Below are 69,838 nucleotides of genomic sequence, written 5' to 3'. Positions count from 1 at the left end.
GCAAAGAATATAGATCTCTTATCAATATTCATATCTCTCTCGATGTATAGGTCCTCCAAATCAATATAATCATCTAATGTATCATTTTCTATCTCATCATCATTTATGAACTGATCACCGCCCTCTGACTCATTAAGATTAAATACAAAATCAGTTTCAACTTCGTTAGGCGGCAAATCAGCCCTATTCAAAGGAGCTGTTACAAGTTTTTCATTAACAAGAAGCTTGATTAATATTTATTCTTCCTCTTGAAAAGCTTCCTCTTCATGTAAATATAAATTTTCATTCATCTCTAGTCAGGTTAGTATGTCATATATGTCTCTAGGTGTTATTCTTTGTACGATATGCCAATTATCTCGATACTTTAGATCCTTCAAATATATTACTTGTTTCACTTGAGTTGCTAATATATATGGCTCATTCTGGTATCATGTTCATGTAAAGTTTACACTGATAAAATATCGATCGATATGAATACCGATCTTTTTATTGTTAATATTCCATCATTCACACTGAAATAAAAATACAGAATACTGAACTTATACTTCAGTTTTATGATATCTAACAGTACACCATAATATTCAATCTCTTCTTTTCCTTCATATCCTATCGTATCAATCCCACTATTTTGGATCCGTCGTTGCATCTCAAGCTCCCTTATGTGAAAACTCATTCCTCCAATGATACAGGATGCGTAGTGGTTAACCCTTCGATCGCGGTTACATGCTAAATCATACAACTCATCGGTCGCACCAGCTTCTTTATTTAAATACTTATATTTCATCTGCACCATAACATAAAAAATTATGTTGATTTAAATAATTATTTTAATAATTATTAAAAATAATGTATTATTAGTGCAACTTACAAGGTCTCCAAATCATTTTGCAAATTTTCTCCTACGTCGATCATCAAAATCCGTATTATTCTTTCTGGATGGTATACTCTTGTGCTCACTGCAGCAAGTCATGATTTTTAATTTTACATCAATATGAAAAAATTACTTAGAACATTAAACAGTATGCTAAGATGGTACTTACTCAATGAAATCTTTAATTTTTTTATAATTATTTAGAACATAAAAGTGGACCTTGGATAGCTCATTCATGTCCATAAATTCATATCTCCTTCTACCAATGGGTCGAACCATTTGTTTAAATATAGACAGTGTCGGTTCATTATCACTCCATTCACGATCTGCATTATGATCTGTATGATTGAATCTTATTTCGATATCATCAACATACATCGAGCAGAACATGACACACTCCGTAGCTACGTATACTTTCGCTATAGATCCTTCTGATCGTACTTTATTGTGCATATTTTTTTTAAGATACATAAGAATCTATAAATAAAAAAAAAAATAAATTTTAGAAATATATTTATATCTTATAACTAATATGACAAAATACGTATAATTTTTTTACCTTTCAATATGATACATCCATCGATAATGTATCAGATCGACCAAAAGAGCTTTCTTTGAAAGATGAATGATCAGGTGCACCATAATATCAAAAAATGATGGTGAAAATTTTTTTTCTAACTTACAAAGAATGAACACGATATCCTGTTCAAACTTCTCAAGTAAGTTAATCTTCAATTTTTGATAACACAATTCTCGAAAGAATACTCCTACTCAATCAATGCAGTTTGAACATCACCATCCAAATAATCATGCATGATCATAAAAAATAAGTATTGCATCATCACATGAGAGTTATAACTTTTCATGCCGGTGCCGTCACCCACCCCACGTCGTTCGAACTCGACCCCCGCGACCCCTGCTCCCGCAGCACCGCCACTGTCACCCACCCCTCACCACCCAGACTCGGCCCTTGTAACCCTCGCTCCCGCAGTGCTGGTGCCATCACCCACCCCGTGCCACCCGGACTCTGCCCCTGCTCCTGCAGCGTCGCCGCCCTCACCCACCCCCCGCAGCGCCGCCGCCCTCTCTAACCCCCCACGATATAGATGGATCACATTTTAACTGCATCAAATATGTACCCAAAGAACAAACAAGATAACTATGATGAAATTTTTTACAATAAAATAAAGAGCACCATGACACTAATAAAAAAATGATGCATTTTTGAACTATCCAAATAGGACATTCAAAAACCATTCACAGAGAGTCCATTTTAGGGATCCTGTATCGACTCTTAAATGAAAGTCTAAGGTTACATCAATATATATATTAAATCACTACCATGCTTCTCTCTATGGAAATAGAGAAATGTAGCCAGATCTGAACTGAATCCCAACTCAGATCTGGGTTAGATCTCGATCTGGATCCCAACCTGAATCAGGATCTCGACCCGAATTCTGACCTTGATCCAATTCGGATCGTGATCCAGATCCCGATCCGGATTTCGAATCGAACAGTTCGTATATATTAAAAATTCACTGAAGGATTCGGCTAATCCTAGTTAAAATATTAAATCATAATCATAATATTTTATATGCATTAAATTATAAAAAAAATATGATTTAAATTATAACAAGCAAAAAAAATTTGTATTAAATTATAATAAAAAAATATTATTTTATTATTAATCAAATAATAAATATTTGGTTAATATTTTATTATTTTTTTCTTGTTTCTCCCTTCCCTTCCGCCCTCCCCGCCCCGGCCGATCTTTCTCCATCAGCAGCTCAACCACACCCACCCCCTCCAGCACGCCACCCACAACCTCACCCCACCCGTCGTGCCACCCCCTCTGCCCTCCGACACCGCGGCCCCCATGTCGCCCCCGACTGCCCACCCCCACCCCACGAAACCCCTTCCACCCTCTGGCCCCCCAGCCCCCTACAACACCCTCCGCCCTCCAGGCACTCGACCCTCCGTGCCAACGTCCCCCTAACCCCACGGCACCCGAACCTCCTCTAAGATGCCGCCGTCCCCCCAACCCCCACTGCCATCCCCCCAACCCTCGGCTCCTGCGCCCGCACCCATCATCGTCGGATGGACCCCTATGACCCACCCTCCCCCCCACTCCTTTCCACCACAACGAACCCCACAACTCCCCCCCACCCCCATCGGTGTCGCTCCTTCGCATCCAACGGCCCCCCCTTCCCTATGACCAGACCCCCTCCCCCCCCACCGGCGGCTCTGTGCTATGGCAATGGCTCCGTGCTATGGCGGCCACCGGCACGTGCTGGTTGGGGCGCCGGACGTCACTCGTCGGTGGCTCGATCAACCAAAAAAAAAGGCTGGTGGTGGGCGAAAATCGATGGCAGATCGAAGCTAAGGGAAAAGAGGAGTCGTCCGTGACAGTCGATGGAAGCGACAGTGGATCCCAGAAAGCGACGACGAAGCCGGTTGGTGAAAGCTTGGAGTGGGAGAGGAAAAGGAGGGTTTTGCGGGAAGAGAAGCGACGTCGATTTGACATGTAATAAATGAATAACTATTAACGATGAAAATTTTCATCGCTAATACGTTTACTCATGATAGAAAAATAATTTTCATCACCAGGAAGGCCCGCATAAAATTTTTCATTAAAATTTTTTTTTCTAAAAAAATTTCATCCAAAAAATTCATAAAATAAATTATTGATGATGGAAATAAAAATATGCATTATTAATAAAGGTATTAGCGATGAAAATACAGTTTCTGTCACTAATAAATACTGTCTAAAAATTTTTTTTCCTCTAATAATTTTTTTTTAAAAAAAATAAAAAATAATATTTTAAAAGTTATTTGATCAATGAAATTTTTTTTATCACTAATAAATTTTTTTTTCTTTAATAAATTTTTATTTTATAAAAATTGATTAAAATAATATTTTTAAAATATGATTACCAACAAAAAATAAATTTACATCGTAAATAATTTTTTTAAAAAAAATTTACAGACTATTTGCGATGAAAACTCGTTTGACATCGCTAAAAATTAAAAAAAAATTCTCTCCTAAATTTTTTTAGTCTAAAAAAATCCTCCCAATAATAACTTCATCAAAAAATTAATTTTGAATGTTTTCCACAAAAATAATTTTCCATCCAAAAAAATTGACAAAAAAATGTCATTAAAAAATATTCATGATGAAAAATAAAATTAAATTTTTTAATCTAATTTTTTTCTAAATTTTTTTTTAAATAATTTTATCGAAAAAATTAATTTTTTATTAATCAAAAAAATTTTATATAAATAGTTAATTAATTTATAATTTTTTTAAAAAAAAATTTAAAAAAAATATAAAAAATATAATTACGATGAAAAGTTTAATTTACGTTACTAATAATTGTTATAAGAACAGCTTTTTGGCTTTCGTAATGGAATGGGTACTATTGAAAATCGATAACTTTGAGATCTTCGAACTTCAAGGAGCTCATCTTCTTCATGAAGTCCTCATTCCGAAAGTTGAAATATGAAAATATCACGATGATTCTGAGATCGTGAGAGAAATCCATCAAGATTGATATTTAAAGGATATGATAGGGACAGAAAGTTAAAAATCCAAAAGCTCGTATATTGTATGTGAGGATCAAACTTGAAAAATTTAAGAGAAACTGTGTGAGCATCAAAGAGTAATTGATCAGAATTAAAGCAGACCTGCGGGTAGTACAAGTTGTGTTATAAAACATAAGTTCATATTTATACTTTGCATTGCTAAAAAGATGAGTGTTCATATTATTTGTCATCTTGTAATTGAAACTCCTATAGAGATACATTTGCACATCGATCGTCGTGAAAAGTATAGTATCTTTTGAGATCATGAAAGTCATGCTAGAATGTGCTGCTTAATTATATGATTTCTGTATGAAAGAAGGCTCCTTTCATGCAGTTTAAAGTAGACACTCTATCAGAAAGATTCATTGATATCACTAGTAACAGTGATAGCGATGAACAGATGAATTTTATGTCGTAAATAAACATATAGTTCATTTCATTCAAAAAACTTAAGTATTTATAATATAAATTTTTTCATCATAAATACTTAATTATTTACAATAAAAATTTTTTATCATAAATAATAAGTAACTTTTAATTTTTTTAAAATTTTTATTTTTTTAAATATTGACGATGAAAATATTTTCAACATAAATAATTAGGTATTAATGATGAAAATTTTTTTTCTTCAAAATACTTAATTATTTATGATAAAAAATTTTTATCATAAATAATAAGTAATTTTTAATTTTTTTAAAATTTTTAATTTTTTTAAATATTGATGATTAAAATATTTTCTTCATAAATAAATAGCATTTATGATGAAATTTAATTATTTATGATGAAAAATTTTCATCATAAATAATCAATAATTTTTAAATTTTTTATTTTTTTAAATATTGACGAGGATAATATTTACATTGCAAGTAAATTTATTGATGCTGAAAAAAAAATTTATCATAAATACTTAATTATTTATGATGAAAATATTTTCATCATTAATATTTAAAAATTTAAAATATTATTTATGATAAAAATATTCATCGCAAATAATGAGTATTTAAGATAAAAAAAAATTTTCATGGTTGATACGCAACTATTTATGATAAAAAAATATTTTCATCGTAAATAGTAAATTATTTATGATAAATATTTTTTTCATTATAAATAGTATTATTGATGATGAAAATATTTTTATCATAAATAATTTTATCATAAAAAGATTATTTTCTTGTAGTGCTTATTGAGGAGGTGCTAATATGTAGCGTCTATATTTTTCAATCTAAAAAGATATCATTTTGTAATAATACAGATTTTTGTCAATTATAAACATAGTCTTTTTCTCATAGGCTAAAAAACTGTTTATAGGCTAAAAAAGTATCCGAAGCTTAACAGATGGTATGTCAAGGTGGTGTCTACGAATTGGTCGATCCTTATGAGAAAAAAATTATCCTCGAATATATTTTATTGAGATCGGTATAGTCGATACAGATCCTCAATTTACTATTTATCTTTTTCACCATAATAATATTGGCAATCCACTCCGAATGTGGGCTTTTCGGATGAATCCCACTATTAGGAGTTTGTCAACTTCTTTCTCAATTATCTGTTATTGCTCTACGATGAAGCTCCTCTTCTTCTGTGGAACTGGGTGGTGGTTTAAATCCATGTTAACCTGTGAATAATGACGTCAAAAGGTGTACCTAGCATATTGCATGCTAACCAAATGAAGATGTCTTTGTTGGCCTGTAGAAATTCCAACAATCGATCCCAAAAGTCGGATGTCTACTATGCTTCGTGCTAAATAGTTTTACTTGGATCATCCCCAAATTGGAATGCAACAAGTTGCTTGATTGGCTCATCTCAAACTTCTTTTGACTCCTTACGATCTTCAATTAGCAGGCTCTCTACTGTTCGTTTTTCTTTTATAGTTACAAAGAGATACTATTGGGCAAGTATTTGGTCTCCTCGGACTTCTCCAATCCTATTCCTAGTCGAAAACCTCACGAGCAAATGATATATGGAGACTATAGCTCGCAAGGCATTCAATCCGAGATATCTAAGGATCGCATTATAAACAGAGGGGACTCAGATGACAAAGAATATGAGTTGTACGATCTTTCTTTGAGGCTCCTGTTTGATGGTTACTGGTAATGTTATCTCTCTTTTTACACCCATGAAGTCCCCGAAGAATCCAACTAGGGGAGTATCGACCTTCCTTAGTTGGTCAACAGACAATCTCATTCCTTAATAGGTATCATAAAACAACACATTAGCCGAGTATCTATTATCAATTAAAATTTTTTTTAATCATAATTTGCTATCGTTATCAATATAATGACCGCATTATCAAGAGGAGTCTGAACTCCTTGGAGATCATCATTAGAGAGAAAAAAATATCCCTCATGCACTGTCTCTTCACCTCTTCTACTCGATCTTCTACCCCTACCACCTGCGAAGCTAGAGATCATGTCGATAATACCAGCTATAGATCGGTTGTTATTATTCTCCTTATCAGGCTTGTATTGAGGTAGCTCTTCGAATGCATGGTCCTATTGCTCCCAAACATATTTGCCAAGTTTGCCTCTTTGGATTAAGGTTTTAACTCATCTTTGAGCTAGAGGCAATCCTCGATATCGTGACCATGGTCATAATAAAAGTAGTAGTACATTCTCTTGCTCCTTGTAGATGGGACCTTCATCGGTTGAGGATGATGAAAATATCTTTGGACCTTAATTTTCATCAAGATCTGATCCAAAGAGACATATAGGGGTGCAGTTATTAAATCGCCAAGATGGGCTACTTGGCCTGGAGTTCTTCAGTGGTCAGGAGGGCTCTCCTTCCACCCGAACTGTGCGAGGTACCTCCTGACCTAGCTTCTTGTTGGGGATCTTTTTCCCCTTGGCTAGATTTTGTGTAGTCTAAACTTCTTCTGGTTGCACATACTTTCATGCTTACACTAGTAAGTTGGCATATATAATCCCTTAAAAATATTTAATTAAGGGAGAAGATAAAATAATCATTCTGCGGTCCTTACTTGAGCCCCAACATATCCACTGGTTCATCAAAATTATGTACTACAAGTGTGGTGGCGTTGAAGTGTGTCACATAGTTACATAGTGACTCACCCTCTTCTTGCTAGATCAAGAAGAGATTATTGATATTCTTTGGCTGAGCTCGATTATTGCCGAAGTGGGCGACGAACAGCCTTTCGAGTTCGAATGAATGAATGGACTCTGATTGAAGTTTTGAATACCACATCCATGTCATCTTCTTAAGGATGGCTGGGATGGTGAGGTAGAGAAGGACATCCAAAGCATCCTAGAGCATCATGGGGTCTTAAAGCCCTCTAAGTGGTCTAGGGGGTCCGAAGAGTTATCGGATGGCTCTATTTGAAGTATCTTGAACTGGCTTAGGATCGGTTCACTTAGTATGGTATGAAAAGAAGAGGGTCAATAATTAAAATTGAGGCTATCATCATTCTTCTAACTCCCATTTTATACTTCACTGAGGCACCGCTCAATCTCCCAAACCTTTAACTCGAGATCTTCTTCTCAGTGGGATGTTCCAGGCCGCGGTGAATAATCCAGAGTTGATTCTCCATCGAAGGAGGTAGGAGACTACCAACATCGATCTTTTCTCCTTAAGCCTTGATGAGAAGGTGACTGATGGAGAGCAGTAGTGGTAGCAATTTTAGCTGACCTACTGGATATCCAACCCGATCTTACCCAAATAGGATGGATTTTATCTGACCAATTTGGAATTTGGGATAGGTATGGATCCTAAAAAAAATATTCGAAGCAGATTTAGATAGGGTACAAATAATGTTATGCCCTAATCGATATAACCTTAATATATATCTCTCTTGTAAAATTATAATGATTTTATATTGTTTATATGTATTAGACCCAACTAATTTCTTTTATATATCTGATCCGATCGATCTGACCCATATCTCTACTTGACTCCACTCGACCTGACTCGAGGTGAGTACAGGATGGGTATGGGTATAAAATTTTTACTTATAGGATAGGTACGAAAATGGGCTGATCCAACCCATACCCGACTCATTGCTATCCATAGGAAGTGCGAGCAGAATGATGGCTTTGTTAGAGTTTCATGATTTCATGTATGCAAAATTTTTTTAAAACGAGTACACAGCAAAAATTTAAAAATTCAGATTAAATCTAATTTAATCTAAGTATGTATAAGATCGAATCTTAAAATCATAAACAGGATCATCATATGTGAGATAGGATTCAGATACAGAAATCAAATAAAAAAAATAATAGATTTCATATCTTGGCACAAGTCAATCTTCACCGCGAACTGATGATCATGGATATCTTTCCAAGATCCCTTGGAGCCGCACAAGTGTCCGACCTCTACGGATATCCACAGGAGACTTCAATCTGATCAGAAGCTTATTGATCTCACTGAGGTACTAACTCTCTTGCAGAGATCGCATCTTGATGATTGAACAATCTTCTTTTCTCTCAAGATACTCTTAGAGAAGAATAAAAAAATGAGAGGGTATTGATCTCTATGTTAGAGATCATGAGAAGAATCCTTTCTTCTCTTTTCTTCCTAAAATTCATGCATCAAATCTTTACACTAAAGATGTAAGAATTTTATCCAATTTTTGGATTAAAAAAAGAGAAAAAACTCATGTCCAAACATGGATAAAAGAGAGAGAGGATAGTCTCCAACAACCAACCTTTGGTTGTTGATAAGAAAGAAGGGATTGAAGCAAACATACCTCATGCCTAGATGTATCATGCCGTCCCTCTATCTCTCTCCCTTGATTTTTCATGCATAAAATCCTCTGATTTTTTGCATCAAACCTGATCTCTTCTCAGCCCTTTAACGCCCCATAGGATCCACATTTAAATAGGCATTGGAGATAATGTTTTGGTAGGAAGATAAGAGTCCAATTCACCTAGGACTCTAACACATGAAGCCGCCCACCTTCCTATAATTTGTGCGCCAACGAAACTCGCGGTGAAAAAAAAGATTTCATGAATTATTACATAAAACAAAGAGGGGAGAGCATTGAGTATTTGTGGCATCCAAATCCAAGTAGGCATGGGGCTAGTATGGCGCATGGAGAGGGAGGAGTTTAAATATCATAGGACTCTTCTTTAGGTGGTTGATTTAAACCAATTTAAACTCTAACCAATCTTAATCATGTTAGAAATTCATTAGACTCAAATAGATTAAAATTTAAATCTAATTTGGAGCTCAATCTATTTAGATTAGATGTTACCTAATGAGAGGAAGAGTCCTAGTCCTCTTGGATTCTCTTTTGGTGCTTGAGTCAAACTCAATTTAATCTTAATCTAATTAGAATTTAGTGCACCCATGAAGAGGAGAATTTTTAGTCTAAATAGGAACTCAAACACTTTTATTTAGATCTTAGTTTAATTAAAAATTAAGTCAAATTTAAATCTTAATTCAACAAGAAATCATCCTCCCATGCATTTTGGTTATCTTATAATCTAATTAGGTTTGATCAAATCAAATCCATATCAAGTCAAATTAAATTTAATTTAATTAAACTTGATGCAAACCCCATAGTTCAATTAAATTAAGTCAATTAGCAATCCAATTGCTAATTAATCCTCCTATAACTCACTAACTCTTTAACGAGTTACTTATTACAACTTTTGTATTAGATCAATCATCAAACAAATTGATAATCAAATCCTATCATGATTAATAATCGTAATTAAACCATCTGATCAGTCAAAAATCTATTTGTGTGTGATCTCAAAGATTCTATTCTATCTAATAGTGAGATATATTATGATCTCTATCACAATATCATTGAAACTCCTTTCAATGGGTTGAAACTATTCTAACTCTGCCCATCAAGGATCATCGATCATCAAGATGATACTCATGAGTTTCACAATCCATCAATGACACTTAGTAGTATGTAGTGGTAACCCAGCAAAATAAAAGGTGATGAACCTCTAGGTACAGTTAACTTATGATACAGTCCCTCTATCGTGAGTCCCGACCAGATGGCAGGTCATGGATGAATCGTCAAACCTCATCATCGGTCATATAATAAATTCAATCAGCTCGAATCCATATATGATTCTCATGAAAACTTCTTTTCATTAATCACACTACGATAGCCATAGAGTTAAAGACTCGGCTTCTTAAATCTCATAGGACTACTCCCTTCTGCTAGAATCGATAGATCCCATCTTGATGTGCACCCTACTCCTACAGTGGACCAACTGTCACCAACATCCACTATAATAGCTCATTGAAATTAATGTTTATATGTTAATCAAACTCCAGCAGCCTCACTGCGAGCAGTAGTGTCATCTCAGGTCAAAGGATCAATCATACAACTGCAGCATCGAGAAAGTCACAAACGAGTGAGCAGACATCCATGTGACTTCTTGTGTTGATCACACCCAGTGTTAATTATTTTCTAACAACCACCTGCACTTTTGCTCCAGTGTCATTACAATGCGACTCGAGACTCATCTGTCCGAAGGAAGTGATCCTACATTGGTCTATCTGGATCAATCACCACCCTCATGATGATCCTACGACCAGGAGCAATTTAGAAATTAACCATCAATGATACATGTCTCAAATTCTCAACTCTTTGAAAATATGTGTCATCATCTTGTTAATCCCTTGGATGATTCATGGATACATAAAATATGAATGATAATATAAATATCCATAAAGTATAAAAATATATCGTAAAAATATAATATGCGTCAGCCAAGACTGGCTTCTAGGGCATACATCCAATAAGCTTCACCGGAGGTCTATTAGGGCAAGACCGATGACTAAGCCAAGAAGGAGCTATTCAAGGAGTTGGCTTTTGGGATTGTTGTCTCTTGATGGCCTGCTAGAGCCGCTATACAGCATTGATCAACACCTAGACCTATTGGACCAGTGGGTCAAACTATTATGGATCTGCCATGATGGGAGGTTATGTGATGGTGAACTTTCAGATTGCACCACCCTGGCTGCGGTGAGATGATTATTGGTGGGAGATGGCGAAGTTATGTACTTTTATTCTTGCCTTGTTCTCTTTTCTCTTTGAATAAGCTTGAAATCCTTTATCTAGCTCCAAACTATTGCTGCAAGACTCCGATTCGAAGTGTAAGGTCAGATGTTGGACTCCTTCTAACCTGAGAGCTCAGCTTCTATTCGAGGACTAGGACTTCTTCAAGAATCTACAAAGCAAGTCTACTCACATCGAAGATTCTCCAATAGGAGATCCTTCGATGCTTAAATTAATCGGAGCTTAAGAACGATAGAGAAAAGATAAAGCAAAAGTGTGGGTTGATGACTCTGGAGTCAAACCTACCTAAGGTTCCCTGTCCCCTCTTTATATAGGGGAGAACAGTCGAACATTACCCCACCAGATTCAATAATGGCAGTGGAGAATCAATACCCACGTTCATTAGGAACATGGATAGTGGGTTATGTTGGTTGTGTGACATTGACTCACGTACCCAAGTTTTAAGGAAACCACCTGAGACTTTAGAAGGTACCTTTCCTTCTGGAATGGTCTGTTAGTCAGAGGACCTTATTCCCTGTCGTCAGTAAGATCCCGACCCTGGGGTCGAAAGGCATTCGAGCTAAGCATCAAATGGAAGCCGACGCCAGAAGATCGCTTCATCTTAGTTTGCTGAACTTCTTTTCCCGACGTCCTAGGGAGTTTTGTTGAGTCATTGGTCAGTGCTTTATTGTAATCCGAGGAAAGGAAGATCGAGTCGGATGGTGGATAATCTCTATAACACCATTTGTATTATGCATGGCAGCATGATTGTTTTCAAGCGTCAAGCGGAGCTATTTGAGTGTGAGCTCAGGATGCTAAGAAGGAAGCCAAAGCCAAGGCCCTAGCAAAGGCAGCTAAACTTTGTGTTGAAGCTGCTAAGCTCCTCACCTTGGAAGCGGAGAAAAGGTTGGAGGAGTCAAAGAAGGAAGTCGAGGAAGAAACTGCTTGGTTCAAGCAGCAGCTTGCGGAAGCTGAAGACAAAGTTACTCTGGTTAAGGAGATGGCTACCCAAGCTAAAGACAAGGCTCATCGGGTGATTGAAAATTTCAAAGCTTTGGATGACTTCCTTCTAGAGCTTATGGATGGCACCATGGACTTCTTTGCACAAGGATATAGCTAGTGCAAGAAGTTGGTTGACAAGCTCTTCCCGGAGTTCAACCTCAACAAGTATGCCCAGATTATAACGCGGTTAGGAGTTGCAACTAAGGATACATCTTCTGAGGAGGAGTAACTTTTGTTTTTTAGCTCAGCCATTAGTATGGTAAGCTTTTCTTCTTGTACAGAACCTTTTTGTAAAATCATTTTGAAGTAATGGAACGAAATTTTTGGCTCATATCTCATTTGCTTTGCAATGTTTCTTGGATTTTTTGCCAACTATTTAAGGTTGTAGGTTAGACAACATGCTTAGTTGAATAAATTTATTTCACCAAATCGTTTAGGTCATCTGAGTATGCCATAGGTCGTACGCAGAGCCAACATAAAGACTTTGCTATGAGGCTCATGCCCCTTGTCTCCACATTGCTAGGCCAAGGTTACAAGCTATAGTTGCTGAAGAAACCTTATCATGGATGGTTCAATCTTCTTGCTCCGAAGTTGTAGGTCCCTTAGAGTTTACCTTGGGGCTTCTAATGTGAAGAAGTCGGGTTATTGTTAGCTTGTCAAACCTTTAACCGATTGGATCCTTGGACAATTGATGCTCGAGTGACTGAGTCAAGCACATGTCCTCCCATCTGAGCTTAGCTTTTTACTAGATCTTTTCATCAACTCTTTGATTGGTAAGATGGAAGTCCCAGTTGCTTTTGGGTTGTCGCTATGGGAGGAACCAGTTTTTTCATTAGGTTTGCTCCTTATCCTCGTACGTTTGTAAATCAGAGGTCCCGGTCACTTTTGAGTTGTTCTTTTCTTGGAAGTCAATATTCTTTGGGAGACACATGCAACTAAGAGCATTTAGATTTTATGGTCGATGGCCTTTGGGTTATGCATCCGAGCCTAAAATACTGAGAAAAATATTTTGGGGAAAAGTAAAAGCGAATTTCTGTTGATCAATAGTCAAAATTACAAGTTATAACTTTACAATTTAGTGATAATATGTTCAGAGATTATCAGAGTTCCAGGTTCAAGGTATAGGTGTCTCGTCAAGATTTTCTTGCTGGAGCATCTTGGACCTTTTTGGAAGAGCCTCCTCCACAATCCTCAGAGAAAAGGGGGGGCTTGGTTGTGAGCTTCAAATCCTCCCCGACCTCAGGGTTCTTCTTCTCAAAACTTTGATTCAATTATTCATCTCCACGATCTTATGAATGAGATTAGCCTCCCTCCTAAAAGCCCATACTAGTCGATGAGAAGATGAATTACCTGGAGTGGAGTCCTTGAAATGAGAGCTTGGGGAACTATGTTTCTAATCTCAACTAGGACTTTGGGGATGAGAATGGTAGCTTTTGTGCTAGGCCATGGTGGTTCGGCTTATTGGCCTGCAGATCAGTGGTTTGTTATAGATTTTAGACAACCACTATGAGGGTATGGACTCGCTGGATGGGAAGGTTAAACTACTCGACATTAACAAGTCTAGGTGTTGGTTGAGAGCCCCGAGGAGGCTGGGCTCTAAGAGGATTGTGGTGGGAGCCATCCGACTCAAACAAGCTTCTTGCTACAAGGGAACAGTAGTATCCGGATGTATTTTCTTCGGTTTTATTATTTTAGATCTCTAAACTTCTTCAAGGTTCTTCTTCTAGCATTAGTCTATTACTACTAAAATTTAGTTTGATTCAATCAAATATTTGAAGATTGGTGCTTAATTGGCTCGGTTTCCACTCAAAATTGCTTGAACAGTCAATGCCTAGAGTACAAGGTTGGACCTGCAAAAAAGAGATCATGAGCAATGAAGGTTGGCAAACTTTATCCAGTAGGAAACTCTCTGATGTCTAAGTCAGATCGAACTCTGAGCAACGGTGAAGATCCGACCTGGAGGTCCTTGGGTTCTGGTTTATACATAGTGGAGGTTGGTGTTGGTTTCTCAAAAGGGCAGATATGCGTCTTAACTGGTCAACATGCAGTAACTACTAGCATGTTATGGACACCTTAAACAATAACCACTTTGAAAATCTCTCTCTCTCTCTCTCTCTCTCTCTCTCTCTCTCTCTCTCTCTCTTTATATATATATATATATATTCTCTCTCTCTCTCTCTCTCTCTCTCTCTCTCTCTCTCTCTATATATATATATATATATATATATATATATATATATATATATATATATATATATGTCATATGTTCCTGTTCTTTGTTTGACATGTGCATGGGATTTTTACGAGAGAGGTTTTGTGTTTTGACTTCGAACCTTTCGCCTTTCATTTGGACAACGGCTTCCTCCCCGCCCACAAAGATCGAAAGTATGCCTACCCAAGCTCCATGGTCGCCACCCAAGACAAGAGCATCGACGGCAAAGCAGCCGGTGAAGACGGCTGTAGAGGCTATTGATATCAGTAGTGAGGGCAGGGTATGGTCGCTGGTGGTCATGTCGCCAAGGATGGAGCTCGGAGAGAGGCCTGGGAGAATGCTGGTGGCACAGTCAAGTGCAATGTGGTGGACATCGGGGCTGGTGGTCATGTCAATAAGGACGAAGGCTGGGGAGAGGCCCAGAAGGACTTCGGTGATGGGGTCAAGGGCGACGTGGTAGACATTTGACAGGATAGCCGACGTTAAAAAAGATCATGTCGTTGGCATGGCCGATAGCGAGGGACGAGTCGGCGAGGCAGGCAACACGATCAATGAGGGGTTGGGCTTTGGAGGCAGTCCAGTTGAAGATGGTGAGGAAGTAGCCAGCCAAGAGTAGATGGGCAGCCATGGACTAGCCCCTGATGCCGCGAAGGTGGGGGAGGAGGGGGGTGCAACGGAGGGTGGCATGGGCTAGACGGAGGGCATGGTCAGGGCATGAGGCCGAGTCAAAGAGGCGGGGGAGGAGTGGGGCAAGATGGAAGGTACTGTGCACATGAGGCCAGGGTCGGAGGTGGTGAGATGGTGCTTGGAGCTATTGGATTTTCGGTAAGGGATCAAGTCAGTGAGGAGACTAGGCAATAGTAGAAAAGAAACAAGGAGCTCAGCGAGAGAGAGAGAGCTAGAGAGGGGGGAGTTCAGGGGTTTCGAAAGAACCTCCTCTAGCGCTGTTGCCTTCTCCGTTTTATAGTAGAGCGCGGCATGGCGCCGTCATTAATGGCACAGACAATGGGAGGAGTTGTCAAATCATCGGAAGCTGTCAGAGTCGCCGCGGACTGTCAAGTTGCCGTGAGCTTGTCACATCGCTGGAGTTAATCTATGTCCTTGGCAGGACAATGTCCCAGGGTGGCTACGCCGCATGCCATTGTCAGAACGACGGTCCTCAGTAGTCGTACGGCGTTTGAGGAAGCTGACCGATCATATGTCGGTATTTGGTTGTGGGATGTCGGGTGATGATCCGGAGGCACCGTCGGCTGATCAGGTGTCTTGCTTAAGTCGGACGTCGGTTGCCACCCCCGATAGTGAGTCGGTAATATGGGTTCGGTCGCTCGATCAGTCGGGAACAGCATGGGTCGGTTCGGCCGACACTCTTTTAGTCGGACAATGTCGACAGCTACTATCGACAGTCGTCGATCAGTGCGGTCGATAGAGTCGGACGTCGGTCGAACTCATCTGTCGGTTGTCGGTCAGACCGGTCCGAGGGTAAGTCGACGTATGGGGGTCAGTCGGTATATCCTAACAGTTGCCCCCCCCACTCCTGAGTCCGATGTCGTGTTGGCTCGCTTGAACACGTGGGCGACGGTTTCGGACGAAAGTAGTGGTTTTTCGTCATGTCTTGCTCCGACTCTGGCGACCGCATCAATGAACGATCCAATGTCGGTCGTCCCGACTGCAGGTCGAGCATGCACGTTGGGTCAGAGGTCGGCCAACCTCTAAACGTAGCATGACACGATCATCCCGTAGAGTCTGATAGTTGAGTAGCATCCGACGTATCCGATAGTCAAGTAACGTCCGACGTATTCGGATAGGATAATGATGACAAGTCGAACATCCGTTGTCCGATCCTTGGTCGGGCATGCGCATCAGGACGTTTGATAAATGGTGGCAAGCCGAATATCCTTCGACCGATCGTGACCGGGTCGGTATGTCGCAAGTCGAATATCCGTTGACGTAGCATGTCAAGTCGTATAATAGATGGTGGCAAGCCGAATATCCTTCGACCGGTCGTGACCGGGTCGGTATGTCGCAAGTCGAATACCCGTTGATGTAGCATGTCGAGTCGTATGATAGATGGTGGCAAGCCGAATATCCTTCGACCGATCGTGACCGGGTCGGTATGTCGCAAGTCGAATACCCGTTGCCCAGACCTTGGTCGGGCGGGTATGTCGCGGTTGTCTTGGCGTTTTGCCCTTTCTTAGTCGAAGCTAAGTTGGCAAGTTAGCCAGCCGCGTCGGTCGAAGCCCTTTGCCTTCAGAGGCGGGGCCGTCGGTTCGGCGATCGGTGATCGAGCCGTTGATTCGACGATCGACGATCGAGCCATTGATTCGACGATCGACGATCGAGCCGTGTTGGTCGAGGCCTTTTACCTTCAGAGGTCGGGGCCATCGGTTCGGCGATCGGTGATCGACCCGTTGATTCGACGATCGACGATCGAGCCATTGATTCGACGATCGATGATCGAGCCATTGATTCAGCGATCGACGATCGAGCCGTGTTGGTCGGCGATCGAGCCGTTGGTTCGGCGATCGGTGATCGAGCCGTTGATTCGGTGATCGAGCCGTGTTGGTCGAGGCCCTTTTGCCTTCAGAGGCTGAGGCCGTCGGTTCGGCGATCGATGATCGAGCCATTGATTCGACGATCGGCGATCGAGCCATTGATTCGATGATCGACGATCGAGCCATGTTGGTCGAGGCCTTTTGCCTTCAGAGATCGAGGTCGTCGGTTCGACGATCGGTGATCGAGCCGTTGATTCGACGATCAAACCGTTGATTCGACGATCGACGATCGAGCCATTGATTCGACGATCGACGATCGAGCTGTGTTGGTCGGTGATCAAGCCGTTGCTTCGACGATCGGTGATCGAGCCGTTGATTTGGCGATCGGCGATCGAGCCGTGTTGGTCGGGGCCTTTTGCCTTCAGAGGTCGAGGCCGTCGGTTCGGCGATCGGCGATCGAGCCATTGATTCGACGATCGATGATCAAGCCATTGATTCGACGATCGACGATCGAGCCATTGATTCGGCGATCGACGATCGAGCCATGTTGGTTGGGGCCTTTTGCCTTAAGAGGCCGAGACCGTCGGTTCGGCGATCGACGATCATATCGTTGATTCGACGATCGACGATCGAGCCGTGTTGGTCGGCGATCGAGCCGTTGATTCGACGATCGACGATCGAGCCATTGATTCAGCGATCGAGCCGTTGTTGGTCAGGGCCTTTTGCCTTCAAAGGCTGAGACCGTCGGTTCGACAATCGACGATCGAGCCATTGATTTGGCGATCGACGATAGAGCCGTTGATTCGACGATCGAGCCATGTTGGTCGGCGCCTTTTGCCTTCAGAGGCCGAGGTCGTTGGTTCGACGATCGATGATCGAGCCATTGATTCAGCGATCGATGATCGAGCCATTGATTCGATGATCGACGATCGAGATATTGATTCGGCGATTGACGATCGAGCTGTGGTGGTCGGCGATCGAGCCGTTGGTTCGACGATCGATGATCGAGCCATTGATTCGACAATCGGCGATCGAGCCGTGTTGGTCGGGGCCTTTTGCCTTCAGAGGTCGAGGCCGAAGGTTCGGCGATCGACGATCGAGCCGTTGATTCGACGATCGACGATCGAGCCATTGATTCGGCGATCGACGATCGAGCCATTGATTCAGCGATCGATTATCGAGCCATGTTAGTTGGGGCCTTTTGCCTTCAGAGGCCGAGGCCGTCGGTTCGACGATCGAGCCGTTGATTCGACGATCGAGCCGTGTTGGTTGGGGCTTTTTGCCTTCAGAGGTCGAGGCCATCTGTTCAGCGATCGACGATCGAGCCGTTGATTCGGCGATCGACGATCGAGCCATTGATTCGGCGATCAACGATCGAGCCATTGATTCGGCGATCGACGATCGAGCCATGTTGGTCGGAGCCTTTTGCCTTCAAAGGCCGAGGCTGTCGGTTCGACGATCGACGATCGAGTCATTGATTCGGTGATCGACGATCGAGCCATGTTGGTCGACGATCTAGCCGTTGATTCGGCGATCGACGATCGAGTCGTTGATTCGGCGATCGACGATCGAGCCGTTGATTCGACGATCGACGATCGAGCCGTTGATTTGATGATCGACGATCGAGCCGTGTTGGTCGGGGCCTTTTGCCTTCAGAGGCCGAGGCCGTCGGTTCGACGATCGACGATCGAGTCGTTGATTCGATGATCGACGATCAAGCCGTTGATTCGACGATCGACGATCGAGCCGTTGATTCGACGATCGGTGATCGAGCCATGTTGGTCGAGGCCTTTTGTCTTCAGAGGCTGAGGCCGTCGATTCGACGATCGATGAACGAGCCATTTATTCGACGATCGGTGATCGAGCCATTGATTCAGCGATCGACGATCGAGCCATTGATTCAGCGATCGACGATCGAGCCATGTTGGTCGGGGCCTTTTGCCTTCAGAGGTCGAGATCGTCGGTTCGGTGATTGACGATCGAGCCGTTGATTCGACGATCGATGATCGAGCCATGTTGGTCGACGATCGAGTCGTTGATTCGGTAATCGACGATCGAGCCGTTGATTCGACGATCGACGATCGAGCCGTTGATTCGGCGATCGATGATCAAACCGTTGATTCGGTGATCGGCGATCGAGCCATGTTGGTCGGAGCCTTTTTTGCCTTCAGAGGCTGAGACCGTCGTAGATTCTCCACTCCTTCGATCTCTATCAGGATCTGCGCACGAGGAGCGGGGAGAGGGGTGTAGGAGTCATACTTGCGATGCGTCGGTCTCAGACTCCGTTGTCGGGACGAGACCCATCTATCGGCGGGGCTCGCTGGGTTCAGCAGGAGCTCGATTTTTCTTCCGCTTCTCCTTCTGACCCGTGTCCTCGGTCAGGCGTCGGTCGAAAGCTCCTTCGTCCGTGCGCATGTATTTGTACGCGCGCTCCAGCAATTCAGCATACGTCCAGGGAAGGGTCTTGTCCAAAGAATAGGTGAACCGAGACCTCCCTTAGTCCCCTCTTCATGGCCGAGATAGCCATGTCTTCGTCGAGGCCCCGGACCTCAAGTGTGGTCGCGTTGAACCGGGCCACAAAATGTCGGAGCGTCTCATTTTCTCCCTGCTTGAGGGAGAAAAGACTGTCTGAGGTTCGTGGGGGCTTTCGACTAGTACTAAAATGGGCCACGAAAGCATATTCGAGCTGATCAAAGGAGTGGATGCTTCCTGAGTGGAGGCCAGAGTACCAGGCCCTGGCAGCTCTACGGAGTGTGGCGGAGAAGCCGACGCAAAGAAGAGCATCGGTTTCCCCCTGGATTGTCATGAGAGCCTTGTAGCTCTCCAGATGGTCAATTGGGTCGGTGGAGCCGTCGTAAGGCTCCACGTGAGGCATCTTGAACCGACTAGGGATCGGCTCATCGAGGATGCGTCGAGAGAGAGGTTGGGTGGTCCAGAAGTCGACGTCGTTCGAAGACTTCTGGCCATCCACCTGGAGTTGAGCGAGCCGACGGTCGATTTCTTCGAACTTGCGTTCGTAGTCGTCCAACCGTCGGTGTTGAAAAACCCTAGGAGTCGAACCTCCCGAAGAATGTGAGGATGAGGCGGACGGCATCCACGGCCGCTTCTCCCTCCTCGCTCGCTCCAGCTGGGAAGGGGAGGGACGTCGAGACCAGCGGGCGTCACGCCATGGCCGCCTTCCCCCTTCTCGGTGGGAGTGGTGAGATGGCTGCTCTTGAGGAGGAGACGGGAGCTGACGCAGGCGTCGGCGGCTGCTTCTGGACGGCATAGGGTGCATCGTCGGTTGTTCCGTCGATGGTTGCGGCAACTGAGTTGGTTGCTGTTGGAGGCTTTTGACTGCGTCCGTCAGAACGATCATTTGCCGCACGATCGCCGCGATTTGCGCCTCCATAGTCACCATCAGATGTGGAGAGCTGGGCTCCGCCATGGAAGGTGGAGGAGGGGCCTCTTTCCGGCGGGAAGAGCGCCTCATAGATCCAGTAGCCCTCGATCATTGAGTCCTGGTTCTTGTCATTTCGAAAGGATGTTTCAAGTTCTATGGAGGTCGTGATCCCCCCTACCTGGCGTGCCAAACCTGTTGCGGCCAATCCCCTCGTCGCCTGATCGTCGGGAATGAGCGCCTGCAAAAGAAGTCCGCACTGACCGGAGGTGACTCCAACGGGGACCCTCCGACGGTCAAGTCAGAGAGGAAACTAGGCAACAGTAGAAAAGAATCAAGGAGCTCAACGAGAGAGAGAGAGAGCTAGAGAGCAGGGAGTTCAAGGGTTTCGAAAGAACCTCCTCCAGTGCTGTTGCCTTCTCCGTTTTATAGTAGAGCGCGGCATGGCGCCGTCATTAATGGCACAGACAATGGGAGGAGTTGTCAAATCGTCGGAGGCTGTCAGAGTCGCCGCGGACTGTCAAGTCACCATGGGCTTGTCACATCGCTGGGGTTAATCTATGTCCTTGGCAGGACAATGTCCCAGGGCGGCTACGTCGCATGCCATTGTCAGAACGACGGTCCTCAGTAGTCGTACGACGTTTGAGGAAGCCGATCGAGCATACGTCGGTATTTGGTTGTGGGATGTCAGGTGGTGACCCGGAGGCACCGTCGGCTGGTCAGGTGTCTTGCTTAAGTCGGACGTCAGCTGCCACCCCCGACAGTGAGTCGGTAATATGGGTTCGATCGCTCGATCGATCGGAAACAGCATGGGTCGGTTCGGCCGACACTCCTTCAGTCGGACAATGTCGGCAGCTACTATCGGCAGTCGTCGATCAGTACGGTCGGTAGAGTCGGACATCGGTCGGAGTCATTCGTCGGTCGTCGGTCAGATCGGTCCGAGGGTAAGTCGGTGTATGGGGGTCAGTCGGTATATCCCAACAGTATTGATCACTTGACTGATTCTTTGCCACATATTCTTCATGCTATTTCAAACAAAATGAACTTCTTTTACCCTTGTATTTGAGATTTCATAGTTATCCCGTATTTCATGGCACCACTTACTGATTAATAGCATGTGAAAAATTATACCCTTTGCAATTTGGAAGGATTGGAGAATTAACTTAAAATATGATTTTTTTGAATTCAACAAGAATATTATTTATAAAAAAATTAAGAAAATGGGATATGGTGTCATAAGGAGTGCCGAAAATGTTTTACTGTAAAAAAATTGTAAATTCTCATAATATCTAATGTGGCAATTAAGAAGAAAAATAGAAATTGAATTTAGAGAATGAATATAGTCATGACTTATGCTTTGTTATAAAAATAATTTCTTAGAGAGGATCCTAAATTTTCAGGATTTTTGACTTTAGACTACTAGATAACACATTCATTCGATAAAATGCAATATTGCTTTATGTGGAGATTATCAGCCTCTCGAATCTTTAAAAGCCCTCACGGACACACTTCTCCTCCTCACACCCATAACTGCCACCTCCTACTGTCTCTATTGTTACCTTTCTCCCCATCATCACCAGCATCAGGCCTCCTCCTCTAAGCTCCTTTAAGTCGGATCTTCATAAGATAAATAAAATCAAATATTGTTTTAAAAAAATTACATCTGCACATTGCATGGGGGTCATAAGCTAGTGCCTTTATGAGGCCAAGCTATAATTGCCTTCTGTTAATAATCTTTAGTTATCTTTATTATGTGTTTAGTGGAGACCATATGTGTTTAGTGGAGGCCATGTGGTAATTTTTTACTAATCAGGTGATTTGGTCAGCAAAATGGTCAAGTGTATCAAAATCCGAATGCACAAAATCAACTTTGAGAATATAAAATATATAAGATAAAGTGATTGATGATGGCACAGGCTTTGCTAAAGTAATTATGTTGCCTTGGAATAAATCGTGGAAACACTAGATGTGATCAAGCCAAGGAATCCCTAAGCGAATATGGTTGTACAAATTTAGATAATATCTAGTCGGGATTAAAATGGAGCAACCAAACTTGCATCTATATCTTGATTTTTTTTCAAAAAAAATACCATATACTTTTATCTTTTTCATGCAAATGGTACTTTGTAACTGGCCATCTTATTTGAATAAAATAACCATCATGATATCAATATGTAAATCCGGGTCAAGAAATGGTCGAGACTATATGTAGAAAAAATTATGATTTTTGGGTGATTTGCTTAGATGAAGAAACAAGCTTCGATTCAGCCCATCTGAAAAGGGCTCGAAGCCCAGGCAAAGGGAAGAGACCTGGTCTGTCCTAGTCGGTAACTAAGGAGGGCTTCACCTAGGCGACGGCTAGCTTCTCCTCATCGTGCTTGGTGCAAGCCAACGGCAGACTGAAGGTGCCCAAATTCCAATCTAACAGAGAGAAGGAGGCTCCAGTGTCAGAGACGAGCGGTGACACAGCCTTGGCTCAGTGGACAGGGGTTGCAGAAGGGTCTATTGAAGTTTTGATTGGGCCCATGGTGGCGAGACCTGCTGGGGCAGATGGTTTGAGGTCCAATAGAGAGATGGCGGCTTCGGCCTCAGAGACGGGGGGTGGCGTGGCCTTAGCTCAATAGATAGTGGCTGCTGATGGGTCTATTGATGTTTCGATTACCCCCATGGTGGTGAGGTGTGTTGAGGCAACTGGTTCGAAGTTGGCAAAAGTCGGCGAGGAGATTGAAGGGCCGGCTTCTTCTACAATTAAGGGGTCTTCTTCCATGGTGTCCGTGGAGGATGAGGGAAAGGAGTGGGGTACTGAGGGTTGTCAAGATTGGTCGACCCATGAAGAGGGGGGAGGCATAGAGCTGTTGTGACCCAAATACGGGCTATTTTGGTGGTAGCAGGGGAAGGGTCTTCTGAAGCTGGGCCTATTGGGAACAAGGCTGATGTTGGGGCTCATGCTGAAGAGGAGAGGGTGGAGCCTACTTCTTGTGACACTCACCAATGAAGATTCTCCTATGGAATGTTCGAGGGGCTAGGAAGCCCTCATTTTTCTCAACCTACAGGAGGTCAATGTACCAGTATCAACTTGATTTGTGTATTTTGTTCAAGACTTAGTTGGTGGGTAAGGCCTCGAGAGGGCACAGCAGCATTTTTCAGCATCATGGAGTTTCTACGCTATTGAGTCTTGTGGTCTGGCTAAGGGAATCATTGTTGTCTAGAGGCCAGGGGTGGATAATGTTAATGTTTTGCACAATTGTAACCAACAGGCTGTTGTGATTATTTTAGGAATGAATAGAATTCCTTGGATCTTTCTGGCATCCATACTAGCACTGACTACAGGCATTGGAGGATTATGTGGGAGGAGATCTCTAGACTTGTAGATCAAGGTCTGCCTTCTCTTATTGCGGATGGCTTTAATTGCATTGATGGGCCTCAAAAGAAGAGAGGGAGCAAAGCCTTCTCAAACTGCACTGAATCCAAGGAGTTTCGAAAGTTTACTTCTAAGAATGGGTTGGTTGATCTCAGCTTCTCCGATCCTAGATTCATTTGATGTAATAACTACTAGGACAGAGCCAGGATGTGGGAGTGCATTGATATAGTCTTTGCCATCGGCAATTGGATCCAATATTTTTCAAGCTATCAGGTTCGTCATCTCTTGAGGATCGCATCTGATCATTGTCTACTGTTGATTTTCACTGATCCGAATTCTTCTCACCAGAGCTCATTCCGATTTAAGAAATTATGGTTGTTTTGTTTTTGCACTTGTGATATTGTTCGAGAGGCTTGGAGGATGCCAGTGCACGGTGACACCATGTATCAGGTCATTGCAGACTTGAGTTGATGAAATGCGGGCTCCTTAGGTGGAATCATTTGGAGGTGGGTGATATTTTTAGGAGGATGGAGGATAGGGTTGGCAAAATATGATCTGATCCACCAATCTGACTTGTATTCGATCCATTATAAACATATTTGGATTTAGGCTAAACGAGTTTGGATCATAAGCGGATCAACCCATTTAATCTGTTTAATAATTGGGTCAGATTTGGATTTTAGATATCTAACACATTTAATCCATTAAATATTCAGATCGAATTGAGTCAGATAATCTATTTAACATGTTTAACCTATTTTTGACCCATTTAACCTGATCTGTTTAACCTGTTCAACCTATGTAAGATCTATTTAACCTATTTAAAATCTGTTTAACTTATTTTTAATTTATTTAACCTTACCTATTTAACCCATTTAATTCATTTAATCTGTTTAACCTAATTTGACATATTTAATAAATAGATTAAATGGATCGGATCGGGTTATCTGTTTAATAAACAGGCGACTTTATGTTTAAATTTTTGATCCATTTAATAAATAGATTGGGTTTGGGTTGATGATTTTCTGATCCAATCCATATTGACCGGATCCGTTTATGACCCAACCCGATCCGATTGCCACCCCAAGTGGAGGAGGTTAAGCCTTGATTTTTGAGCTACAGATGAAGGAATATAGGGAGGGTGGCCTTTCTATGGTGGACCTGGATAGCCTCCGGGCTAATCTCTCTCTCCATCACTTCTTGTTACAATAGTAGGAGGTGCTCTAGCAGTAGAAATTGAGGATTTAGTGGTTGAGAGAAAGGGACAGAAATACAAATTTCATCCATCAGACCACCATAGTCAGAAGGCAGAGGAACCGGATCTGGATGCTAAGGAGTGCTGAGGGCCAATAAATGGATGACGAGGATAGGATTAGGCAGGAGATCTTTTGTTTCTTTAAATCGAGATGGTCTACTGATGTTGGGGGTCAGGGGCCCTTCTCTTGTCCTCCTCCCAGTTGTTCAGTATTTGATGTAGACAATTCGACATTGATCGATCTGATTTTTAGAGAGAAGATTTGTGAGGCGATGTGGGCTTTGGCTGAGGATAAAGCCTCCAGTCCTGATGGTTTTTCTCCTTTGTTCTTTAAGTACTACTGGGCCATTGTCCGAGGTGAGGTGATAGAGGCTATTTGGCTATTATTTTGCTACTAGTCGGATGCTGGTGTCATGGCAGAGGACCCTTATTGCATTATTTCTGAAGAAGCAGGATGCTTTGGAGCCGAGCCATTACAGACCCATCAATCTCTGACCAGCCTATATAAGATTTGCACCAAGGTCATGGTTGGTAGAACGAAGGCCATTCTTTCTCAGTTGATTAGTCCTGAGCAGGGGGCCTTTGTTGGGGGGTGCAGTATCTCTGACAACGTACTGGTAGCATAGGAGTTCATATATCATCTTCAAAGAGCCTCTACTCGTCGATGCTTGATGGCTATCAAGCTTAATATGGAGCATGCTTACATCCGGGTGAGTTGGGAATTCCTCTACTAGGTTTTGGAGACCTTTGGCCTCATTGGGAGATGGATCAAGGGATGTGTGCATACTCCGTCCTTCGCTATTTTGATCAACGGTGCTCTGACTAACTTCTTTCACTCGATGGATGGTCTTCAACAAGATTGCCCTCTTTCTCCTTATTTGTTCATTATTTGTATTGATTCAATTTCTAAAGTATTACGAGCAGCGACCCTTACCTGTGCATTGGTGCCTTATGAGCCAATACAGGGGGCTCAACTAATCTCATACCTGCTCTTTGCAGATGATTGCCTTTTAGTATGCCAGGCTACTGCTTAGAATGCGGTGGTTCTTAGGAGGATTTTGGAGGATTAGTGTGTGGCGTCAGGCAAGAAGGTGAATCTCCATAAGTCCTCGATTGTCTTCAGTCTGAAAATCAGGGCTCAACTCAAGCAGGCAAGCAGGGGGATTCTTGGCATTGAGGAGCAGGCGGGAGTTCTTCGATATCTTAGGGTGAAAATCGCTAGATAGAGACTTCGAATGTGCAACTACAGGGAGATGGAGACTTCGATCACAAAGCAACTCGATGGCTGGTAGTCTAGGGCACTATCGATGATGGCTAGGGTTATCCTGGTAAAATCGATTCTTAGTGCTATGCTAGTTTACATGCTATCTCATACTGTTATGCTAAGATCCATCCTCTCCAACCTCGAATGGCTCCTTTGGGACTTTCTCTGGAGCTCTCACACTGGCGGCCACAGTATCCATCTTTTGGCTTGGGATGTGGTCTGCAAGCCTGTCAATGAAGGTGGCTTGGGCATTCAATCCTTACTAACCTGTCGGGAGACTTTGATTGTCAGGCACACGACATGTTTCTTGATTCAGTCAGAAGGTCTTTGGAGCTCAATGATGCAAGTCAGATATGGGCATTTGATCATGGATGGTGTTGTTTGCCCTAGCCAGAAGTTCTCCTTCATATGGAGGGAGATTTGCTCCCATTTTTTTGATGTGATGGCTTATATTAGACTACTCATTGACGATGGTTGGATGATTGGCATGATCCAAGATCAATGGGTAGCCAACATCCCGCTCTCTTGCAGTCTCACTAGCCTACCTTTGTGAGCTTGGCGATGGATAAGAACCTCAGGGTCTATGATCTGCTTCAACTGGAGGGTAGGAGTTGGAATGAGGTGGTGTCTCGGCTTTTCAACGGTCAGCTAGCTGAGAGGATTTTGTCTCAATCGGTCCCGCTTCTTGATGGCCCTGATGTCAGGGTGTGGAGGTTGTCAAGCACAGCCAAGGTGGTGACTAGGGATCTTTATGTTCTCCATTGGGAGGAGCCTGTCTAAAGGCTCAACGGTGCCAAGATTTGGAGGTTTGATATCCATTCGAGGGTCTGTCTATTTATCTGGAAGGTTGCATGGGGTCGGCTGCCCACCAGAGTCCTTTTGAGTGCCTGTGGGATGAACATCTCATTGACCTATCCCGACTGTGGAGTGGAGGTTGAGATGATGGATCATAGCCTTTTCTCCTACCCAAGGGTGGTCCGAGTGTGGCAGCTTGCCAGGCTCCTTTCGACGGCGACCCTCGAGAAGCAAACCAGTAGTGCCTTCCTAGAGGCTTTATGATAGAGCATGGAGGATGACGCTTCGAGACCTCTGGGTGTTAGACTGGCTTACATAGCTTCCTAGATTTGGCTGGCCTGAAACACTGGTCTATTTGAGGTGAGATAGGAGTCGACAAAGTTCGTTATAGGGAGGGCTTTAGCCAGGCTGATGAGATCTTGGATGTCTCTGGCTAGGTTGGCCCTGAGATGTTGGGACATCTAGCGTACTGCATAGTATGTATCACTTGGAAGCCTCCACCCCCAACCTTCTTCAAGGTCAACTTCGACGGTGGCTGATCGCTGTCGTAGGCGATCAAGAATAAAAATTATCTCAAACTATATAGATAGGATGAGTCGGAATTATTTTCACAAAGATTTAGGGTGATTATCTTTTTTTTTTTTAAGAAAGAAATAAAAGAGAATTGATTTTAGAATGATTAAAAAGAAAGAGAATAGCAAGAATTAAATTAAAAGTATAAATTAATTTATGAAAAAAAATAATTCAAAAAAATAACTCAAAAATTTTGAATCCACCATGTAAATTAGATTTTTTTTTATATTACAATATTAATTCTTGTGATTAAGATATTAGCATAGCTTATCTCTAAGGGATACGGACTGTATCAATAGATTACAGCTCGTCCTGTCAGAAAATAAACTATCTAAATTCAATTACAAGATATAAAATTTAATCTAACATACCACAAACTATCTCTCTTAAGCACGTATCGTATCCAGAGATCACGGTACGTCAGTACAGGGTATAGGCCGTGCAGGCTAGATCAACACCTCAAAAAAATAAAAAAGGTATAAAATAAAAGTATAATTTTATTACATAAAATTAAATATAAAAAAAAATAAAAACTCATTTACAGACTTCATCGTATTCCTAGATTGAAAGAATTTAGCCACGCATCAAGATCTCTAGCTCCATGATCTCTCAATATTTGATCCATAAAACTCTGTGATTTTTTTTTCTATTTTTTTCTTGCCTTTTCTTTGATTTTTTCTCCTCTCCTACACTTATTCCCAGGTCCCCTATTTATAGATGAATTTTTCATATTTTTTGATCACAAAAGGAGTCTCAAAATCCTTAGAAATCATATTATACTCTGTATAATTATTTCTGACCATCAGATCCACTTCAGACCGCTCAGATCTGATCAAAAATCATTGTTTTAATTCTTATCAAAGTCAGATTCAACCACAGCCATTCGATCTGGGTTCAGATTTCTTTTGGACCATCGGATCATGCAGTTTAACTCCTTATCAAAGTCGAAAATGATGCTGGCCATCCGATCGCATGATGGATTGAGTTTCAACCGTCGGCTCACGCAAAAGCTTCCTCTTATCAACCGACAACGAATAGCAGCCGTTGGATCTAAATCGGGATGATTGTGGATCGTTGGATCATACAAAATCGTCTCAACCCGCTGTAAGTCGTGCCTGTGGATCGCATATTGTTTTTGATGGACTGCGCCCTGACTCTGTGGACCGACCGATCGTGCATCGAAGGTAATAAAATTTATTTTTAAAGATATTTTTATTCAATTTTTGCTCCAATTTTTATCTGAAAAAAATAAAAAAAATATGTATTAATTTTTTTATTAATTTTTCAACATTTTGGTACTTAGATTCTCAATTAAATCAACATCTATTTTTCATAAATATGTTCTAATTTTATTTTTTTTAAAATTATTTATTTTAATAAAAAAATCTAATTTATTCATGAAATTAAATTTTTAAGAAGATGTTAACACCATAAATTATCAAAAATATCTTTGATAAATATAAAAATATACCACTTATCATACCTTCCAACTTGAACTTTGCTCGTCTTCGAGTAAAGAAAGAATTTAGAATTAAGTACCTTTTAACTTAAAATTTTAAATTTCACCAAATAATTTTCAAAAGAGCCACTGATGTCCAATAGAGCGTGAATAAGGTATTTTATTGGAGTATTAATACTAATCAATGTGAGAGTTAAGCTAAGAATATTAAATTTTTTTTTAATTTTTTTTTAAATTATTCCTACCTTTATCTCCAAATCATTAATCTCATATGGACATATATATTGTTACTTCCATCTTTCATTTATTGATTTTTTTTCTTCTTTTTTTTTAACGTTGTATTGTTATTGAGTGTCATAACCCCTTAAGCTTTTCGTTTGACTCATGTAGCAAGTTTTCAGCCAATGGCTCTCAAATCAGATGACTTTAGGATACTTAGTATAGAATACCTCTCAAACCTACTTGCTCGAATCAAACAGGCTACGAGTTAAAACTAACTTTATAATAAGTTTCTTTGTCCTTCATACCTTTTGACGTGAAACTCAATACTTGCTTGGGTAAAGAGATCCGGTTACTCGGCATGAAGTATTTAAAAATTTTTTTAATATTAAATAATATATGAAGAAATATATAGTTATCCTACATAAGTTTATAAGAAGTAAACTCTTTTTTGATGCTGATAAAAAAATTTAGAAATACTCAAAGAAAACTGTTTAAGTTCTAAACTTAACTTCTTATTGAGTTTTTTTAATACTTGATCCCTCGATATCTCACAAACTTCCAAATCTGTACATCAATTTTCTTTAAAAAATACTTGACTCAACTTGATTCTTAAGTATAATCAAGTACTTAAATGCTAAATACTAACTTACTTGAGGACTTTAAAAATTTAAAAATTTAAATTTTTTTATTATTCTTCTCCCCAACTTAATCGATATTGTCGTCAATGGAGTAAAAAAAATAAAGAGTGCATAAAAAGAGAAAGAAAAGGAGAGATGTCATCTGATCCAGAAGTCTTTTCAAAATTGATTCTCCTCCCAACTTAGCCAATATTATCTTTAAATCTCCATAAAGCAAGAATCAATTAACCTAAATAAAATATAAAAAAAAAAAAGCAAAAGTAAAAGCTGAAACTGGATTATCTCCCAAAAAGTGCTAAATTTATCATCTTTAGCCAGACCAAATTATTGGCAGATGCTTTCACATAGAGTAGTCCTTTATTCCTAAAAAAATAAAGATTAGTTAAAATAAAATTAAAAAAAAATTGGGTTGCCTCTCAAAAAATGCTAAATTTATCATCTTCAGTCAGACCATACTAATTCTACCTCACTTATCCCGTATCAAATATTGGATTGACAAATTCAAGTGGGTAAGATGGGAGAGGTGAATCAAGCAGGATATTAACCTCCTGGATTTGAATTTCTTTAATTGATTCATTTAGAAAATTTATCTTTATAAGTGATTCGACAGGTGGTTGCTATTGTGGATGAACTCTCTGATCACAGAATATGGATAGTTCATAAGCAATTTCAGATTCTAAGTCTGATCAGAGATTACCGTCAAAATCTTTTTCTTCTAGATCAATGGTCTCATAGATCTCATCCTAGATCAAGTTTACATCAACTAATTGATCCTTTTTATTTTCAAGATTAAAAATATTAAGATCAATGGATATATTTTCAAATGAGAGCTTCATGAGTCCATCGTGATAGTTGATCAGGGCATTAGTGGTTGCTAAAAATAATCTCCCTAAGATGATGGGATGTGACCTTTTGGGTTTAACACTGGTTCAGTTTCTAGGATCACAAAATCTACAGGGTAAATGAAATCGCTAACTTTGATTAGCACATCCTCCATAACTCCCTTGGGGATTCTCACTGATCGGTCTGTCAATTGCAATATAATTTATGTAGGCTTTAATTCTCTTATCCCTAATTTTTTATAGACCGAATAAGGTAAGATATTCACACTAGCCCCTAAGTCTAATAAGACCCTGTCAATGATGGTTTCTCCAATGACACAAAAGATTGTAGGAGATCCTGGATCTTTATACTTAACAGGCATGTGTCTCGATAGATATGAGCTCACACTGGCTGTCAAGAAGACTTTTTTGGGAATGTTGGTGGTCTTCTTCTTTGTGCATAGATCTTTGAAAAATTTGGCATATGTGAAAACTTGTTAGATCATATCTAACAGAGAAATATTTACTTTTACTTGTTTGAATATCTCTAAAATTTGATCCATGTGGGCTAAGTGTCTGCTGGACCCAAGTCTATTTGAAAAAGGAGCTATAGGATTGGTGGTTGATGTCTCGACTTGCTTGAACCTAGTGATGGATTCTGCAATTGGCTTGGATGACTCATCAACCTCTGTTGATTCAGGCTCGTCAGACTTGGTCTGATCAGTCTGTGGTTCAGTCGGTTGGTCTTCTTGGTTTACAGTTATACCTACCAGATTGTCTACTTATCTCTCGGATCTTAAAGTGTGAATTGCATTTACATGGTTGAATCGACCTTCAGGTTGAAATTGTTGATCAATTTGGGCTCTTAGGTTAGGTTCAGGTTGGCTTGGCCATTTTCCTTTTTCTCTTTCAATGATGGTGGCAGCCAACTAACTTAATTGCATTTCTAGACAGATAATGGCTTGGATGTTTGAATTTACAAGTTGGCCCGTGGTTTGCATGAAATTGTTTGTGTTTTTTGTCAAAGCTTCAAGGCTTTTCTCTAGTGAATTATGCTTTTGGTTATTAAATTGTATACTATCAGAAGAATTTTTTATTAAAATCTCTAACCCTTTTTCTAGTGCATTAAGCCTTTGATCATTGTTGAAGCCTTGTGAATAATTTGATGATTGAGTGGGTCTTTGATTGGATTGATTAAGGATAGGTCTATTGAGATTTGACCCTTGTGACCAAGAAAAATTAGGATGATTCTTCCATCCTGGGTTATACGTTGGTGCATAAGGATCATTTATAGGTTTGTAGTAGGCAGCATTAACCTATGCTACTTCATTCCCAGTTGAGTTCATCAAAAAGTAACATTCTTTCATGATGTGGTCTGTGGTATTACATCCATTGCAAGTATATGTTGAAACTTGATTCACTTGGGTGTGTCCCTTGAGTTCTAAGGCCTCTAACCTATGTAGTATAGTACCTATTTTGGCCTCTGTAGCTAGGGATGTGGATACTTGGTGCATAGCACTCCTTATAGATTTCCTAGTTGCTTCCCACTGCAGGCTCTTTTCTGCTAGATCCTCTAAAAATTGTCAGGCTTCATTGGCTTCCTTATACATAAACTGGCCCTGACACATTGACTCTAGCATGGTTCTAGAGTTTGGGTCTAGTCCCTCATAAAAGGTTTGGCATAGTCTTCAAGTCTCAATTTCATAGTGTGGGTATTGGGTTAAAAGGTTTTTGAAAAGATCAAAATATTTTCAGAAAGACTCACCCCCAAATTGATAAAATTGGTTAATTTCATTTCTTAACTTAGCTGTTTTATGATGCGAAAAAAAATTTCTCAAGAAAATTTTTACAAATCCATCCCAAGTTGTGATCGAGTGGTTTGGAAAAGTCTGATACAAGATGGTTGGACTGACCCAACAGGATAGCAAAAATCTTTTAGGACCTGAGGTTGATTGACTTCACTCATTGTGGACTCAAAATTTTCTTGGATTAGGATAGGGTTTGAATCAATTCTCACTAAACGATCAGATTCTCTTTTTCAAGTTACAATCTTGTGAGATTTTTAATAATTTTTTTTTTTATTAGAAGAGAGAAGAGAAAGGAGAGATAGATGAGAAGAGAATTCTAAAGATGAGAACTTAAGGAGTCCTAAATCTAAAGATGATAGAGAAGAATAAGTTTAAATTTAGTTAACAAGCAAGTTATGCAGTCAATCTTAACTAAGGGTGATCTTAGATCTAGACAGCTTCTAACTGTCAAGGTTGTCTTTTGAGTACTCCAGGTGAATAACCAGCCACTCAACTGGTCTGGTAAGTAGGGGTCCCCCCATTGCTTTCCTTAGACACCAACTGAGTAGGTCAGATAAGCGAACAGAACCAATTAAATAACCACATTCCTTCAGAACATAGTCTCTAAACCACTTTCCTAGACACCAGTCAAACTGACTAACCCTAATCCGGTCCAACTCTCAGGATCCCTTATCCTATTGAGCTCGAAAGTCCTTAGGGGCCAACGTCTAATTGATTTTAAGTTAAGGTTTAGGTCAATACAATAGGCAAGATGGTGATTTATGGGCCAAGAAAGGATGATGAAATCTTCACCTTATCTTGTTTAGGATTTGTGCCCTTAAGATATTTTATGAGCTTATGTAATGCAAGAAGAAAAGATGGTCAGATTTGGTAGTTAGTCAAGAGTAAATTGATTTGTTTCACTTTTTAGGTTTTGTGATTAAGTATCTAATTTCCTAAGTAGATTATGAGGTGTTAATGTAGAGATTTTTTTTTTTTTAAAAGAAAGTAAGTTTGACTAAAGAACTAAGTAAATTAGAAAAGAAATAAAAAAAAACTAAGAATAAGATTAATTTTTTTAAAAAAAATAATCGTACCTAGATTTTTGATAACGCCGTCAAAATTTGATCGCTGTCGTAGGTGATCAAAAATAAAAACCAACTCAAACTATATAGATAGGATGAGTAGGGATTGTTTCCATGGAGATCTAGGGTGATTATTTTTTTTTTTTTAAGAAGAAAAAAAGAGAATTGATTGTAGAAAGATTAAAAAGAAATAGAATAGCAAAAATTTAATTAAAAATATAATTAATAAAAGAAAAAAATAATTCAAAGAAATAATCCAAAAATTTTGAATCCACCATGTAAATTAGATTTATTTTTTTATATTATAATATTAATTTTTGTGATTAAGATATTAGCATTGCTAATCTCTAAGGGATACGGACCGTATCAGTAGATTATAGCTCGTTCTGTCAAAGTATAAACTATCTAAATTTAATTACAAGATATAAAATTTAATCTAACATACTACAATCTATCTCTCTTAAGCACGTATCGTATTCAGAGATCACGGTACATCAGTACAGGGTATAGGCCGTGCAGGCTAGATCAATACCTCAGAAAAATAAAAAGATATAAAATAAAAATATAATTTTATTATATAAAAATTAAATATAAAAAAAAATAAAAATTTATTTACAGGCTTCATCGTATTCCTGGATTGAAAGGATTTAGCCACGCATCAAGATCCCAAGCTCCATAATCTCCCAATATTTGATCCCTAAAGCTCTTTGATTTTTTTTTTATTTTTTTCTTATTTTTTCTCTTCTCCTACACTTATTCTTGGGTCTCCTATTTATAGATAAATTTTTCATATTTTTTTGATCATAAAAAGAGTCCCAAAACCCTTAGAAATCATATTATACTCTATACAATTATTTCTGACCGTCGGATCAGCTTCGAACCGCTCAGATCTGATCAAAAATCATAATTTTAATCCTTATCAAAGTTAGATTCAACCACAGCCGTTCGATCTGGGTTCAGATTTATTCTGGACCATCGGTTCGTGCAGTTTAACTCCTTATCAAAGTCAAAAATGATGCTGGCCGTCCGATCGTGTGATGGATTGAGTTTCGATCATTGGATCGTGCAAAAGCTTCCTCTTATCAACCGACAATGAACCACAGCCGTTGGATCTGAGTCGGGATGATTGTGGACCGTTAGATTGCACAAAATCATCTCAACCCCCTATGAGTCGCGCTTGTGGACCACATATTGTTTCCGATGGACCGCACCCTGACTCTGTGGACTGACCAATCGATCCATCGTGCACCGAAAGTAATAAAATTTATTTTTTAAGATATTTTCATTTGATTTTTGCTCCAATTTTTATCTAAAAAAATTAAAAAAATATACATTAAATTTTTTATTAATTTTTCAACATTTTGGTACTTAGATTCTCAATTAAATCAATATCTATTTTTCATAAATATGCTCTAATTTTATTTTTTTTAAATTATTTATTTTTATAAAAAAATTTAATTTATTCATGAAATTAGGTTTTTAAAAAGATGTTAGCACCATAAATTATCAAAAATATCTTCAATAAATATAAAAATATATCACTTATCAGCAGCATGATTAGAGACTATGACAGTGCTAGTTTCGTCATCCGTGATCCAAACTCTCGATTTATTATGGTTGGTGGGGTCCATCTACTTGGGTCTACTATTCCTAGTGTGGAGTTGTGTGCAGCTTGGGAGGGCATCTTCTACGCGAGGTATATTTTTCGGATGGATAGGTTGGTGGTCGAGAGGGACTCATCCACAGTGATGTGCTGGATTTTCTATCAAGAAGGAACCACTGCCTCCAATCCTCTTCTCCACAACATTCAGTATCTCTTAGCTGAGTGCACCTCCATCAACATTAGATACGTCTATCACGAAGCAAACACTACAAGAAAACAGCCTTTTTGCAACGAAATTATTTACGATGAAAATATTTTCGTCGCCAATAATACTATTTACGAAGAAAAAATATTCATCGTAAATAATTTACTATTTACAAAAAAATAATTATTCATCACAAATAGTGGCGTATCAGCGATGGAAAATAATTTTTATCTTAAATACTTATTATTTATGATGAATATTTTTATCATAAATAATGTATCAATTATTTTAATTTTAAATTTTTAAATATTTATGATAAAAAAATTTTCATCATAAATAATAAAGTATTTAAGATGAAAATTTTTTTTTCATCGTCAATAAATTTATTTGCAATGCAAAATACTATCGTCGCCAAAATTTAAAAAAAATAAGAAATTTAAAAAAATTTAAAAATTACTTATTATTTATGATAAAAAAATTTTATCATAAATAATTAAGTATTTATGATACAACAATTTTCATCACTAATATTTAAAAAAATTAAAAAATTAAAAATTATATTTTTTTACTAAAAATTTTTTTATTATAAATAATTAAATTTTTATGATGAAAAAAATTTATGTCGTAAATACTTAATTATTTATGATGAAAATATTTTCATCATCAATATTTAAAAATTTAAAATTTAAAAAATCATAAAATTTAAATTTTTGATTTTGTGTAAGGCAACTGCATCTATTTTTTGTAGCAGCTGTATACATCTTTTGTCCTTTTATATGGCAAAGAAGTAAATATGAGTTATGATGCGGACTGAATTTTTTGCATAAAAAAATTATATGAAAGTGGGTGATATTTGCGGAGTAGAATGAATAGATTCTTTTGAATGAAATGAACTATACGTTTATTTATGACATAAAATTTATCTGTTCATCACTGTCATTGTTACTAATGATATCAATGAATCTTTTTGATTGAGTGTCTGTCTTAAGCAACATGAAAGGAGCCTTCTTTAATATAGAAACTATATAGTTAAGCAGTGCATTCTAGCATGGCTTCCACGATCTTGAAAGATACTGTGCTTCCCGCATCGATCAATGCTCAAATGTATCTCTATAGGAGTTTCAATCATAAGAAGACAAACAATACGAGTACTCATCTTTCTAGCAATACAAAGCATAAATAAAAGCTTGTGCTTTATAATACAACTTGTACTACCCACAGATCTGCTTTGATTCTGATTAATTGCTCTTTGATGCTCATACAATTCTTCTTGAATTTTTCAAGCTCGATCCTCATATACAATATACGAGCTTTTGGACCTCCAAATTTTAATCTTGACGGATTTCTCTCATAATCTCAGAATCATCGCGATATTTTCGTACTCCAACTTTCTGAACGAAAACACCAAAAAGAAGATGAGCTCCCTGAAGATCGAAGAGCTCAAAGTTATAGATCTTCCATAGTACCCATTTTATTGCAAAAGTTGAAGAGCTATTCTTATAACAATTATTAGTGACTTCAATTGAACTTTTCATCGTAGTCATATTTTTTATGTAATTTTTTTGAAGAAAAAACTTTTTTTAAAAAAAATTATAAATTAACTATTTATATAAAATTTTTTTGATTAACAAAAAATTAATTTTTTCAATAAAATTATTTTAAAAAAATTTTTTAGATAAAAAATTTTTTAGATCAAAGAAATTAATTTTATTTTTCATCATGAATATTTTTTTAATGTCATTTTTTTGTTAAATTTTTTGGATGAAAAATTTTTTTGGTGAAAAAATTCAAAATTAATTTTTTATGAAATTATTATTGTTAAGATTTTTTTAAACTAAAAAACTTAGGATAATTTTTTTTTAATTATTAGCAATGTAAATGAATTTTTATCATAAACAGTCTTTAAATTTTTTTTAAAAAATTTTAGAAAAATTTATTTAAAATATAAAATTATTTTCCATCGACAACCATGTTTTAAAAATATTATTTTAATCAATTTTTGTGAAGAAAAAATTTTTTAATGAAAAATTTTTTTTTATTAGTGATAAAAAAATTTTAATCGATAAAACTATTTTAAAAATATTTTTTTATTTTTTTGATAAAAAAATTGTTAGAGAAAAAAAATTTTAGACAGTACTTATTAGCGATGGTAACAACATTTATGTCACTAATAAAGTTATTAATGATGCATACTTTTATTTTCGTCATCAATAATTTATTGCACAAATTTTTTAGGCAAAATCTTTTTAGAGAAAAAATTTTTTTAGTGGAGAATTTTTTATGGACCTTATTGGAGATGAAAATTACGTTTCTATCGCTAATAAGTGTATTAGCGACGAAAATTTTTGCCTCTAATAATTGTTCATTTATTACAAATCAAGTCAACGTCACGTCCCTTCCGAGCTCTCCCCTCTCCCTCTCTCTCTCCCTCCATGAAACCCTCTCCCTCTCTTAGCTCTCCCTCCCTCTCTTTCCACCGGTGATCGCATCTCCATCGCCATTCGGTGCTGCCACCGCCACCATTGCCATTGCGGGGATCCACCGTCGCGGGCTTCTATGTCGTCACTACCACCGTTGTCATTCGTCGGTGGTAAGCTTCCCTCTCCCTCTCTTTATTCGTCACTGGGGGTGGGTGAGGACGGTGGCACCCCAAGAGCGGGGGTCGCGAGGGCGTTGAGGGTGGCGGGGGGAACCGACAAAGGGGGGTCGGTGAGGGCAACGAGGGGTTGGTGAGGGCGGCGGGGGGAACAAACAGAGGGGGTGCGGGTGGGTGAGGGCGGTGGCACCGTGATAGCGAGGGTTTGGAGAGGGCGGCGATGACGCGCGAGGTGGGTCGCGAGGGGTGGGTGAGGGCGGTGGGGGGTCGGTGAGGGTGGTGGGGGGAACTGACAGAGGGGGTTGGTGAGGGTGGCGGGGGGTTGGAGAGGGCGGCTGGGGGAACCGACAAAGGAGATGCGGGTGGGTGAGGGTGGCGGCACCATGGCAGCGGGGGTCGTGGGGGATTGGAGATGGCGGTGGCACCATGCGGGGTGGGTCGCGGGGGGTGGGTGACGGCGGCGGCACCGTGAGAGCGGGGGTCATGGGGGCCAAGTTCGGGAGGCATGGGATGGGTGATGGCAGTGGTGGCACCACGAGAGCGAGGGTCCTGGGGGCTGAGTTCGGGCGGCATGGGATGGGTGATGACGGTGGCGACGCCGCGGGAGCGAGGGTCGCGGAGGCCGAGTCTGGGTGGCTTGGGGTGGGTGATGGTGCTAGCACCGCGGGAGTGGAGGTCGCGGTGGCCGAGTCTGGGCGACGCGGGGTGGGTGACAGTGCTAGCACCGTCGTCGGATCGGAGGTCGCAGGGGCCGAGTCCTGACGGCGCGGGGTGGGTGACGGTGCCAGCACCGCGGGAAAAGGGGTCGTGGGGTCCGAGTCCGGGCGATGCGGGGTGGGTGATGGTGGCGGCGGCACCGCAGGAGCGGGGGTCATGGGAGCCGAGTCCAAATGGCCCGGGGTGGGTGACGGTGCCGATGCCACGGAAAAGGAGGTCTTGAGGGTCGAGTCCGGACCATGCGGGGTGGGTGACGGCGGCGGTGTCGCAGGAGCGGGAGCAGGGGTCACGGGGGCTGAGTTAGAGCAGCGCGAGGTGGGTGACGGCGGCAACGTCGCAGGAGCAGGGGTCGTGGGGTCGAGTCCGAACGGTGCAGGGTGGGTGACGGCTTCGGTGCAGTGGGAGCAGGGGTCGCGGGAGCCAAGTGTGGGTGGTAGGGGGTGGGTGACGGCGATGATGCCGCAAGGGGTGAATCAGGCCACGAGTGGATGATGTATAGGAAAAAAGTAATTTTTAGAAAAAATATATTTAAGATAAAATATATTTAGGAAAAAAATAATTGTTAAGAAAAAAATGTTTAGGAAAAAATATTTAGAAAAAAATATTTTTAGATAAAAATATTTTAGCAAAAAAATTATTTATTATATATAAGATAAAATATGGATTGGATTGGGGTCGAGAGAGAGGGGGGTTAATCGATCTGAACTCTATCGGGTCGGCTCTGGGACGGACCAAATATCTGCTCGAGCCCAGCCCGATGGCCAAATAGGTCCTATTTTTTGGCTAGAGCCTGACTTGAATGGTTTGGGATCGAGTTCGAAGCTCGACCCATGGACCTCTAGCCAGCCCGATGGGCCTCCTAATGGCCCGACCCACTTTCAGCCCTATCTGCGAAAGTGCCTTCATGGTGCTGCTTTTGGTGAATTTGAAAGATAAGGGAGAGAAAGCGGAAGATATTCAGTGCGGGATTGAGTTTCGTATTATTATTTTGTGTTAATATTATTTTGCATGCTCAACTACTTATAGTTTATTTTATATTTATTGCATAAATTTTTTAATGTTACTGCTGAAATTTATAATTTTTTTATTGTTCTACTAGCACAATGCACATTGCTTTTGCTTATTATAATTTAATTATTTTGTGTGTTATTTTGTATACTTTTGCTTATTATAATTAAATATAAAAAATATTTTTATTTTTGAGAAAATTCTACTAAAATTTTTGATGAAAAAATTTGAATGCAGAGTTACTCTTTTTTGATAAATTAAAAATTCATCTCTAAATGTATGTTCAGAGATAGTAGTTAAATTACATTAAGCCATAGATTTTCGTTCAAGAGTCAATCTTGATCGAGATCAACTCTTGGATGTCCCATATTCGAACTTTTTAAAAAATAATAATCTTATTATTATTAATAGTTGATATTTTATTTCATTATGTGGTAGTCAGCAGTTATCTGTATACTATTCTCCAGGTATATAGTGGATAGCGTGCGTAGGCACCATATTCATATCGTATACTTGAAGAATCATGGAGAGATACTGTCAAAATTTTTATATTAATAAAATAAAATATCAACTAATAATAATAATAAGATTATTACTTTTCTAAAAATGATAGGATCACACTTATTAGTAATGATTTGAAATGGATAGGATCATGTATTTTTGCTTCATTAAATTGGTAGAAGGAGATTTTTTGTGTTACTATTCAGTCTGTGTTCTTTAATGCTTGTTATTTTATATAAAATGATCCGTGTCTAGATCTAGGTCGGGATTTGATCCAAAATTTGGGTCGGAATTTGGCCCAAAATCCTGGTCGGGATCCGGTTCGGATGAATACCACTGAAAAATTTTTTATTGTTAATGATTTTCGTATTTATTTTTAGATAGATATTAACAAAAATTGGATGAATGCCAGAGATATTTTTTTACCTGAATATTGAAAAAGTGTTCGAGATTTTATTGAGTTTACACGGCATAAGACTGACAGTGCTAGTCGGATAAAGTATCCATGCAAGAAATATGTCAATATGGTATATCGTCACATAACACTTATCGAGGAGCATTTGCTATGTTATGGTACAGACAAGAAGTATACTCACTGGATATGGCATGGGGAAGGTGATCCGAATGAAATTGTGCACGACGATGATGATATTGAAGATGATAGTGATGCTGCTGAACCTGTCGAACATGGTGGTATAGGAGAACTATTGGATGATTTTCATCAGGATGTTTGTTCAAATGTATGCATGAGTACTAGTGTATATGAAGGTAATTCTGATCATGAATATAATATCTGGCTTGAGATAGAAGAGATTTCTGAACAGTTTGCAAAGCTTGTAAGGAATGCACAAAAGTCACTCTATCCAAATTTTGCAAAGTTCTCCAAGTTAGAATTTTTGATAAAATTGCATCATATTAAAATCGTGAACCGATGAAGTTAGAAGTCATTTAACCAAAATTTGGCATTGATTAAAATAGCTCTTCTCGATGGAGAGAGACTTTCAAAAATATATTCTGAAACAAAAATATACATGCAAAAATTGAGACTTGGCTATATTCCTATACATGCCTGCAAAAATGATTGTATATTATTTTATAAGAATAACGAACAGACAACTAAATATCCGAAATGTGGTGAGCCTAGGTACAAAACTGATCACAAGAAAAGAAAGAAGATACCTCAAAAGATTTTGAGGTATTTTTCATTGATTTCAAGACTTCAAAGGTTGTATATGTCTACAAAGACAGTTGAAAAAATGAGATGGCATCATGAGCAGCGAATTCTAGAGGAGAACATACTAAGAGATCCGGCCGACTTCATAGTGTGTAAAGACTCTGATGTAAAGCATCCGTACTTTGCGAGTGACCCGTACAATATCTGGCTTGATCTAGCGATAGATGGATTTAATCTCTTTGATAATTTGAGTACTTCCTACAACATGTGGCCTGTGATGCTAGTTGTATATAATGTGTCACCTTAAAAGTGGATGAAAGAACCATTTATTTTTATGTCACTGTTGAATCCGGATCCAAAAGCACCAGGTAATGAAATTAATGTATATCTACAACCATTAATCAATGATCTGAAGAAGCTATGGAAAAATAGAGTACAGACATATGATTCTGTGAGTCGAAGGAATTTTAAGTTGCATGCTTTAATTTTATAGATCATAAATAATTTTTCTACATATGAAAACTTATTTGGGTAGAGGACTAAAGGATATCTGGCATGTCCAATATGCAACAAGGATGCATCCTCCTTATATTTAAAGAATGGACAGAAAATATGCTTCATGGGTCATCGATGATTTTTACCTGATAATCACTCTTGGAGGACCTGTTACAACCAATATTTTGATGTTAAGTCCGACCGACGTCTGCCACCTAAGGAATTAAGTGGAGCAAAAATTTTAGAATAACTTGAAGTCATTGAAAATATTCAATTTAAAAAAATATTGGGTACTCACAAGTGGAAGCGTACTAAAGCTGAGCTGAATTGGATGAAGCGAAGTATTTTTTCGAACTACCATATTGGAAGCAGCTACTACTTCATCATAATTTGGATGTAATACACATTGAGAAGAATATTTGTGATAATATCATCAGTACAGTATTGAACATCGCAGAAAAAATAAAAGATAGTATAAAAGCTTGTCTTGATTTGCAGGAAATAAAAATCTGACCGAAATTGTATTTAGTACGTTAAGGTGATAGATTTTTTATTTCACCGGTATGTTATTCACTGTTTGGCGAGGAAAAAAAGAATTTCTGTGAATGGTTCAAAACTATAAAATTTTCTGATGCTTACGCTTCAAACGTATCACGGTGTATTTGCAATAATGACGATAATATCTCTGGCATGAAAAGTCATGACTCTCATGTGATGATGTAACACTTGCTTTCTGTGGTCATGCATGGCTATTTAGGTGGTAATGTTCTAACTGCATTGAAAAAGTTAGAAGTATTCTTCCGAGAACTGTGTTGTCAAAAATTGAAGATTAACTTATTTGAGAAGTTTGAGAAGGATATCGTACTCATTTTTGGTAAGTTAGAAAAAAATTTTTACCATCATTTTTTGATGTTATAGTGCACTTGACTATTCATCTTCCAAAGAAAGCTCTTTTAATCGGACCGATACATTATCAGTGGATGTATCCTATAAAAGGTAAAAAAATTATACATACTTTGTCAGATCAGTTATAAGATGTAAATCTATTTCTAAAATTTAAATTTATTTTTATTTATAAATTTTTGTGTATCCTAAAAAAGTATGTGCACAATAAAGTACGGTCTAAAGGATCTATAGTGAAAGCATACGTAGCTACAGAGTGTATCATGTTCTGCTCGATGTATCTTGATGATATCGAAATAAGATTCAATCGTATAGATCATAACACAGATAGTGAATGGGGTGATAATAAATCGATGCTGTCTATATTTAAACAAATAGTTTGACCCATTAATAGAAGAAAATATGAATTTATGGATGTGAATAAGCTATCCAAGACACACTTCTACGTTCTAAATACTTGTGAAGAAATTGAAGATTTCATTAAGTACCATCTTAGCATATTGTTTAATGTTCTAAGTAATTTTTTCATGTCGATGTAAAATTAAAAATCATGATTTATTGCAGTGAGCACAAGAGTATACTATGCAGAGAGAATAATACGGATGCTGATGATCGACATAGGAGGAAATTTATAAAATAATTTGGTAATCTTGTAAGTTGCACTAGTAATACGTTATTTTTAATAATTATAGAAATAATTATTTGAGCCAATATAATTTTTTATGTTATGGTATAAATGAAATATAAGTATTCCAATAAAGAAGAGGGTGCGACTTATGAGTTGTACGATTTAACATGTGGTCCCAATCGAAGGGTTAATCACTACGTAACCTGTATCATTGGAGGAATAAGATTTCACACAAGAGAGCTTGAGATGCAACGACGGACCTAGAATAGTAAGATTGCTACGATAGGATATGAAGGAGAAGAAGAGATTGAATATTATGGTGTACTGATAGATATCATAGAACTTAAGTATGGGTCCAATAATTCTGTATTTTTATTTCAGTGTGAATGATGGGATATTAGCAATAAAAAGATCGATATTTATATCGATCCACACTTTATCAGTATAAATTTTGTATGAACATTGTACCAGAATGAGCCGTATATATTAGCAACTCAAGCAAAACAAGTAATATATTTGAAGGATTTAAAGTATCGAGATAATTAGCATATCATACAGAGAATAATACCAAGAGGCGTATATGACATACCAACCTGACTAGAAATGGATGAAAATTTAAATTTACATGAAGAGGAAGCTTTTCAAAAGGAAGAACAAATATTAGCCGAGCTTCTTGTTGATGAAGAACTTGTAACAGCTCTTTTGAATAGGATTGATCTGCCGTCCAACGAAATTGAAGCTGATTTTGTATTTAATCTTGATAAGTCAGAGGGCGATGATCAGTTCATAAATGATGATGAGATAGAAGATGATATATTAGTCGATTATTGTGATTCAGAGGAAGACCTACATATCGAGGAAGATACGAATATGATGAGTAGATCTATATTCTTTGTTGAATCTTCTCTTGCAATAATGGTATGCGATATAATTCTATTTATTACAATATAATTTATTTTTTACTATTATTATTCAATATTATATTCATTTATATGTCAAAAATTGCAGGTATGGCATCAGGAGACAGATGACGATGTTCGCATTCGCAGCCTACCCCTGAGGCTGAGACGCCTTCATCCTTTTCCACTGCTGCACCAGTAGAGTCGCCAAAGGGTCCTGCACTGATAGGTCCCAGTAAGGCTAATCCGAGTGGTATTATTATATTTTTTTTATAATAAAATTTGATTTTTTTATTTGGATAGCTATCATACTAATGATTATTTATTATTATTTTAGGCCAGTCTCCACAAATGGTGAGGTGAGGGTGAGGTCCATTAAAGAACTTCGTTCTAAAGTGTTGGAGACGCGAACATCCGGGACAGCGTCTTCATATTGAGATACCATCCGACTATACCAGACCCATTAGGGGATGGTGCAAGCCGTGGCAGACCAAGCTGGGCATCATATACTGCAGTTATGCCCCCATGATGCTTTTCGATTAGCGTCACGTTATACGGGCTCAGAGAAAGATTTTTTACACCTAGTTACAGATAAAATAAATTATACTGTAAATATTTAATTAGCACGGTATTCTACTAATATTTGTTATTGGTAGGGTGTATTTGATATTATTGATTTTGAGGAGGATCGCGTGCGGCGAGCTGTGAACACTCATTTATGCTTGCATTTCATGGAGTATCGCCACCGTATTCATCAACACTGGTATCATGTGATGCAGAACCATGGGGTGGAGGCAGCGCGGCAGTGGCCGTATAACAACATCACTATAGATGATTGGACTATCGTATACCGACATTACGAGGATCCAACATATCAGGTTACACATTTAAACTTTTTTTTTAAGTTTAATGATTGAATCATTTATTCTTAAATTTAATTTATTACCTACTAATTTGACTGTTAACTGTATAGAGACGATATGCCCAGAACACCACGAATCAGGCGAGACAGATCATGTCGCATTGTGGGGGTTCAAGGTCGTTCGCTCGTCATATAAAGTATATAGTAAGTAATTTCTAATTAGCATATTTTAACTCTCTAACTTTTTAAAAAAAAATTAATTAATTATTCTCAAATTGCAGAGAGATGCAGAGAGTGACGAGCTTCCTGGTAGGATCGATATCTACCAGCAAACCCACCAACGACTGTCAGGGGAGTGGACGACGGGGAGCTAGAAACTTTTTGTAAGTTTTTTCAATTATATTTTCATTCGTAGTTTGATTTTCAGTACGAAATTAAAATAGCTATAACTTTAATTTTCAAGATCGTATGATAGGCATCAGATCTTAACCTACCTCTAAGGACTCGACCGCATCCATAAATGATGATATCTGTGACTAGATGCTCGGTACGAGATCCTATTATATTAGAGATCTAGGGTATGGGATCAATGCTCCCTTATCTTCACGCTCGTCTAGGGCTAACATCCATGCTGCCTGCGATGCTCGACTGACGGAGATACAGAGGCAGGCTACTGAGGATCGACAGTGGACTTAGCAGCGAGCTGATCAGTTGGCTGCATGTGTCGACGAGTACCAACTGCTTCAGACCTAGATGATGGAGCGGACGACGTAGATGGAGTGGATAATGTAGCTAATGAGGCAGCAGCAGACCAGTCCGAGCTCTTTCGAGCGCTCTCCTTTCCAAGCCCATTCTCCTTCTGCAGATACCGACACTTGATGGTCTGTTTATATTATTTTTTATTTTTACTTCAGACCTCTTATAATTTTAATTTAATATAATAAAATAATAAAATTTATTTATGAATTTATTGTGTGAATTTTTTATTTTAATTTTATAGATTATAAATAAAAAATATCATAAATATAAATTAAAAATATATCTTCATAAATTATTTTAAAAAAATTATGTGTAAATTTTTAGTGATGGAATTATTTTCGATAAAATTTTGATTGCCAAAAAACAAATTAATGATGAAAACAATTGGTCGTAAATAATTTTTTTAATAAATTTAAAAATATTAAAATTTTATATTAAATTAATAGCAATGAAATTAGTTTTATCGTAAATAATAGCTAATTTAGTAGCGACAAAAATTTTCATCGAAAACTGTTCTATCTGCAATGAAACTTTTATGTCGCTAATACTTTTTATAAATCTAAATTTTATAAAAATTTTTAATTAAATTAATAGCGATGAAAGTAATTCATCATAAATAATTTTTTAAATTATCTTTTATTAGCGACATAATATTTCATCGTAAATTAATTTTTTTACAATAAAAAATTTTTTTTGAGAATATTTTTTGAAAAAAAAATATTTTAACGATGAAAATTTTTGATCGATAATATCGATTATTGGCAATAAAATTTTTTTTTTCGTTGTAAAAAATTATCAATGACGTCATTATTTACGATGAAATATCATCGATGATAATTTCATCGGTAATAAATATTATCGATGAAAATCTAGGAATAGCGATGAATTTTTTATGTCGCTAATATCCTGTTCTGTTATAGTGAAATGGTTCTACGGATTGAACGGAGAATTTTGTTGCCGATCACTCATAAAGAGCTAGTTGCGTGTTTTGATGTATTGTCATTTGCTTTTAGAGATTTTTTTTTTCTGATTTTATGGGCTGTTTTCATACCGTATTGTATGACCACTTTATTTTTACCAAAAAAAAAAAAAAAACATTGTCAACTGAAAATTTTAAAATACCTCCAACTACAACTGAATATAAAAACACCAGTTATTACTTTCTTTACAATTATTACATCTCATTTTCAGGCCGTCTCTAACATTAAACAAGGGAAACTAAAGGAAGAAATAAAACCGCAAATAATCCAAGTTGTTTATGGTCAGATCAAGAACAGTTTAAGACCGAATTCGCAGCAGCTTGTGTCAGCTGGGATGCTAGGGTGAAGACGAAGGGGGAGCTCAAATAGCAACTACAGCTCGCTCATAAATAAGCCAACCCCGAACATCATTGCCAAAAAATATATAGGAGTACCAGTTATGGACTGTTTAATTGCTTATAACCGGCTACCCCAAGTTAGCTAGGCTGAGGGCTCAACAGGAGCGCACTTCGTGTATTTGTTTGGTCGAGAAATTTTTTGTGCACTATGGATGATATAGAAAATTCGATATAGAATGCACCATCTTATTTAATTGATCCACATAACCATTATTTTCCAACATACATTTAATACTTACAATTTTATTTTTTCGTTTGAAAATTTTAAATTATAAAAATATCCTTATTCTTTAAAAAAAATTATGATATCTTATTTCTACATAATGACATCCTGTATGCAGGAAGTCATAATTTTGATGCAGGATATCATAATATACCATATAATATCATAATTTTTTTCAAAGAGCCAAGGTATTTTCATCATTCAAAATTTTCAAATAAAAAAATAAAATCGCGGACATTAAATACGCATTGGAAAGTGGTTGGACAAAAATATCTCTCCTATGTTATGACATCCTAGGTCATATTATAACATCTTGCGTGCAGGAAGTCATAATTTGACGCAGAATATCATAATATACTATAAAATATCATATTTTTCTAAAACATATTATGACATCCTACGTGCAGGAAGTTATAATTTGACGCGGGATATCATAATATGTCACAAGATGTCATAATTTTTTAAAAAAATAGTGGTATTTTTGCCATTCAAAATTCAAACGAAAAAATGAAACTTCAGATATTAAATGCGTATTGGAAAATAGTGGCTACGTAGATCAATTAGATAAGACTTGCACTCCATGTTGGATTTTCTATACCACCCACGGTGCACAAAGAACTTTCCTTGTTTGGCCTGAAGTGAATTCCAACTCAGCTTAAACATGGCCCATGAACAGGAGAAATATTTCTTAGGTGATAAAGTAGGCTCCTGCCTTTCCCATTTAAAGGTTAAAACAACCTAAACAGACCTTTAGCTTGGCTTTGATAAAAAGCGGTCCCCATATCTCACAGAAGTCGACCTTAGACACTCCATGTTCAGGTTTGGTTCATCAATACTATAGAAATTGAGAAACAAAAGTAATACTACCGGATTCATGTGATGTGCATACAAATAATTCTCTAGCCATGCAGCAAGGAAGGATGGATATTGCAGCTCATACAAGAGTTCATCTACTAATGAAATTGTCAAATTAGCAATTATATATGGGTCAGATAAACTTCTCATGTGCGTATATACTGTGTGCCTCTGAAGCATCAAGATGTCAACGAAGTGCAATGACAAAAAGTGCATGCATTGATTCATAAATAATGGCCATCATATGAAAGCACAGCCTTCCATCTCTGCCATGGTCTACTGCACATAACTTGCATTACCATCTGTGAACTCCAAGCCTGGATAGAAGCCGACTGTCCTTAAATAAGTAGCACCCTTTAAAATTACAGCAGTCCACAGGATGAAATTTAGTAATACATAGAAATAACTTTCCTATAAGACAAATTACATCTGACGTATTAGCATGCTTTACCTTGGTTTCCTTGGAAAGCATCGTTAATTTCATCAACTATTGGTTTCCTAGGAACGTGGCTATAATGACATATTCCTCCTTTCCCGGTGGCTCGTTGACCATCTTGTACAGCTCATGGCGGTATGGATAAGTCATCCAGTAATCAAAAGCTCAACAATGTTAGCATTATTTTGTATGATTTGATCAATCAAATAAAACTAAAACTACTTGTAAATGTAGTATCTAGCGGCTACCCTTGAACTAAAGATTAATCATCAATCACATTATAGTTATTAGTCATTATCAAACTTTTTAACTTTATTTATTCACATTCATAATGTTGTAATATGAATATTGTTAAGTCAGCTTGCTAAGCCAATGCAAGACATATAACAGTCTTTAAATTAACAACAAAACAACAGGAGGAAACCTGTAAGATTTTATGATTACAGACCTTGAAGAGAAACTCAAACCGAGAAAAAGGGTGAGATGAAACAAATCTTAGCCTCACTGGTCTCATTTTTAGATCCTTCTTTTTTCTTGATCAAACTATCAAAATAGATTAATTGAAGCTAGTTAAAAGTCCAAAAATAAAATCATTAAGAAAGGAAAAACATCCTCTAGAGAATTGTTATTTTTTCCTGTCCTTCTTAGCCAGATGATGAAACTTTTTGCTAATATTTGGGAATGCTGGGGTTTTTTAAAGGAGCAGTCCAAGAGAGAGAGAGCATGTCGCAAGATGGAGGAGGAACGAACGAGTTAGGGTTGAAGGGACAAAATACATATTTCTCAGAACTTTTAATTTTAATATATGTTGTAACATCATATATTTTGGGATCAAGGACGATTTATAGCAAACCTATAGTTTCTTTTTGTCTATAAAATTATATGTTGATGATTTAGCAAAATAAGGATTTAATGTACTGTTAGCCATTGTAATGATGATTTAATTTGATATTGTTCCAATGAGTTAATGAAGGGATGTCATGTCCATAACTCTGCATGGTTATGGTTACTTTGGTGCTTAAATTGAATATAACTTTAATAGATTAATAAGGGAGAGCATTTAAATTATGTTAATAGCCAACACCATGAGTAGGATAAAACTACTTGCTTTCAAGAGTACCATAAATGTATTCTTGGATAAAGCATTAGAGACTAAATAATGATTCAAAAACCGAGAACTCCAGATCTGATTGATAATTAAGAATTTTCAAGAAAAAAGTTGGACAAGTTAACACAAAAACGAAGATGCCTTATGAATAGATTGGATGTGGACATATAAATAAAAATAAAAATATTAAAACTTATTGGAATGCCGGAAACCAACTAGAATACCCTCTCAGGACTACCAATTATTATATTGGTGCGTACCAGCGAAACTTGGTCCTCAGTCTGCTAAACTACGCCGAAACTTCGCTTGCTCACAGCGATCCATGTCATGTCAACCTTCCACACCTACCGCACCGATGACGATGTTTACACGACTACGTGGAAATGCGTGCACCGACGCGCGGAACGCCGGCCAACATGAAGTTTGGCGTTTTATGTGATTGGAATGAAGTTCTCCCCTCCAAATGGAAGATGCTGGTTTATGCCTATTTTTTTTTCTTCTTGAATTCTTAACCTTATGGCCAAAAATGTAGGACCATGCATCGCCTTAGCAAAGTTAAAACGAAAATGTAGCCGCTAAAAGCGTGCTGCCTATTAAACCTAAATATGGGCCCACTTAAGAGAAACCAGCATGACCAATTAATGTTGCGTGGCCCATATTCCAACAATAATGGGTGTGTCCTTTCTCTACAGTGTAATAATTGGCAGCAAGCACGTTGCTAAACAAATATCTTACAAGGGGCAAATGGACTTGTATGATCCTTAGGTTTAAAAAATTATTAAGACAACTAACAGCTCTTGCAAACGCATAGGATGCAGAATTAAGAAAAAGTACTTAAGATCAGGGTTGCATGTGTTTGGGTTGCAGCTCTATGCCCCACAAGCCACTGCTCAACCAGCAATAATATTATAGGCGAGAAATGTGGCCAGAAACTGCTAGGAAGTCAAAATCGTGAACAGGAAATTAGAAGAATGTGGCCAACTTGCACTTGAGAAGGATTTGTGACCTACTTTATGATTAAAAGTAAGTCAGATTGCTCCAATTTTGAAAAATCAAGTGCTTGAATTGCTAATCTGAAACAACATTTATCCTTTTCAGCATATAGTTACAAATTCATTCTCACCAACAGATACTTTCTTTCCCTCTCTAAAGCTTCAGGTTTCTTCAAGCTTCCTTCCTACCTATATCTGTCAGAGTGTGTGCGAACCAAAAAAACTTTTTCACATAATCTACCGCCAGAAAAATGCACGAAAAACCCAAGGAGACCCTACATCTAGCATTTCCCAGTGCTCAGTCTTATTACTTACTTTCAAGCTGAGCAAAACAAAAGTGTTTCCCTTTCGAAATATGGTTTAGTAGCAGAGCATCAATTTTTCCACTCTTTGGAAAATGGTAGAACACTTCCAAGGAGCACCGCATGGATACAAAAAAGCAGCCAGGGTTCATGGATCATATGCATCATGTGCAACAAAGAAGCGCAGAGCAGAGAGATTAGCTTAGAGACGGCTCGTATCCCTGCCAAAAACTAATTTACGCTTACAACCAAATTGCAAGCGCCCACAGTTATAAATCCACAAGACCAGCAAGCAAATGCTCACCAATAAGACAGCAAGCCAAACAGGAATTAGGAAAGGACCACAGCTGCAAACGAACAAGGGACCAGTCTCAGGAGGTGACAAGCATCCTGGAAAGATCCATGACCATGAGAACCGACGGCTTTCCTCCACGGTTCTTACCCTGTACGACTTGACAACTGTTTGCCAGATCGATAAATGCACAGGAGGTGAAAAGCATCATGGAAACGGTGACAAAAGCCCCCTTGATTGATGGAGCTCGTATCCTTGGGTGTACTTTGAAGCCAATGCTCGAACAACGAATTAGCAATATGATGGCCCCCACCCTCAAAGCCATTAAAGTTCCCTCACTGGATACGGAAATTAAGAGGTCTTCCACATGCATACGCCACCCCAACCCCAGTCAAAAATAATATCGAGATTCTTGACAGAAGAGACAAAATCTAACTAAACTTTGACGGGACAGAGGACACAGCACGGTCTCCACCCATCTCGCCAAATACTGTAGCCTTTCTTCCAGAAGTGAGAAGGCGTGAGAAAAATTGTTTTGAAACTTCAAATAAGCATGTTTTCATAAGAAATCACAGAGGCGGAGATGCCAATTTCAATGATGCTATACCCTCTATTAGGTATATTGCTCATGGTGCAACTCAAACATTCTGACAGAGAATATATTGCAGTAAAGAGCAAAGGAATCTCACAAATACAAATTCAATTCATCCGATAAGAATCAGAAACATTTCTTCATTTCCATACTAACAGACTATATGAAAAGAATAGAAAGGTTGGACTAATACAAGCAACTACATATTGAAAGAACTCCTATAAAAAGAAATCATAAGAGCTCAAAGGAGGTATCTTTTTTATCCAGTCTCCAACTACAAAATAACAGAAACTTAAGAATTAAGAGCTATAATACTGTCGGCTTGGAGAACATTCTGCTCACTTATAATGGGGCCTCAAATACTTCCTCGGACTCAGGACAAGCTTCTCGATGCCACGGCATCTCAATCTAGCTTCACTGAGGAGAAAAGGAAGTGAACAAACCAGAAGGAAGAAATGAACCCGACGGTGCCGGTGGCAAGCATGATTGCAAGAACCATTAGGAGCGAGTAGCCAAGGTAGAGTGTGGCCGAGACCGGGCCGCTCAAACTCTTGAGATCAAACACCAGGTAGTTCACCGAGTACAAGAAAATGTATATGGCCACCGACCCGGACGCAAAGAATGCCTTCCACCACCACCTCCAGTCCTCCACACACAGGTGCATGTAAGTGAGGACGAGTGAAACTTCGGCGCACACGACGACGAGAAGGATCAAAACAATGAAGAGAAAGCCGAAGACATAGTAGACCCGGCCCATCCACAAGCTCGACATTATAAAGAAGAGCTCGATGAACAGAGTACCGAATGGCAGCGTGCCGGCACCCAGCACCAGCAGCCAGGATGGGTACCTCTGGGGAGGGATTTCGCGAGGGATCTGATTGGTCCTCACAGGGTACTCCAAGTGAGGTGCTTTCGCCCCGAGGAATCCGCCCACCATGGTGAGAGGCACCGAGATGCAGAACCAGAGCAGAAGCAATATAACGAACAGACTGAAGGGGATGGCTCCGGTGCTGTGACTCCCCCAAAGGAGGAAATTGAGAATGGTGAGGATGAGAAAGGCGATGCCGGGGAAGAAGCAAGCAACGCGCCACGAGACCGAAACCCAGCCGGAATGATCGCCGGATCGCAAGGTCTTCCAGAGCCTCACAGCACCATAACCGGCCAGAATGCCAAGAACCATGTAGAAGAAGAGCATTCCGGTGATCAGAGTTCCTCGAGAAGCCGGAGACATGAACCCGAGCGCGGCAAACAGGATGGTCACCACCGCCATGCCGAGAATCCGTAGGCCGTCGCCGACCATGACGCAAAGCAGCGTGGGATTGTCCGGCGCCCGGAAAACGTCGCTGACCACGAGCTTCCACCCGGAGAGCTCCTCATTCATCTGCGCCTGCGCCTCCTTATCCAGCTCCTCGTAGCGCGTCAGGTCCCGGCGCACCGTCCGGAGCAAGATCACGAGAACGATCCCGGCGAGGAAGGCGATGACCATCAACGAGTTGAGGATCGAGAACCAGTGCACCTTGGCGCCCTCCATCTTGAGGTAGGCGTCCCACCGCGACGGCCACTTGATGTCGCTCTCCACGAATTCGACCTCGTAGCTGAAGACCACGGGCTGGTTCTCCTTGATCGCCATCGCCACCGTCGCCGGGTCGCAATTGATCTTCGCCGGGTACTTGTCATACATCTTGGCGTTCTTGACCGACTCGGGATCGTGCTGGAAGCTGCAGGGGACGACCTCGAAGCCGACGACCATGTACCCCGGCGGGCCGGACTTGCCGGATTTAGAGGGGATCATCTCGGCAGCGTCGCCGGTGCCCATGACGGAGGCCACATTGGTCTCCTCGTACTTGTGGACTAGAACGGTGAACTTGAGGTGGTTGAAGAGGTAGTAGCCGTCGGCGACCTTGATGCCGACGGGGTAGCCGGTCCAGCGGAGGAGGAATCCGTCGCGATTGGTGTAGCGGATGGCGGGGAGGTTGTCGAGGATGAGGTTGACCTGGTACATCTCGTCGATCCGCTTCTTGAGGAGGTTGAAATCGTCGGCGGAGAGGGGGCCGGAGCGGCAGAGGAAGACGTCGGACTCGTTGGTGCGCATCTTGAAGCGGTAGGGGGAGTTCTCGATGCGGTCGCCCATGAGGAGCTCGCCCAGGTTCTCGGCCATGTCCTTGATGCCCTCCTGGGGCCGGCAGAAGGGGAGCGAGTAGTACCCATAGGGGAGCTCGGTCTCGATGGAGGTGAGGGAGTTCGCCTTAACGGAAAGAGGGTCGCCGACGCCGTACTTGTGGGGGTAGCTACCGGGGAGGTAGAAGCCATGGCCGGAGGGGAGAAGGAGGAGAGAGAAGAAGATCGTGGAGATCGTGGCGCAAATCTTGGAAGCCATTGAAGATCTGGAGGGCCACCAGATCGGGTGAGGAATGGAATGTAAGAGGGGAGATCTGGAGGATCTGGGTGTTTGGGATCGTAGATCTATTGTGGTTGGAGGTCAGCCATGGCGGAATTGGGAGAAGAGGGGAAGGATAGATCTGGTGAGGGGATGAAGAAAGGAAGCTGCTCCAAAGGCGTGATTCTTGGATCAGAGGATGGAGTGGGAAATTTTATAGGGTTGTGCTTCCCGTCCTGCGTGGGTTGGGGTGTTTCGGAAGGAGGGGAGAGATACCTAGTTATTTAATTATTTATTTTAATTACCGTAGATATCATTCTGATAGGCGTACCGTTGGTGGATTTCCATACGCCCTCCTCGATACGCTGGCTGGTGATCTGGTATTGCCATGTCAGCATTTTGATGATATTTTCAAAAATTATTACCTTTAAACAATTTTAAATTGTTTTATTTTATTCTTTATTTTTTTTATCACGTTGATTTATCCGATCTTCAGATCTGATGAGTGATGGGCATTGGAACGTTTCTGCTGGACGCTATATTTATTTTAACTCTCTCTCTTTTTCAACAATAAAGAGAAGAAAAAAGGCTTGCCAAATAGAAAGGGCTTGTTATTTGTCTAAATATTGTCAATAATATATATATATATATATATATATATATCTTGCGGCAAACGATACACACAATTTTGAACGGCTTCCTCACCAGATTACGCTGTGCGATGAGTGAGATGATCGTAGCCTGATGAAGACCACCGACAGCACGTGTACCTTGAGGGAACATGATGGAAATACATGCCCCCATCTGCCTTTATTGGTTGGACCCAATCACAAAACAACATCCATTGACAAATTGAAAAAAACAAAAAAAGGCGACGTAATTGGACTGATCAAACTCAAAATTATACTGATGTATCAGATATTTCCAAATTATTTTTTTGATTACTAGTTTCCATTTAATTTAATTCCTTATAGTTTAGTTGGTAACATCTGTAGCAACCATTACTCATAGGATTTCATCAGATGACCTCTCAAACCCTGAAAATTTTCATGACCAAATTTTTAAGAGATGGTGGAGTGAGATGAAGTAGTGGTTTCATATCTTAAACCTTTTTTTTTTTGGGTCGTCTCTGAACCCAGACCGGACCCTCATGATGCTGAATTTGGTGCTTCCCATGCTAGGAAAAGATAATGACCAAAAAAAATTGATCACATAGAAAATAATTTGAGCATGCTTAGTGACCAATTACTTCACATTTATTTTTCGTTACACTTCAGTCTGAGAGCTTTGGGCGGCATAGTAAGGTTTACAAAGTCTCAGGCCCTAGAAAAGACTGGTATTTAACAGACAAATACCATGATTTTAAAATGGTAGATGGAAAATCTTTAATAGACCAAACCCATGAACTTCAGGTGATAATAGGGGAATTAGGGCAGCGTAATTTTACAGGATAAAGTGCCGAGTAGGAACTGTGATAACTAAAATTCCTCCTCCTTGAAAGGATTGTGTAACCTCTCTTAAACGCTGCAAGGAAAGCATTACCATGGATGGCCTGATTTCCCCTTTAAACATAAAAGAGAAGGCTAGGATTAGTTACAAGCCTTCTTGGACCCTTAGAGATCCATGATAAGGCCAATATAATTGAATCCCATGGTAACAAACCTACGAATCTTAAGATCCCTAAAAGCCCTATCATCCTCCTAGATGCCATGGGAGGATCGGGAAGAATCAGATACCACGGACCTACCTATTTTGTATGTGGGAAACCTGGCCACACAGGCAACCAGTATTTTTATAGGAAGGATACAAGTCTGGTCAAAGGATAACTCTGCACGCTCTTTATAGTCTTAGGCCAAGAAGATTTTTTGTGATGCCATCTCACTGGATGGGTATGTTTCTAATAGTCCTGAGATAATCTAGCATGCCAATCCACTAATCAGTGGTTGACACTAGGGCCGATGTTTATATCTATTTTGATTGATAATTCTTTTCCTTTTATCAGGATGAAGAGAGACACTATATGATGATGTGCAACGATATTGCAGTTGTGGTGCAAGAATGTGGACATGTAGACCTGAAGCTCCTTTCAGAGAATATCCTCCTCCTTCATGGAGCTATTTTTGCCTGAGATGCAAAAGAACTTGATACGTCGGTTCTGTTTGAGTAGACTAGGATTTAAGTTGATATTTGAATCCAACAAAAGTTGTAACAATAAAATTTTGAAACTTTGTGGAAAAACATCTTATTTACGATAATTCTTTAAGTTAAATGTTTTGAATAATGTTTCCTCTTGTGATAGCAGTATTACTAGTAATATAATGAATGTTGAACATTCCAATTTGTGGCAAACTAGCTAGGATATATAAATTTAAATACTTTGAAATGCATGATGAAATTGCATTTGATTCCTATATATTTGATTTAGTAATTAAATAACTATGAAATTTGTATATAATATAAACAAACCAGAAAATCCTTCAAAAGTACATGTAGCAGGAGATACCGAATTATTAGAATTAATTCATTCTGATAATTTACGATATGAATGGTGCTTACTAGGCGAGGTGAGTGATATCTTATTACTTTTATAGTTGATAAGATTAGATTCGTTATGTGTATTTAATCAAAACAAAGGGTGAGATACTTGATAGATTTAAATCTTATAAAAATGAGTTAGAAAATCAATTCAGAATGGAGAATTAAAATTCTTAGATTAGACCATAGTGGAGAGTACCTACCTCTAACGAGACTTCAATTTTTGTGAAGATCACAGGCTCCTCCATCTAATAAGGTTGTAGAAATGTAGAATAGAATTCTATCTGTCATGATCAATGCCATGTTAGGAAGCTCTGGTTTGCCAGAGAACTTGTAGAAAGAAGCGTTTTCTTATAACCTGTAATATTTTAATGAGTTGTGAAATGTCACCTAATGAAGAGTGGAAGTGCAGAAAGCTTAATTTTTGGCCTACCTTAAGACGCGGGGATGTATTGAAAAAGTAGGCATACCCCATGTATTGAAAAAGTAGGCATACCCCATGCATATCTATGGAGACGGTCTTTTTAGACTATGCCCAAAATAGTTTATGCTCCACATTTTCAGTAATCAAATATGTACATAATGAAATTTTGCTAGTACCATAATTGCATCTAGGAATGCTTCTCTCTTGAAAATATATTTCCTATGAAAAATAAACTACCTATACATCCTAGGTCTGAATCTTCCATTGCCTTAACCATCTCCTGGATCCCTGGTACTAGAAGTCATGCAAATATAGAAGAAGCAAGAGACCTAGAGCAGAAAAAAAGATTTAGTTCGTGAAAGAGTATAATTCCATCTCTGCCGATGGTCCAGCTGCATATCAACTCTTAATAGCCGAGCGCTAAGATAAACATGTAGTTATAATGGTTGCCTCAAATAAATAGTAATCCTTCTTTACCAAAAAAATAATAATAATAAATAGTAATCCTTTACGTAGATCGTGGGGTTCTCGGTTATTGGATGCAAAGGCCGAAGCTTTTTGACATGATCTAGTTTCAGTCCAGGAATTACATCTAAAGCAAACAAAAGTCAAAAAAGTTGCAACCAAATTTAGTAATGCTTTTTCCTTGATCCAAAGTCACTCTCACCAAATCTCCATATAATAAAGAGACCTGCAAATTGCAACATGCAAATCCTCCTCTCGAGCATCTCGAAAACAGAGAACAATCGAAGACGTCTTATTGAAGGAACGTGTCTTAATTTTAGTAGCCATCACCAACCCCAGAATACTGTATTCCAGGAGAGCGAGAAGGAAGTGCGACCACGCTCTGCCACAGAATAATGTATTCCGGGAGGGTGTAGAGGAAGTGCAAGCGCGTTCTGCATGTCAAAGATCCTGCTTCCCAGGTGACAAGAGTGGAAGCCACAAACATTTTCACGTTTTAGCTCTTTTTGGGCACTATTATATTCACAAAATTCACAAGAATATCTTTGAAGCAGACCAACTTGAATCCAAAGGGAGGGGGGAAAACAAAGAGAGATCTGCACGGACTGGAAGAGGTCAGGTTGAGATGGACTCAGCCAAATATCATATTCCATAATACTATATATCTTCTTTCCAATATTTAAGATCCGACATTTTCATCCAAACAAGCTCTAAAGAGGAAAAAACTGAGGAAATGATACCGACACCATCATCTATCGTCACACACCAACATGTTGAAAAAATAGTTGTTCATTTGACAGCAAACATTGCAACAATAACCCAAAAGGGCATCCAATGTCTCCAAATTCCCCTAAAAGATCATGAATGCAATTTGCTATCAATCCACAGCATCTTAGCAAATCTTCAGAATAAAAGAAAATTAATAGTGTGTGTGTGTGTGTGTGTGTGTGTGTGTGTGTGTGTTTCTCATTTTAACTGCTCTATTCCTTAAGAAGACAAGAAAATAATATTTTACAAAATTATTTCAATATCTGTCCTCAGCCAATCAATCAAACCAAAAAAATTCTAACATAAAAATCAAATCTCATTGTTGGAAAATTTTAACCCTTCACCAATCTTTAAAAGCAACAATCATAGAACTTCATAAATATCCCAATATCTGATACATATAAAACTTGGACTCATATTCGACAGGTTTTTAGAGACGCAACATGAATATCCAGACAACACAGAATAGAACATACAGCCTGTAACTACATGAAAAGCCTAAAAGAGTTAGCACTCACCTGGGCATCGGACTAAATCAGAAACCAACGAATCATACCTAAATGCCCCATCTACTGCAGCAAATAGAGCACAGAAATCCAATCAACTGGACAGCCTGCTGCAACTTAGCAGTCATCTGGTCACTTAAGGCAAAGCCAAGCTGGCAGCCACAACTGTATGGGTTTAACTGACGGCAGCACTGCAACCAAAACCACCCCCAGATTCCCCTCAACCAATAACAGAACGATTAACAGAAGGCTGAATAAAATGAACAGAACATTGAGAGCTAAAAAAGATAAATGAATAGGTGGAGGTTAACACGTCCATCTACTCTCAACGAACTTGTAGGGAATAAAAGAAACAAGTCTCACATACCATGATTGCTTCTCTGCTACACTCCATATAATCAAGAATAAAAACTGTTGCACAGCACAAGAAAGATATAAATGGAATGCCTTAATTTCCTCCACTATGGAGAATTTATAGAAACCCCATACCAGCCAGCTAAAAAATGTAATTACTACGATTAATCAGTTAGACTACAAGGATCAGACATAATTTAACATAAATTAAGACACTATTACATTAATAAATTACAGCAGTAAATAAATTTCAATAACCTAGACATGAAACTCTACTTGGCTCCCAATCCCCGTGACTTTGGCAGCTTAACAGCAGTCAACGGGTTGATGATCCCCTGGGCATCCTTTCCTAAGCCTGTACCTGGAACAAAACCCATCTTTGCCATCATCCGAGATCCAAATCCCTTAGTATGCTTCTCGAAGGCACCCAAACTTTCTGGTTTTACTCTTACATCACTGATATCCGGAGTAATTTGAACACCCAATCCTAGAGATTTGGGCCGTTTGATAACTTCTATGGGCTGAACCATTCCTTGGCCTTCTTTTCCCAGCCCGGCACCATCAACAAATCCCATCTTAGCCATCATTTTTGAACCAAAACCTTTGGTATGTTCCTCAAACGCACCCAATTTGGAAGACCTACTTTTAGCAGACTTTTCACATTTGGTACTTCCATGTGGATCCACAGCCATATTCTCTGTCATTGAATTAACTTGCATAATGCCACAAGAAATAAATGAAACTGGTCTTTCTGCATACGAGCTTGAGATCTGCTTCCTGACCCCTTTCCTCTTTCCACTCGCTTCACCATTCTTTGTTAGCTTTGATGGGGCAGAATGGTGCATTTCTGTCCTTTGATAGAAAGCTGGACCTAAAGTTAGCCTTCTGCCTGTCTTGGTTCTACCTTTTGCTTGCTCCTGAGGTTTTGTCTTGTTTCCATGACTGACAACAAAGTCATCATCCTCCAAACCTGCTCCAAGCAGCTGAAAACCATTGGGGAAAAAGATCAGCAACAGATTTGCTCTGTGAATCCTTTCATATGACAAAAGAAAATGACTACGATTTTTTTCTTCTTTGGTTATTTTCTAACAATCAAGGTTCTTATGTCCCTGAGGAAACTTGTTCTTCGTATCAGCTGGATACTGAACAAAACAATTGGGAACTTGTAGCTGTATATGTTATCTAAACCACGTTATACATGTCTAGAAGAGAATTGAGTCCAGCATTTTTACTCGGTGAATCACCAATTCTACCAATCCCTACCAAAGCACATAGGAGAATGATAACAATTCAAAAAATTCACAATCAATTTTGCCCAGTAGATTGCCAGCTCGATGAAGTTTAAGACATGGTTTAGAAAATGCAGCATGCTTAACTAATTTGAAAACTAAATGCCGAGTTGTAGGTGCATATAGATAGGTGGAAGCCATGAACTACCAAAAGTTAAGCACATATACAATAAAGAGATTATTGTCGGCACTTAGTTGCCAGTATTGGGGGAGGGTGCAGGTGCTGGTGTGAGAGTGTATATCTTAGAAACACTTCAAGAAAGCATTCCACTAGCGGGTGCAGATTCAAGATTCCTGGAGATTCCGAAGCGGGTATGCTACCCAAAGAAGATTCTGGCCACTGAGTGTCAGCAGCAGTAAAATGATGATTGAGATGGTATAAGCATATGGAACTGACTGTTCAGTGAAGGTAGCATCCATCTTCTGTTGCTTCTTGTTTAATTCTCAAGTAGATGCAGCTATAAATCATAAAAATGCCATGTAATCATATTAGAAAATACATCCATAGATATGCCAGCAAAATTTAAAAAGCAAATTATGGTCAAAGCACCCTTTCAAAGCTTGAATGGCATGATCTAGCTCATATCATCGAGAGAAGTATGACATCAAGATAAGATGATATTGGATCAAGGGGAAGATTAACATCAGGAAAGATTACCACGACTGCTTGAAATAAGTTGGATACATGGAGGTTCAAATCCATAGCCCCATCCAAAAAAAATCAAATATACTAAATATTTGCTGACAGATCAATATGATTTGTTCAGATTTTCAAAGTGTATAAGAAGGATACTTTTAGAAAATTTAAAAATTTGTAAACTGACAGAAAAGGTTAGATGATTTGGAGAAATTGAAAGCAATAGACACCACTGATTAAATATAAGCATACACACATTTACCTAACGAGTTTGAGAATGATTACTAAATTATGTTCTGTGACAAGCATCTTTTAGAGAAAAAAATGTGACAAAACAATCCATTTAAGGTGACAACGATGACACAGTGTGTATGTGAGCACCTTATCTAGGCGAACTTTATCTCTTGAAGATGGCAAGCATGTCTGTCCAGTCCGGTTCACAGTCACAAATCTGGAAACAATAATCTGTTTGTCAGCTACTCATCATAAATAATATGATTTCAATCTTATCGTGCAACTTGTTCAATAAGACCAATCAATGCTCAACCGACCAGATCTTTCCTATTGCTTCCCCATGAGTGGAAAAAACACCAATACAAGATTTTATCAGTAAAAATAAAGCCCCATGCGTCAACATAGCCTAATGTAAACAGTATCATGTGATGGAATCAGCAGCAAGCACCACCAATAGGATATGAAACCCACATATTAATTGGGCAACATCAAGAAATTAGGCTTTCTTCTTTGTAACATGATACAAACCACAAGAAAGACAGCCAGTTGAGACCTATTTATGATATGGTGAAAGACTGAGACATACCAGCACGACCATGATTCATGATTGTTTTCATTTTTGATATAATTCTATTGAATATGTCATTTTTTTAATCCATTTTCTGACTAATTTAAGCAATATGAGATGAGCTGATGGCCTCCTTTCATAAATATCACTCACCTCTTACTCTTTCGACATATACTTCCCATTTCACATAAATGAATAGATATAAGAGAACATGAAAATGTTTACATCATACATTGGAAAATTAATAAACTTATATTTCTATAGATGATTTATAACATAATTGGTCCTGGAAAATTGTCCGACCATGGAATTGTTACCTGGAGCCTAATAGCATAATTAAACAAGTAAAAACCTGTAGCACACCAGGACATAGTTACCTTTTCTTGCCTGAACCCTGACGGCCGCTCCATAGGTGATAAATTGATGCTAGTCGCTGCACCTGAAGAAGCAAAAGAAATAAAAATGAAATAAAACCCTATTATATCAGAAAGATGAAGCCAGAATGCACTGAACAATAATAACATTAAGTAACAGAAATCCTACATAAATTTGATTGGTCAACTCTTAGAGGGCAATAAAAAGGGCATCCACTTAAAATGTCCAAAGGAAGGACGGAGAACTAAGCCGGCTATTGCTCTAAGAAGGCCAACTTTTATCTTGCACCACGTGATAAGCCAAAATAGACTGAACAATATGAAGTTGTACTCTTCTTTTACTATGTAATAACAAATAATCACATATGCTACAGTTTCCATGACAGGAAATAACAAGAGATATGACAATTTTCAAGACCTCTAATCTCTCCAAGATGTAACTGGGGCCCACTTGCAAATTAGCTTCTTCTTTTTTTTTTTGGTTCATTATTCCTATCAATGTACAAATTGCTGTATCATATGCTTACTAATTCATGAAAGAATTTTTCATTTTCTAATGGTATGACCAATCACACAGAACCGTGCAATGTGTAACACAATTGACATTTATCATTTCATAAAACTGACTAAATAATCACACTTTTGCTTATGTCATTGTTACTTCCACAAGCATAGACAAACCCTACTAAGATGCATTATGTAAATTATCAATACACCCAAAAAAAAATTATGCTATTTGACATACAATGCATAAAAAATGAGCTAATCATACCTGTGAACAATCATGGGAATGCATTGGTTCGAACGACAGCATGTCAACCTCATCTAGGACCATCTTCCTCAGTTTCTAGAGTTAAAAGACAAAGCATCTGTAAGCTTACTAAAGAATTATCGAGTTGATATGAAAACATTGACATGTTTTACTATGGTGGAAGTGACGTAAGCAATTGGAATTTTTGATATAAGCAGGTGCAAGTTCCACTATGGTATAGAGGCTCAGCTGATTCACTGTTCAAGAAACTGATATCAGTTATTTAAAAATTGCACCAAAGCTTTTCAGGTAGAATAATCTATATTGAATATGTAATAACCAATAGGAACAAGAAAACAAGCTTAATCCTATCACCCCTTAGGATTTTTTTGTTCAAATGCAACTATTTCATTCGAAAATGAAACCAGAACCTTCAATATTTATTTTTTTATTAAAGAACAATTTGATTGCATTAGCAAAAACAAGCAATCCAAAAGGCAACTTATTTTTATTGGAGTTCATCAATATGTTACATTTTCAAAATATTGTATTCCACTATTCCATGCTAATTAAAACAACCTGGAGTTTTAGAGCCTGAGAGAACAAGCTGATAGTGAGACACTTGATTTTTCTCTGCTTCTAATGCCGTTGTCCAGCAACAGTTTCCATGAAAATAATAACTATCAAGATAAAGATTGTACCACAAATAAAAAGTAATATTTTATCATGAATTGTTGATAAAGGTTAAAGGATCTTATCAGGTTGGTGGCTGATGTGCACCCATCATTTCCTTTAATGATAGATGGTTACCGGAGAAACAAACACTAACAGCATTTGCTTCCCTGAGCAAACAACAATACACATACATACACATGTTTTATGAAATATTGGAAGTTGGAACATGTATAGAATTTTCATAAAATAATATTCAAGTACATAAGGTTTACCATAATCAAGCTGAAGTGTCAAACAAAGACCACAAATCATTAATGTGAAACTAAAAAAGATACAAGCAAAAAAACAACAATCAGCCTTACAATCAGCCTTACAGAATTTATTTGATCCAAATCAACACCACGATTGATCATACGCTGGCGACGCTTCATTGCAATCAGTTCTTTGCGATGCTTCTTTTTCCCACCTAAAGCATGTTGAAAAATTTAAAACATTAAGCCTCTTAAAAAGAAAAGGATGTCATACACCTTGTCTTTTGACTTAAATGATACATCTTAAGAAAAATTATACTCTACATGTCAACCAAATCAGATGCAAGAATTGTCCTCTAATATAATCAATGGAATGCCATAAGTCCTCAAAGTAAAAAAAAAATTTCGATGATGTACATGTAACAGGGAACAAAAACAGAACAATAACTTCATTGATTGAATCATAACACCCACAGGTAACCAATATGTGCTGCACAATTCTACTTAGAAACATGATGCATACCAAGATTACCCACTCAGATTAGAGAACTATTCAAATCACTAGAGTAAAGAATTTGCTGAATAAAGACGAGAGTGATTTTTATGATTGCGCATCAGAAGGAAGAAATATATTACAGAGGAAGACAACATCAGCAATCTGAACCTAGTGACTTGACCTGACCTGATTAGATGGTTGGGCCACAGGTTCAGCTAGTGGTCAGCCATGGATTAACCCTACCTTTTGCACCTCATAAACCCATAACCCACTTTCATCTTCTCTTCCAAAACTCATTCCCCTCTCTGCATAACACCCACATCCCTCTTTCTTCTAACTTCTCTCTTATCTGATGATGACTATCTGAAGGATCAAACCTACTTCAAACCCACAAACCCACCTCAGAACAGATCTACACAAACATCAGAGGCTTTTCATCAGATCTACATCGATCTACACCGCTGTGTTGAGGCATTCTCTGCAAATTTTGCCCATCTACACCAGAAATGGGGTTTCTCGCTAGATCCATGCCAATGTACACCAATGTCAGAGGTTTCTTGCTCAGTCCTTAGGGTACTCGTTGCCAGAATTAAAGAGAATCACCTTTGATGAGGTCTTCCAACCTTTGCCATAGACAGAGGATGATGAGGTGAGGTGGGCTATGAGATGCCCCCCCAAAGGTGGAGGAGGCAGAAGAAAGAGGAAAAGAGATAGATCAGCCATTAGGCCTTTAAAAATGAAAAGAAAAGAAAAAAAAAAGGATGCATAGCCCAAGTCATTGAACTGATAAACTAGAAACATTCAAGCAGTAGAACTGAAATGGCACTACTCAGAACAGTTTTATCCAGAAAAAAGAAAAGAAAAGAAAAGAAAGAGTAAAAGGGTTTAGGCCACATCTGACCTATATAAAGAAACAGGTAACAGATCAGCTGGATCAAACCTTCCAACTTCCGCAAATTTTAAGACATCAAATACCAAAGTTGTTTGACTTTCTAATGATGAAAATACCAGATGCTATTGAAGCAAAATGATAATTAATTAAGAAATACATCATCAGATTAAAATGTAAGCCCAAAGGAGGATCAAAAATCCAACAAATCATATTATGTCTCCAACAATGATTTCCAGAGGTCTGTAAAAAAACAACAAGCAATGTGATATCTTAAATTATTGATCCCACTTAATCGCTCATGTATTGGATTTATTAATGTATTCTCATGCTAGATTGAGAGGATCTTTCTAATGTGACTCATGTAACTAATATAAGTAATCATATGACAATTCTTGTACTTTCTAACTTGTCAAGTGAATTTGAAGCGAGTCATCAAGTGGTTATATTCATGCCTCTATATCACTAAGAAAATAGATTAGTGTAAGAAGAGAACGTGAACCAAGACTTAACTTAAAGGTGATATTTAGAAAATCTACTATCGTGCCAATATCAGCTCATTACAAGATGATCATATCAAGGCAAAATCACGTTACATTGAACCCACCAAAGAAAGATAAATTAACCTATCAACATATAGGCTAAACACATAAGCTTAGTAGGAAAACATGCCTTTTTTATGATGTATCAATGAAGTTTAGACCAAGGTTTTATCCCACAGCAAAAAGGGGGGTGTCCCGACTGTCCCATCCTGTTTCTATAAGAAAACGAGACTGGGATGGGTTCGAGACTCTGTAACCTATCCACACGGGGAGAGAAGAAGAAAGAGGAAAAAAAAAAGAAAGGAAAGAAAAATGAAGAAAAGAAAAAATGAAAGGAAAAAAGAAGAAAAATGAAAAAAAAAGAAAGGAAGGGAGAAGAAAAGAAAGAAAAAGGAAAGGAAGGAAAGGAAAGTAGAGGAAAAGAAAGAAAACAAGGAAGAAAGGAAAAAAAAGAAGGGAAGAAAGATAGATGATATCTATCAGGATGCATCACAGGGACTTCAGTTGAGACAAGATGGGACAGCAGGACGTCCCGTTCCATAGAGAAACTGAGATACCTTTGTCCCATGAAATTTAAAACCTTGGTTTAGACATCCATGAAACATAAAAACATATTTTTCTGCCATCCCCAAAATCATCCAGGAACATGCATGATGGTGCCACTATAAAGGGAATCCAGAGATAACCATAAATACACCATTTAAGAAGTCCAACTCAGATGCTAGCACGACATGATTTTGAGTTTTGAAACATCAAACAGTACATCTGCCTCACTTCTATGGTTTCTCAATCGTGCAAATTAGGATAATGAAGATGACAAACATTGGATAAACTTTTGTTTAGATGAATCTATAAATCCAAAGCACCTGCCATATGCATCATAGAATCAACTTGCCGATAATAGAAGCTTGCAATTGACAGAATGATACACACATGAAACGGTGGTCATTTGAACTTTGCTTAGTTTGTTGTGTTTTTACATCATCCAGTTTGGTTTTTTGGACCACTGACCAGTCCAAGGCTTACATGTGTTCCAAAATTGATATAAACCTTGATTAATACTTGATAATCAAATCCAAAGTGCCAAAGAAGCATTAGGATATCAGAATCCAACATATTACAAACTAGCCAATAAGCGAAGGAAATATCAAAACCTCCATAGGTGGTCTTCATTTTCAGTTACCAGGCAATGTTTAAGTGAAATTATTTAGTTCAAATGCTCAAATAACATGATGACATTGCAAAGACAAATTAATGCACCTTTCAAAGCCTAATATCATGAAATAGCATCCATGACAATCTGATCCAGATAACATCCAGCTGAACAAGAAAGGCACAGAAAAAAGCCTAAAGAGCAATAGAACATTTAGCTGCAAAAAAGACAACCAAGTGAAATCACTTGTACCTGGAACATTCTTGTACTTCTTACTTTTCCGAGCATCACGAGGCCAGGATTGTGAAAGATGAGAAGAGGACTTCTTTTTCCTTGAAGCCATTCGAGGATCCTTCACAAACAACATATCATCCAATGCTGATAACCCACCATCCACAACTGTGGAACCAGACATCCAGTTCCTTGAACTGCCCTTCCCCTTCCTTGAACTGGGCTTCTTCATGCCATACTCTTTTGATGCATTCATCAGAGCAATCCCCCCTAATTTCCCGTTATCTCCATCACTGCTATTGCCACTCTTCAAAGAACCATCATCATCATCAGATGATTCCAAATTCTCAGACACCAGCCACCCAGTACTTAGCAACTCAGAACTGCCACCGATACCTTCCATGTAATCTTCAGCCACCTCATCATCAATATCAGAATCATCATCAAAAGACAACGAATCGCCATCAGAGTGCGCTTCTTCTTCACCATCTGGTAAGGATTCGTCAGCAGAATCCGACATCCCATCCTCCTCGGAAGAATCTCCATCTCCATCATCGGTATCATCATCTTCAAATCCGTCACTCGCCTCAGAAGGCGAAGAAGTGTCCTCTGTATACACTCTAACTCCACCAATTGACAGAAAGCCCTTACCTGTTCCCTCTTGCTTGACATCTGGAGTCGAGTACGAGTCAAATCCCACCATTTCTTCCCCTTCATCATTCCTTTCTTCTTCCTCCTCCTCTTCTCCTTCTTCCTTTTCTTCTTTCTCCTCCTCATCACCACGAAACCCTAACCCAACCTGTCCAACTTCCTCCTCCTCCTCCTCACCACCACGAAACCCTAACCCAACACGTCCAACCTTCGCCGGATTGTAAACCACGATCTCCTCCTCCTCCTCTTCACAACGAAAACCTAACCCCACACCTCCGACCACGGCCGGATCATAAGCATAAGAAGGTACCCCAACGCCCGGTTCCTCGCACGGGCTCGAGTCCACGAAAGCAACGATCGGCGGGTTATCGCCGGACCGGGCGAGAAGGATCGAGCGGCCGGCGTCATCGCCGCCGCTAGTCTCCTCAGGGGAGGTCGGGTAGGCGTAACCGAAGGCATTTCCCCTTCCCTGTGGCCGACCAGATCCGTTCTTCTTCCCCCGGCCGCCTCGGAAGCTTCCATCAATTGCATAAGTCGAGGAAAGGAGAGGAGAGGAGCCCGCAAAGTGCCGGGCGGAGACGGATCGGCTACCGGCAAATAGAGGGCGGGTTCCGCCGCCATCGGCGGCTCGGCCGCCGTGGGCCCGGTTCTTGCCGGACTTCCGCCTCCCGCCGCCCATGGCGTGTTTTGTCTCCCACGGAAGACGGTATATGGAGACGGGATGGAGGTTTGGTTCGGGGACAACGGAGGCGGTGTATGGGGGACACGTGCGATTCCAAACGTGCAGGACTCGAACGAAGAAGACTATATTTCTTGATACGCGGGCGTTTCTTGGCGTGCAAGAGATGCTTGGTCTACCAGAGAATATACTCGGAATGTGGGGCTATTTTGCCTATTCTGCTTTTGTTGATCCACCGTAAAACCGGATTACATGACACCGGGCATGACTCCATGACACCCTTCCACCATTGCCTTCTTTGTTGGTGGGACAAGATTGCAAGATCAAAACAGCGTTTCTCTTGCGTATACAAACAGAAGCTAACCACTTGCAAAAATATATCTAGATGCCTAGTTGCAGACTGAACTTATAATCGCTAATTGTGGAAGAACAAAAAAAAAATTAAGTGGCGGGGAAAAAAAAAAAAATGGGTGTTAAGTTTTCTAGAACTATGTTGTTACTGGACAAGTTTTCGTAGATATGTTTCTGTAAGCTGTGGGAAAAGGTAGGTTAGTCAATAAAATTTTGTTTGAGCTTCTCTGTCATGAATGGTTTTTCTTTTCTTTTTATTTTTTGCTTTTAATGTGGGAACAGAAAAACTCCACCAGCGTCAATATTAGAGAATGAAGAAAACAAAGAACACGA

General features: G+C 39.1%; 2 protein-coding genes across 3 annotated transcripts; both read right to left on the bottom strand.

Annotated features, from left to right (window-relative positions):
- Positions 1 to 52,398: 52,398 nt before the first annotated feature.
- LOC105039085 (transmembrane 9 superfamily member 11) lies at positions 52,399 to 54,944 on the bottom strand. The gene has a single exon (XM_010915084.4). The coding sequence runs from the start codon at positions 54,680 to 54,682 to the stop codon at positions 52,709 to 52,711; it is 1,974 nt and encodes a 657-aa protein (XP_010913386.1). The 5' UTR covers positions 54,683 to 54,944; the 3' UTR covers positions 52,399 to 52,708.
- Positions 54,945 to 59,815: 4,871 nt separating this feature from the next.
- On the bottom strand, positions 59,816 to 69,266 carry LOC105039084 (uncharacterized). 2 transcript variants are annotated; one of them, XM_010915083.4, is made up of 6 exons: positions 67,846 to 69,266; positions 64,637 to 64,728; positions 63,609 to 63,683; positions 62,840 to 62,901; positions 62,042 to 62,111; positions 59,816 to 60,717 (listed from the first exon to the last, which is right to left on the bottom strand). In XM_010915083.4, exons 1-6 carry the CDS (start codon positions 69,152 to 69,154, stop codon positions 60,007 to 60,009), a joined length of 2,319 nt encoding a protein of 772 aa, XP_010913385.1. In that variant the 5' UTR covers positions 69,155 to 69,266; the 3' UTR covers positions 59,816 to 60,006. The 2 variants fall into 2 exon arrangements, with proteins under 2 accessions (XP_010913385.1, XP_010913384.1); XM_010915082.4 differs by having other exon boundaries at positions 64,625 to 64,728; positions 67,846 to 69,255.
- Positions 69,267 to 69,838: the final 572 nt, after the last annotated feature.

The sequence above is a fragment of the Elaeis guineensis genome, chromosome 1 (genome assembly GCF_000442705.2).
Source record: "Elaeis guineensis isolate ETL-2024a chromosome 1, EG11, whole genome shotgun sequence".
NCBI lineage: Eukaryota > Viridiplantae > Streptophyta > Magnoliopsida > Arecales > Arecaceae > Elaeis > Elaeis guineensis.
The sequence above is the reverse complement of the archived record's forward strand: the minus strand, read 5'-3'. Positions and strand labels throughout refer to the sequence as shown.

Bases quoted from the DNA above. Each gene is read 5' to 3' on its own strand.
- LOC105039084 (XM_010915082.4), bottom strand. From the start codon at position 69,154: ATGGGCGGCGGGAGGCGGAAGTCCGGCAAGAACCGGGCCCACGGCGGC. The intron at 64,729-67,845 runs GTACAAGTGATT...AACATGCTTTAG, and splicing joins GAAGTACAAGAATGTTCCAG to GTGGGAAAAAGAAGCATCGC. The intron at 62,902-63,608 runs GTATGATTAGCT...TTGCTTCTTCAG, and splicing joins ATTCCCATGATTGTTCACAG to GTGCAGCGACTAGCATCAAT.
- LOC105039085 (XM_010915084.4), bottom strand. From the start codon at position 54,682: ATGGCTTCCAAGATTTGCGCCACGATCTCCACGATCTTCTTCTCTCTC.